The sequence below is a fragment of the Parasteatoda tepidariorum genome, chromosome 1 (genome assembly GCF_982258835.1).
Source record: "Parasteatoda tepidariorum strain Cologne lab strain chromosome 1, Ptep-v5.0, whole genome shotgun sequence".
NCBI classification, from domain to species: Eukaryota; Metazoa; Arthropoda; class Arachnida; order Araneae; family Theridiidae; genus Parasteatoda; species Parasteatoda tepidariorum.
Genome location: NC_141755.1, coordinates 53226957 through 53299045, shown reverse-complemented (window position 1 = coordinate 53299045; position 72089 = coordinate 53226957). Strand labels below are relative to the sequence as shown.

Below are 72089 nucleotides of genomic sequence, written 5' to 3'. Positions count from 1 at the left end.
GAAATATGTTTCTCTTAATAAAATGGATAGACATCTTTTTCTGTTATTCTATTTATTGACGTACTTGTATAAAAAATAATAAAAAAATAATAAAATAAATGAGAAATTATAGCTTTGAAGAATTGTAAATAGTTGATTACAAGCACTTTATATTTTATGCAACATAAAGCAGAATACTAGAATAAAATTTAAAATGTACCCAGTAGTTTAATCAGGTAAACAATCGAGCCCCTTAACGTGTACTTAAGATTTTGCAGATTTAGACAAAACTCGAAAATTCTTTATAACCAAATCAAAAACATTTTGCTCAGAATTATTAAGTTCATTTATCCAAAGATTACCCTGTATCATATCCATGTAGAATTCGTTTTTCCATCCAAAAAATATTTTTTTATAATTATTTTCAATTAATTATTGCATTTAAGGGCAGTGGAAAGAATTTTAAATTATAAGGTGAAAAAAATTGTGTATTATTTTTCATTATGTAATTTTCAATGACAAGATACAAAATTTGAACAAAATCGGTCAAATAGTTCTGAGTTAAATAGTTCTTTAATTTAAAAAAACTATTTTTAAATTTGCATTTCTCAAGAGTGAAATTTTATTCGAAAGAACCACTATAATTGGCAACTTTCGACTAATGTAATAACGAATTCTGTTTGATTCAAAAAAATAAATTTGCATGATGGCAAAAATAAATTAATCAAAAATTTTTGAAAAAATGACAGATTTTATTTTACTAATTTATACTCAACTTTCTGTATTTATTACCATAATATATAAAATATTTTAAATACTACACACATATCCCTTATACCTTAAACTTTTTTATGTGCCGTTAAACTCGCAAAAAATATATTTATCTCTAAAAATGTAGGTTTCGGGGTGAAGTTAGACTTCTAAAGTGATCTTTGGTTAAAATTCAGTCTTATTTTTAATTCAAACATGAAATTTCTAGTATTATTTTAGAATAAAATGGAACCTGACATCATATTAAAAAATGACTCTTCAAGAAGATATTCAGGGATGAAATTAATTTTCCGCAATTGTCCCTTGTAACGTTAAAATTCAATCTAATTTTTACCAAAAATATGGTATTTTCCCATTGTACTCAGATTTTACTGCATAATTTCAAGTTTCTAAGTTTTATTAATTTTGGATAACAAACGACGTGCAACGAAAAGCATAAAATAAGAGGGGAAAAATCGAAAAAGAAAAAAAAAAAGCACTTTAGATAGCAATAATTTTCGAAAAGGCTATTTCGAAAAAAAATCTTGTAGAGTTCAAAACTATAAATGGATTTTTCAGCACGTCAAATTTTATCTCTGTGGTTACAGTTATACGGTTTGAAGAGGCAGCGTGGTATTTTTTTTCTTCAAGCAAGTCTTAAAAGCAAGCAGGGCCACCGGGCTCAGAAATTTTTTTTGCCCCCATAACATGTCCTAACTGTTTAAAATCGAACTAAAAAGCTACACATACATAAATTAAAGCATTTTTAAGATGTGTGATAATTTTAACAAACTTAAACGCATTTTTATCACCCCAAAAACTCATTGCACATGAAGTAAATCATTTTTAAACTATATGTAAATATTTTAAAAACTGAGATGTTAATCAATTGTAATCCTCAAATAATAAAATAATTTTCAAAACCAAGAAGCTAATTAAAATAATTAAATTTAAAAAAAAGCGTAAGGGTTTAACAAATAAAAAAATTCAAAAGGTATGAATTATTTCGGCACACTATTAAAGTCAGTTATTAAAACATCTTTCAATGCGCATAAGACATAACCAGTAAATTGCTGTCCCATAGTGCTGTGTAAGTCTAAACTCTTTCAATTATTACTTTATTTAATTAATTATAAATACTAAACGAAGTTGGTGGTGGTCAAGCATATCTAGAGAAATTAGTTGAGTACCTAAAAACTTCATTTTAAAGTAGAAAAATAGATTTCGGTTGACTTTTTAAGTTTTCCTGGTGATAAATTATTCAAATTATTGATGTTTACATGATAATCAATCACTATTTTTCAACAAAAAAATACACACTTTTTACACGGAAATATATTTATTTAAAAAAAATATATAATGCAATACTTTTGCTCTTATTTTTTTTTTTAATACAATATATAAAAATTGACCCTTGAGTGCACTGCCCGGATGTACCCATGCGTAAAGGCTGTACTGTCAATAATTCTTCTTAGTTTAACAATCAATAATTCTTAAATTAATTCTTGAATGTTAAAAAAAAAATTATTCCATAATACTTCATACACATCTTTCTATACACCCTCGTAATTTCAAGTTTATAGATTTGCCGCGGAAGTCTTATAGATTTTCCGCGGCAAAACAGAAAGTGAGTTGAACAAAACAGAACAGTTGAACACCCAAAACAACGACTCGAAATTTTAATATAGAGAGAAATGTTTTATTGTGATGTGTACATAAAGCATGACTAATTATTATGATATCACCCATATGAAAATTGCACTCTTATTATTATAATAAGCAATAATAAGCACTGTAATTATAATAAGTAATTTATTATTGTTATAATGTATTATTATAATAATATATTACATTATTATAACTATGCTAACTCCTCTCATGAATGATATTGAACTTGTTTCCACAAGAAAAATATTAAAAAGGAATTCAAAATAATATTTTGCTTACATTTTTTTCAAATATTAAAATATCGCAAGAGCAGCCGATGCCTTGGGGGTTCGACTTCACGACGCATTTTGTTATTTTGCTCGAAAACTATTAGATTTAGATATATAAATTTACGATGATATGTAGAAAAATGTACAGGGAGTACGGTGAAATAAAAAAAATGTAACATTCAGTTATGAGTTCAAAAACTACTGACTGTCAAAAAATAATAATAAAATACATCATCTGGGCCACTCTACAGACCTCAGGAATGCAACTGCAGAGTTGAAATCTACCGTGCCCAAATTGATGAGGTTAGATGAAATTCAATTAACAGTCTCTAACAGTAAAATTAGATAGAAAGTTATTAACCGTACATTTTGTAGCAAAAATACTGAATGAAACACTCTACAGTCCGCATAAATGCAATTACAGAATAGAAATTTGACGTGCTGAAAGGACTATTTTAATTTCTGAACTTAGCTCGAGTTTTCTTCGAAATTTCAATCTGAAAGTTGCTGAAATTTTGAATGATTTTTTCCTGATTTTTTTCCTCGGTTTTTCTTCAAATATTGACTTATTTATCTACTGTCGTAGAAAAATTTATTTTTCTTTCGAGATCTTCATTTTATAAGCTCGTGCTTGAGTTGATGCCAAAAATAACATAAAAAGAGAGAGAGTGAGAGATTAGATGTTATCAGACATAAATCTTATCCTTCATATAGAAATTTTAAAAGAAAAAAAAAATTAATACTAGTGAAATAAGCACCGTTCTCTATTTGAACCGTTATAAGTCTCCTTAGCAACTGAAATTACTCCTCGTTTATTTCTTCTTATGTCACACAACCTGTTTTCCTTAGGTTAATTTTTTTTCCAAGTGCATTTGATTATTTTTCAAATCCAAATAATCGTACATTTCATTACGATGACATTGTTCTTACATAGAACTAAATAATTATTTGTACTTAATAAACGCTTTTTTTTTTATTTTTAATATTGACTTTTAAGGAAGAAAATTAAAGGTGAATCAGAGCTCACAACGAGTTAGGCGAAGAAAGCCTCCTAGTATGAACAATGAAATGAATGTATCTTTGTATAGTCTAGGTTTTTCAGTGTTTCACACTTTTGGAAAAGAAAACAGGGGGGGAGGGGAGGGGATTAACCTTATTTAATAAGTCAGTTACCAAGTTTAAATTTTTTAAAAAAAGCATTTAAATACATTTAAAGTGCTTATTTTGATAATGCACTTAATCAATAATATTAAATGCTTCGATAGCTGACATTTAAATTTAAACAGTAGATTCTAATTTATTTATTCATTTTTCTAATTTCACTGGTCGTCTGCTATAGCATAAATAATAGATTCGTTTATATATAAACTGAAACTAATTAACTTTTTCGTTCATTAGCTAATTCATCATTTTTTTCCCCTTTATTCACTCGCTATATCATAAGTCATACATAGAAACGATCTGAGTTTAAGTTCCATCAACAATAATTTTAAAATTTCGACAAGCTTTAGCTTATGCTAAAAACTGGGAAGCTATCAAAATTTCGTGGTTTACGTTAGCATATCGTGCTGCGCAAACATATATATTTAAGGGCAGATATTACGGACCAAATTCTATTAACACCTCACTTTGCCTCTACACAATTTCTTTTTTACGTCTTTGAGGGTAGATCAATTTTAAAATCCTCCGCAAGAAATTTTAACTCAGACATTTATGGATTAAGCCCTCTAAAACAAGACGTCACAAATGCTAACCGACAAATAAAAATATATATTCTTTTACAAAAAATGAAATGCGTTTTGGCACTAAATTCTGTAAGAGATGTATCTGAATATTTTTATCGCTTAGAAAATTAAAAGAAAATAAAACACGAAAAATAATTTACTATATTCGCTATTTTGAATAGAAAAGAAATTAAATTATTTTTAGACAGCTAGATCATAGTTTAGAATAACATATATAAGTTTTAATGATTAAATATTTTTCAAATAGTTACAAAATAGATAAAAATTGAAAAAGCCCGATTTCAAGTTTCAAAGATATTTTTTTTTTTTAAAAACTATTTACTTTATGTATTTAAGTCTCGTTTCATTATTTAATTATATTACTAGATTTAATTTCAGGTGTACAGTTCAAATAACCAAGTTTTTGATGAGAATTATTTTCAGGGACCAATTTGAAGGAATTTTTTAAAAACTAGATTTGATGAAACCAGGATAAACAGTCGAAATCGAATATTTACTAAAAAGATAGTTTACCAGAAAATCCTGGCAGCGTATGAAATTAGTTAGGTTATTGCATTACTTAAAAAACAATGTTTTTATACTTACAAAAAAATTAAGACAAATTATATTAAGTCTTTTTATTTATTTATAAATAATCAACTCTAGAATCTTGATCTCTTAAGATTGCATAATAGTATTATATCAAATTTAATGTTAAATTTTATTTTTTTGTGATTTATCATTCTTAAAACAAAAATTCTGCATTATAAACGTAAGTATATAGGATAATAATGTAAGCCATAACAATGATTGAATTAATATAAAATTTTATTATTTACAAAAAATTATTAACTAATGCAATCTTTTCTAAATTGGGTAAATCAGACGCACTTCAAAATTTAGATTTAAGAAACATGATAGTTATATCTGTCATCAAGAATTCGATAAATGACAGATCGTTGGAACTTCGACTATGTCAAAATTCTTTTCAACCTTGTCACATCAGATCATATTGAAGTCATGGGATCTTGTTTCAGTTACATAAATAATCCTCTAGTTAATGACACGAGTTCCTCACGAACTCTACATAGTGCTTGGAAATGTAGCCTGCACTAACTTCTCTCTCTCAGCGGTTTTCCAATTTTTTTTTTCACCTTTACTAATTTTTTCGTGGCAACTTAACATTTTCTGTTTCAAATCTGTTTGCTTTTAATCACTCACGTCTGAAGAGTCTAGAGAATGGGCACCATTTTTGAATGCTCAAAACATGTCAATTTTTTTCACCTTTATAATTCTTGAAGCAAATGAAATTTTTACATTATCAAGTATAATAAATTATGGCTACATAATTTTTTACATATAAAGTACAGTGAAGGTAGAAACTAAAATCATGATTTAGTATTTGAAATTTGATGCAATATGTCTGTCTCAATCAAATAAAAACAAAAAAGAACCTACATTTTTTTTATTAGTTTTATTAATACATTTTTAGTACAAAACACATTCAAACGTGAACTTTAAAATAACATATATTTTGACAGTATTCAATAGTATGACAAGAAATGGCAAACACATATAAAAATGCAAATGATTTACAAAATAAATTAACATTTAAAATGAATTGTGACACTTATTTGAAATTAAATGAAAATCTTTAACTTCCAACAATGGTTCAAATAAGTCAGATAAATGGATCATAGCAATTATTCGGTTTTTGGAACCAATTCATTTCTTTTTCTTTCATTGTTAGCAAGTAATAATTTTTTGAAACAAGGATTACATTAACATTTACAACAAATTATATAAAATAAGAGCCATTTTTACACTAGTCATACGGAGATGCCAATTTGCTCCCCTTTGTAAAAAAGATATTTTTTAGTGGTAACAAGTTATTTTTAAATTTATATTTTTTTATTTTATGAAATGCAACTTTACAGCTCTTATCTCTTGGTGACACTTTTAAAGAGGATTCGTAATTATCCTTATTCTACAAGTTTTAATATTTAATGTGCTACCAATTTATTAGAACTTTTGCAGAAAACGGAGCAGTTGGCATTCTGGGTCATATAGTAAAAAATAAAAATTAGTGTATTACATACCTTGAAAGGCAACTTACAAATTTGAAATTAATAAAACCATGCAAATAATAGAGATATTTCAAAGATCTTTGATATAAATTCAATAGCCATAATTAATTATATATTACTCCTTTTTTTCTTACTTTCTGTTTAAATTTCTGGAAAAAAGAATTTTTTTAAAAATTAATCGCATATAAGTGGCGAGTTGTAATTAAAAAAAATTCTAGCATACTTTAAACATTTATATCTAGCATAATGTAGATTCATCATTTAATGTTCTAAAAATTATAAAAATATAGCTCACTCTAACCAGTCGTGAAAATTGCATTTTAATTATTTTATGCATTTGGTGTAGCAATCACATCACTTAGCTGGAACTAAAATTTGTTAAACATCAAAAATTAAAAAAAAAAAATCTAAAATTTTTTAATAACAAAATATTTTTCTGACTGCTTAATTATGTGTCAGAAATAAAAAAATATTAAGAAATACAGGTATGCCTTTCGTAAATACTAGTGCCAAAAAATTAGGCTGTATATTAAAGAAAAACAGAAGGGAATAGAAATGCACAGTTTACTGTGTCTTGATTATGAAACTACAAATTCATTCAAAACAAGAAAAATAAGTTAAAATGTTCGTCAATATACAACGCTGCTAACAGTAAAATTTTAAAACAATCATTTCAAAATTAGACTTTGACAACAATCATGTTGTGCAGTCCATAAGCAAAATGTTGAACACCTATGCATATATTTCAGTTCAAATGGTCTAACATGCAACATTAATTAGTAAAAAAAGGTCTATCCAATCAACAGCACCATCTGTAGACTGAAAATTTTACTGTTTTGTTTTTATTTTAATTTGATGAGAGTATCTGATTTCCTAAGAATACGGCAAACTGTGAATTTCTTTTCCATTTTCTTTAATAGATTTTTCAAACTGTCAACCATTTTTTGAACACATAGTAACTAAATTAGTACAGTTTTTCAATTTTAATCATTAACAGATATTAACCCATAAATAAATCTAAATGGAAAAAATAAAGAAAAAATTGACATAACCATTACTTTATAATAAACAAAGGACAAAAACCATGCCATCATTTTTAATATTTTGTTAAAAACTGTTATTGAATCTGCTTTAAAAACTCAAACACACTCATCTTTGCTAAATTCACAAAAAGTTACGATATACTCTTTATAGCACCAAAATAAATAGTTCCACCTTGTATTTAGTTTCAAAATAAAGAAATATTAAAAATCTGTTTATATAAAACTAACTTAAACAGAAAATTTAAAAAAAAAAAAACAAGTATGAGCTTTATGTAAAACTATATTCAAGACAAATTTTGTTTAAAAGAACCTTAATTTGTTTTCAATTCTCTGACCTACTGATCTATTTTCAGACCTGCAGTATCCCCTGCATAGCCAACCAGTTCTTATGTTAATATACAGGGGAATTGTGCATAGGGGTAAAATACTTGAAAATATGCCCATCTTTGTAAATGTCAGAGGTTTAAAAAAGAAAATATTCTTAACAGATTTTTCATTAATTATAAAAATAGCCTATCACAAATTTTTATAACCATGAATAGTACTCACAAGTGATTAATAAACTTAAACAAAAAGGATTAAGATCAAAAATACTTTGAGCTTAAACAACAGTTTCAAATAACTGCCGTTTTTTTCATGCCATTCCTATATAACTTTACAAAAGCATTTACACTAATTACAGATAATTGCATTCACAAGCAGTTATGTATATACAGGTGCGTAACTTTCAAAACAATTTCTCATTAATTGCCTATTACTAAATCATTTTATTGTCAAACCTTTCTAAAGCATAGTCTCTCAGAAAGAAAAAAAAAAATACAGCGATAAAAATGTAGACGGGCAGAAAAAGAAACTTAAGTTTAAAACATTAAGTTAAAAAGTAGAATAAAATGTAAAATATGATTTTTCTGAAAATATACATACACAAAAATTATATATTCTTAGGTGTCATATACACAACATAAATATTATGCAATTAAAGTTATTAATGGAAGAATGTGCCATATGATATTCTGAAATATCTGTAAAATTAATGTTCTAGCATATTTTGATACCATAGTACATTATTATTACTGTAATAGTAGTATACTTCTTTGATTACAGAACATTAATATTTGATTCCAAATTTTAAAATAAGGCAATTTTTAAAAGGACTTTCTTTCTACTAATCCTTTAACTGCTATTATATAACAAAAGAAATTTGTTGGAACATTTTTCTTAGCAAATTTTAAATTTTATCTTAAACTTTAGCATATGAAATGAAAAAGTTATTTAATAGTTAAATTTCTCAAATGATTAAAAATTAACCTTTTCCAATTTAATACAAATAAGCATATAGAACTTTTAATCCTTATGTTTCAAAAATACTCAGAATTTTAAACAGTACATGTTATCATGGGTGCAAGTTGGAAAAAAGGCCAAGACTGAAATTTTTTTGACTGAAATACCCAACATACACAATACCCCCTCGACATATGCAAACTATCTAAGAAAGCTTTACCATAATACATCAAGTTTAAATACTGTACAAAAAATATTTATTCATCTGTCTTTTGATAAAATAACAACAGGACATAAGAAAGTAGACCAATAACGTGGACCAAAAAATTTTTTTTAAGGATAGAAAAAAAAAATCCGATTTCCGTCTTCGAGTCAGTCTTGTTTCCGTCTTACTTCCGTCCGCGGAAATTTTCGAAGGACAGAAGACTTGCACCCATGCATGTTATTAGGTTATCATTAACGCTGTTTTTCAATGCTCTGTCGCCAAGGAAGAAAAAAAAGCCATACTTTAAGTGCCTTACACTTGAAGCAATGTGATGGATTTCAAACTATGTATATAATCTTGCAGTGAAGAGAGTTATCTGGGCCTTACAATGGACAAATAACTTAAATATTTTAAAAGTTATTAAACTTTTTTTAAAATTGCTGATTTGGCGACATTTTTCCACCTAGATGAAAATTATCAAAATCACTGCCTTAATCTCAGTTTTTGCTAATTTTTATGTGCAGAGGTAATGAAGCATTGTAGGAGGTTTTTGAATATTGAAAAATTAGACCCCAAACGCTTTTCATTCTTACAAAACTGAGGTTTTTCACCATATCGACATTTTGTGAAATTTTTTAAATAAGCGTAGACAGCGTTGGCTTTAGATAGGCTAAACAGTCATGAGTATCAGTTGCAAAGATAACTAATTGTTCACAATAAAACATAATTTCATGTTACAATGGAGCCTTTGAAAAACAGCCTTAAAAATATATTATGTTTCACTCAAGTATTTCAAAACAAAGTTGCACTAAAACTTAGATTGTTACCAATAATAAAGCTGAAAAAGTTTATTACTGTAACATTAAAAACCACCAAGGAAGTTACAAAATATTATCTAAGCAATTATTAAAAAATTAGATTTTACCAGCACCAAAATCTTCATTTTAGGAAACAGAGGGAGAGTTAAAATGTCATTTTCAAGTTGGTCTTGCATTCATTCAAGGCACAAATTCTAGCAAGTAAAATATAATTGACATGCCTTTCTTTCTTTAGCATTTTAACCAATACAAGATTGTAACTAAGTGAACCATATTTCTTTAACATTAACTCTAAAATAGTTATTTAAGATATTTAATGCAGTGAAAAATATACATAGATCAAATATGCTCTAATCGTAGGAAAATGAATACAGTTAGGTTCGATTCTAAATTTTAATAAATGTTCAATTATTGTTGTATTAAACATTTTTGTCACTTTTCTTATTAAAGTTTCTATCTGAAAGATAAAGAATTTATTTAGTAAAACATTTAAATAACTAATCAGTATTAATAACATTACATAAATTTATAAACTAAACTCAGTGGCGCGACAGCCCATAGAGGGCCAAGGCCTACTGTGCCCATCTCAGTTTTCTTGACCTTGGGCTCTGGGGTGCAGGAGCAGATGTTCCGGTCAGGTGGTCAGCCGAACGCGAAACCCCCAGTGTTTAGTTCCCAAGCATGCTTGGTACTCATTTATCGACCCACTGAAGGGATGAAAGGCTGAGTCAACCTTGCCCGGCCCGAGGATCGAACCAGGGACCTGTGGCACGACAGCGCGAAGCGCTACCGCTCAGCCACCGGGCGTCACATAAATTTATAGTCCGTTAAAAATATAATGAGTCCAAAAAAGTGTCATTTTGAGTGAACTAAAAGCCGTAACTGTAAAAAATCAATATCTTTGTTTTAACACAATTTTTAGCTAGGCACAGATAAATAGAAAAATAATACAATCGTTGTATGAGTTTTTTTAATTAGTTGTTTTAACATGACTAATTTGAACTTAATAGCTCTACAAAATTGTTTGAAATTGAGTAAAAGGAGATAGAAACAATATTTTTATATTTACATGTCTAAAAAAAAATTATAATAAAAAAAAAAATTGATGTTAATGATCAAAATGTATTTTTTTAATCGTTATCCACAACTACAAAAAATTTCATAAGAAAGAATTTTCAAATTTTGGGAAATGCAAGTCATACCAAAAATTTTGAAAAAATGTGATATACAAATATATAGATAAAAAAAAATACAGGAATTTTTATGTTGAATGCTTTGAGATAAAAATGAGGGTTTAACCAAGAGCTTTCATATATACTTGAACAATAATAAAACACACATCTTATTATAAGAGGTGATAAATTTCTTCGATAACTGCAATATCGTCCCATCTTCTAGGCTTATTATTATTCGACCTTATATGGGAAAACTTTTCAATGATTGTGCATCTGATCTAATAATTTAAAATTACATCTAGCTAAAGTTATATGATGTAAGAGATAATTTAATGAGTGAAAATAAAATACTGCTATAAAACCAAGGTTGGGATTGTTAATTAATCTAAAATAAAACTAAATGCACCAATTTCAACGCAGGCAAACTTGTACTTGGTTCATTTAAAGGAATTCCTTATTTGAATTTCATTTTATTCGAATTATTACCTATTTTTTCCCTTTAGAAGCTTAATTTGTTTATAAAAGAGTAATAAGATATAAACTATTGAATGTCTTTTAAAGTTCTATAAAATAAATTATATTTAATAATGGTTGTAAATTTAGTGGGAATTATTTTTTAAAAATCTAGCCCAACATAAAATACATGCATTTATGTTTGATTCAATGCACATATTTGAATCAAGCACAATTATTTTTTTACCCATATTATTAGTCGAGAATAACAGTATATTTTGAGAAACCTGATTAAATATTTATGAAGCTAAAACAAGCAAAAAATAAGGAAGTTGCTCAATTATTATTAATAATAAATAATGAAATTATTTAAGATATAATTCTTAACCTATTAAATACCTACAGTTACTGGAAGACAATTTGAAATAAGCAATTTCAATTTACAGGAATCATAATTCATAAGGATTATTTTATTTTACACCGATTTTTTCTTAAATCTCATCAACAACAGCAAGTCAGGCATGAGCATATATGGCATAACTTTTACTTTCGTTTCTTGTAACAAAAGTAAAAGTACTAACTTTTACTTGCACTTTTTTATTTTTTAAATATACTTTTAATCTTTTTAGGCTTTTTTTTTTTTTTGTTACTTTTTTGAAGAAAAAATACAAGTATTTGTATCGAAAATGTTGAAGAAAGTTAACTTTTTTCTGAATTTTTTAAAGAAGTTTATCAGAAAAGAAAGAAAAAAGCTCCAAAATTTTAGAAATTAGTTTCTTTTGATTTATTAATTTACTGTTAATATATTATATACTCCTTAACAATTAGCTTCTTTTTCCTGCAATTTTCTGAAAGGGAGGGAGCTCTTTTGAATATTCAGTGAGTTTTCATTCATTGTGAGATGGATTATTCCAGCAATACTGGAACAATCATTATCTATTTTCAAGGTATCAGCTGTGAAATATGACATGAATGGTGTTGAAAAGTTTTTAAAATGGGAAAAAAATGTCCATTTAAATATTGTGAACTAAGTATAATGTATGTATACTATTCTCAGAAAGATAGTTCATCCAACCTTTAAGTATTTGAAGGTTGTAATTATTCTGACATTGGTTTACTGTCTACTTTGATATACTGTTCTGTGTGTATGTGAGTTACATGATGGGCTTGCTTTCAAAGATGCTCTTACATTATTTTTAAGAAATATTCCTTAGTAGCCAGTAAGTCATTTAATGTTTCTCAACCAAACATTTTTTGCACAAAATTTAAATTTTTCGGGATTTAAGTTTTAAAATTTTAATTTTACTCAGTATCATTTTCTTGGTGTGAAAATGCCACTTGTGTTGGCATCATGAAAACTGGATCGATGAAAAAAATTTAACTTCAATAAAAACTACCTTTACTGATATATTATGCGTAAAAACAAATTTACCAATTATGAATGATTGAGCTATTTTAAATAAATAAACAATTATGATGCTTTTTGTTTAAGTTTGGCTTTAATTTTATATCACAGAAAAAGAATTAAGAAATGAGAAAGGGTTTGTTTGAGATGTTCAGTTTTTTTTTTTAAATAACTTTTTCTTTTTAATTTAATTTTCAACTCTAAAAATAAATCATGGTTATCATAGTATTTACTGCTCTTTGACTGCAGCATGAGGCTGCCAATCTCTTTCAGAGATTATCTCTTTCAGAGATCATCAAAAAGAGCTCTTGTGACAAGCTTTCCTCCTTCTCCCACTACAGCGCCTCTGGCGGTGAACTAAGACAGTCTGCCAGGAACCGCCGTTAAGTACGAACGTTTAATTTGAGCCCAAAACCCCCTCTGCCAAATTCTTGTTGTTTTTTTTTTATTATGTGTTTTGTCCTTTTCAATAAATATTTAGAGTTAGATAATTTCTAGTCTTTCATTATTTATGTGAATTGGTAAAAATACAAAATGGCCTCACAAATAATTTGAAGCTACTTATTTGTTAAATATTTTTTGCTTTGATTTTTTCTTGCATTCCCTTATTTGATATTTTCCACATTTGATGTAGAGATTTGCCCGGAGGCGGGAAGTTTTTGATGGTCTCTCCTAAAAGTTTTTTTTTTAATACAGTGTGTATGGGAAAATTCATGCCTCCTAAAAGTAGTTGCAAAAAGAGGAAGCTTCTACAAAGAGGTGGTCTTTCCAGGAGTTTCACTGTCAATTTAAACTCATTTTTATATGCAAACATTGAATTTCAATCTCTGGATGTTTTCAATGAATTTCACATTTCATGCATTTTATAATTAATTCATTTTGATTAAGAAAAAATATAATTTTTTAAATTTTTAATGAAATTAAAGGTTATTTTAAAAAATACTTTTTTTTTGTACTTATGTAAAGTAAGAGAGAATACATATTCAAAAGAAAAAAAATTTTCATACATAGTTATTTAAAGTTTCTTTTTTTTTTTTTTTAACTATATGCAAAATTAGCAGTCAAACAAACTGTTAAGCTTTATATACATGAAACAAGATTAAAGTTTAGAAAGTTAGACGAAATTCATGCCTAGCTTGTATCAAACAACTCTTTTACTATGTGACCTTTTTTGCTTTCAAATGAAGATTACATTGATTTTAAATCATTTACTATTTCACTAGACAGTCATCTTGAGTCTTGCTAAAAAATGTCACATTTCTTAACTACCACAAAAAAAGCCTCTTTTTAAATAATCCATTTAAAATAATTCTTAGAGAACATTCCTTTTCTATTCATGGAATTCTAAAAATAACTATAATTAAGAAAAATTGATTTAAGGAACTACATGCTACAATAGAGAAAGAAAGATATACAATTATTTAACAAAATTCACTGGTTTCGTGAGAAAGCTCTAAAGGGTCTGATGAATACATTTGATAAAAATAAAAAATGCGTAACTAAAGTGTAAAAACTCATATTTAGCACAAGAAGCAAATTTCAAAACAATTTACAATAAAAACCATATCATGCACTGAAGATTTCACTTTACAGCTTAGCAAAAATTACCAACTGAAATCTAATTTTAAATTTTATTTAAAAAATGAAAGAAAGAAACACACATTGGAAGGTTTTCAAAGAAAACAATTAACAAATGCTAAAAATAGTATTTTCTTATTTTTCAAACACAACATAATCTTTGACTAACCTCCACGATAATCTCTACATTCACTTCAGTCTCTGTACCATACATTGTGTCAACAATTTTTACAATGTCAGTACACAAAATAAAAACATTTTGATTCAGTAAATTCAGATTGGAAAGAGAGAAAAAAAAACATTTTTTTTTTTAAAAAAAGTACCTTTAACAAGTACTAACTCACATCCAACTTGGCAGTTTCATTTTATCACAAATAATTTCTTAATATATTACTAATAAAATAGACAGTCCAAAAACTGCATGATATATGAAAAATGAGTATTATTTAATGCTTTCTTCCACCATCACATAACTGTTCTATTCACCCATAAATATAATCATCCAATATAAAAATAAATCACATCAGAAACATTTCACTAACAACATAGTTTATAGATTCTCTTCATAGCACGCACACACTCCATTCCTTATGGCAATGTTTTAAAGTTCAACAACGCTAGATAAAGAACACTACTAGGTGTTTCACAATTACATATATAATATGTACCACCAGCAAAGTCACAGTTTTTGAGCAATGGGCAGACTAATACAACAACTACACAGCTTTGAGCGTTAGCTTTTGAAGACACATAATGAGGCCCAGTTTATGCCTACAATTAAACACTAATGCACGATATATAGGTTAATCAAATTTTTCTGATTCTTTGAATGCGACGATACTACTGTAAACTTTGAGTGCAGGTCCCATTTTTAAATGTAAAATGTTGATTAAATCTGACTGCGTCATCTCCAGCAAAGCTTCTCCATCAATTAGCTAAAATAAAGAACACATTTAAATCAAATAAAAGAGAGATAGCTTTAAGGAGGATTTGTGTACTGTTAAATTTTATTTTTCATAAATTTAAAGCTACATAATGCATGTAGAATTTAACCAAAATTTTCAAGCTAGTTCATAGCTAATAATTTAACAAAGCACAGTACTAACTATAATATGAATGTTAAATTAAAATAAAAATCGTAGGTTAGAGTAATTTGAACTGGACATAAAGACTAATCAACAGGTAGGTGTTGATAAAGCTATTATTGAAAGATTTGTAAATCACGAAAAAAGAAATTGTCAGGAAAAGTTATGCAAAACTTGCTTTTAATGAAGTAATTACTTAATAGCAGAACCGTTTAAAATGTTTCATTTTGGAAGGGAGAAAAATTGGCAGCTTAATTCACAGATTATGCCACTTTGAAAACAGAGTAAAGTATAAAATGTAGAGATAGTTTAAGATGAAAAAGTTAGTTATTTTGCAATAATCTTTTGAAGAATTTATTGTTAATTTGTAAAACTAGAGTGGGCAAGTTATGTGCTTTTTAATTTCAAATTATTTTACTTTTCATATTGAAATTTCAATTATTTTGAAAAATACCAGAGATAGGTCAGTATAACTCAGTCAGGTTCTAACAGTTTTTGCTCAGAAATTTGTGATAAGTAGACAAATGTAAATTGTAACTTTTTTTTTCTTGACTAGACAAGGTTAAAAATTTAAAAAGAATTAAAAGGTATTTTCTTTAAGTAAACATCCAAAATTCAATCATTATTAATTATTAAAATTTATTATTTAAGCCTTTGAAGAACAATAAGCAGCAAATGGTTGCCTTTCTCCCCTATTCAGCAACTGATATTTTCATCCTTCCAATCTGAATTAAATGCAGATTTTAAATAGCTCATTTTTACACACAAAATACAGGGTGCATTCTGAAAGTAATGTGCATGATTTTATTGTGACGCGACTATTGATCGCAGCGCACTCAGATTGGTCAAAAAATGTGGTGGGAGATTTGTCCTTCCAAACAAGCCTGGTCTCAGGTCGCTCCAAGAAGTAGGACGCGTCTTCGTGCGAAGTCTTTTTTTCGATCGAGTCACGGCGTGGTGGAGTGTTCAATCGCTGGAACAACGGTACGCTATAAAATTTTGTGTAAGACTTGGGAAGAATGCGACGGAAACTCATCACATGCTTCAAGACGACTTTAAGGAGGAATGCATTTCAAGATCTCAGTGTGGAAGGTGGCACAAGGCCTCCAAGGAGGGTCGGGAGAAGGTCCCCGACGAGCCTTGTTCTGGACGCCCAACAACAGCCCGACCCAATTAAAATGTTCAGCGTGGGCGTGAAGTTTTGAAGTCAGACAGTCGGTTAAGCAATCAGGTAATCGCTAACACCCTAAACTTATCAAAATGTGTGGTACATGGGATTGTGACGGAGGATTTGCAAATGCGAAAGGTCTGTGCGAAGCTTGTGCAGAAGGTGTTGACGGAGGAACAAAAAGAAGTTCGAGTTTTGAGCAGTGAAGAATTGCTGGAATTGATGAGTTGGTGCCCCAGCCTCCCTATAGCCCTGACTTGGTGCCGTGTGACTTTTTTCTGCTCCCCCGACTGAAAAGAGAGCTGAAGGGTAAGCACTGGGAGTCGGTGGAGAACATCCAAGCTCATGTTACAAGGTTCCTGAGAGGCATTTCTGTCGAAGAATTCCAGGATGCCTTCCAGACGTGGTAGAATCGTCTCCGCAAGTATATTGGTGCACAAGGGAACTATTTTGAAGAATTTAAACCATTTGTACCCATAGGATCAATAAATCTATTTTTCCCAGAAAATGCACATTGCTTTCAGAACGCACCTTGTAACTGAAAATCAACACACAGCTATATCAGAACAGATTGAATATTGCAATTCCTGTTTCCCGCTGAAGAAAAATCATTCTAGCTAAGTTCGTCACCCAAACAAACACTGAGATATTTCACGCACCTATGACGAGGTACATTGGAATACAGATACATGCGCAATGTCATCCTTTGGGAGAAATAATTAAACTGGAGATACTACCAAGAAAGGAAGAACCGAGGTGAAAAAGAAACCAACAATTTGTGAGCTTCCGTAGATGGACAGCTGACATGGCTGTTTTTTCTTATTTTGCTATGTGAGCTATGATTATTCTTTATTTTTTTCAAAGAAAAAATCCCTAAATTTTTTTAAAAAAATTTGGAAATTGGTGCTGTGGCAACCCTGTGTAAGATGTAAGGAGCGTGAATGATAAAATGAAATATATGAGTAAAAAAGGAATTGCATACACACAAGCATTCTTGTATTCATGAAAAACTATGCATAGCTGCCAACACTGATAGGAAAAAATCCAGTAGATGTTTACTCAGAATTTTGAATAGTAATAAGCTAATTCATCAAAGATAGTTAAAATATTTTTTTAATTAAATTAAAAAGAGAGTTCTGAATAAAAATAACCTGAACATTTTTGAACAAAAAAAAAAGTGTTGAACTATTTTTTATAAATGAGGTTTGCATCATTATGAATTATTAATACTTATTTAAATATTCAAGCAATAATCTGCACAAAAATTCTATTTCAATAAGGATTTTTTTTAGGAAATTTCCTCAATATTAGGGAATTTTCTAAAATGTACAAAAACCAGGAGAAATTTTAATGAAACCTGTAAACCAGGAGAAACTGGCCTAATCCAGTAGTCTACTGGAAAATCCAGTAGAGTTGGCAGCTATGACTATGCATGCATAGAAAGCAAAAATGATATTGTTACCTGTTCTCGAAATAGTCGACCTTGATCAAGACAGCCTTTGAGAGAAGAAACAAATTTGGCAACTTGGTTTACTGACCAGGATCGCACAGCACTGCCTTTGATGGAACTGAGACCCGGTATTAATTGAGTATTATATTCTACAGATAGAGGGAGTTCTTTAGGTGGCGTGATGAAGGGTTCATTAAAAACAGAATCATGAATTTTCTCTTCTAAATCAGAATTGCTCTTTTCACTGGCTGCTCTAGCTTTCTTAATTGCTTCAAGACGTAAAACAGCTAGAAATGTTTAAAAGAAAACATCAACATTATCATATAAATCCTAGTAAACTATTAATACAATATTTCTAGTAGCTACTTTTTTCGTAAACATAAAGGAGTAAAAAAAAATATTTATTTCTCAAAATATTAAAAATGGCTTTTTAAAAAGATTATAGAAAAGTTCAATTATGTTTAAAAAACATCTAATTTTACAAATAGAGGGTAAAATCTGTAACAGGAAAAATTCTAACTTGGAAATATAAAACACATGAAAATATGTTTCTTCAGTAATAGTTTTTTAAAAAATTTTAAACTCAAACTTCATATTTTATCGTAAAAAATTAAATATTCAAAATGCAGCAAGACAGATTTTTACTACAGAATATTTCATTATCACCCTTCTAATGTTTTTCGGAACTCTAGCTAAAAATGAAATATTTGATAACAATACAAACTAATACTTTTTAAGTGAGGGAGAAAATTACAAAAACATAAGGAGTCATTATTAAAAGAATTGATTGAATGAATGCAAGATATAATGAGGACATGCTGCACTGACCAATATGATAAAACAGTTCAAAAGCCAAAGTGTAAAAAAAAAAAATAATAATAATAATAATCTTGTAGTACAATTATAACTGATAAAATAGTATAAGTGAATAAAGTCGTAGACAGGTTTAAAACATTTATATACAGTTAAAAATACCAACAGTACCTAAAAATGTTACGACAATGAAAGTCATCCAACAAATCCTGTATGCTTAAAATAGAACTCTCAAAAAGCGTTAAACGATGTCGGTTAAAAGATGGTCAGATAACTATAATGTTATGAATCGTGAGAGGAGTACTGCAAGTACTACATTGAGTATTATGATGTCCAAACAGTAAATGGAGGTGTGTTAACCAGGTGTGCCTGATTCAAAGACTGGTTAGCTTTATGTCTCCACTACTCAAGTGCAGCACTGGCAAATGGTCCAAAATGCTTATTCAATTCAAAAATACAAAAGAGTATGTACATTATTGTGAAATTATAAGGCATCACCTATGGAAAATGTATAATTGACCAAGAACTGATTACAATTCAAGGTGAGTTGAATTAATAATCAAGGTGAGCTAATTTCTATGAATAAAAGTTTCTTCTGATCTTATGAACATGAGAAAATCTCTATTTTAAATAAGTACATTCAAATTACTAAAAATATCTAAAATAGTATAAGAAATAAATTTAAAGTATTTATTCTTAATCATGCATTATAAGTTGTTACATAATAGATGTGTGGACTAATAAATATAAGTTTCATAAAAAAAAATTCTGCACAATTTTGGCAGCAAAAAAAGTTAATACAGTACAGAACCCGTTATCCGGAAAACCAAAAAACCGGAAAAAAATTCAATTAGTTTTCCCGCTTTTTAGAAGAAAAAAAAATTCCCTCATAAGATTTTAGGATTTTTTGTTCTTTTTTGAAAACTGTTTACCTTATCATCATTTTGGAAATAATCATTAGTGTAATTACTTCATTATTTTTTCTTCTTTTTAAGATTATTTCTAATTTTTTTTTTTTTAGTTGGATTTAACTATAAAAAAAACGGCTTTTTGTAGAGATTCAGAAAACCGGAAAAATCAGTTATCCGGAATATCGATGGTCCCGATCGTTCCGGATAATCGGTTCCCTACTGTACTATTATAGGGACACTGAAAACTAAACCAATATTATATTTAAAATAAAAGGTGTAACTAGTAATAAATAAACTTATGGTGATGATAAAATTGAATGAATTACTTACACATATGTTTTGGAGGTCTTCCTCTTAAACCAGGTACTTTGAATCTACAAGAATTTTATTGCTCAATATAGTTAAATAACAGATTCATACAGATGAAAAATTGTTAAAATAATAAACAAAATATAGCAAAAACTTCAAAATAATGCATTAACATTAATGAAAAATATTGAGCTGGGTTCTGGTCTTTTAACCTACTGATGGAAAGGCTATTTCTTTCCTTATCTAATTCTAGAAAGGTGGGTTTTTTAGCGAAAAAAAAACTGAAATTGTTTTTCTACGTGGAAAACTGTTTGTAGGTACAATTGTATCATAGGATAAAACCATGAGTAATTGGGAGGGTAAAAAAAAATCAGACTCTCTAAATTGATGACAGGCTAAAAAGCTTACTGGAACTAGAAACGTGCTCAGAAATTACGTAAATTAATCAAAACAAACATTTACAACAAATATTATAAGCTAGATAGAATAATTAAATATTACTAACACAATGGCATCACCAAATAACATCAGAGTTTATTGTTATACTTAACATTAAAGTTTATAATATGTTGTAAAAGTTTATAAAAGTATAAAATTAGAGTTTATTGTTATTACTTAATTATTATATTACTTAATTATTGTAATTACTACTATTTACCTTTTGAATTTACATGAAGAGATTTTCTCCAAAATTCGATATGAAATAAAATCTTGTAATTAAAATGAATTAATAGAAAAGCATCACAGAATTTTTCAGCTTTAAATGGTGTTATATTTCATTTTTTTCTTTTTCGTATGCCTGTTTTAGGCAGTGGGGGTGCGATTTCATTAATATGGTAATAAATTAATAATTCGAAGTAAGTGGGATCAGATAATTAAAATGTTCACAGAATAGAAATATCGTCTTTAAAAAAATTGCAAACATATAATAAACTTTGAAAAATCAATTTTCATTTATTGAAAATACTTTATACGCGTATTTTCATATTTTTTATCAGTTGTGTGTTCCTTTAGATACTTGACTGCTTTCATACTTTTCAGGAACCCTGTATGTATTAATAGATAAATATGCATCACTTACTTCTTTTTCCCCCTTCCTACACCATTCCTTGTTTTCGGAATATCAACTGGTTTTGTATCTACAGCACTAATAGCAGATGATGATATAGAAGATGGTGATGAGTTAGGACTAGCAGCTGAAGTGGTTGTGGAACTAGTTTGTTGCACTTTAAGAGCATTCTTTTCGGCAAGAGGGCATCCAGACACTCTGTGGTGAACTGAATATTTACCTTTCACATGACCAACTCCATTACAACCAGGAGTAGGACAACGTCTGGAAAAAAAAAAGTATTTTGAGCAAAATCCATTCATTGAAATATGTTTTTAAGCAACTGATTTTATTAAATACTTTCTTGCAGGCAATATAACGTTTTTGAATCACGTACCTTAATCCGTCAGTTGCACCACCTTGTTCTGATATCTTTTTCGTAAATTCATTCAGGGATTCTTTCGTAATAATAACTCTATCTTGGAAATTAGAATCCATTTTATTGATGTTAATTTGAGAATAAGGACAGCCAAAGGCACTACAATAAATAAATAAATAAGCTTTGAAGAACAAAAAATACAACAGAATTATATAAAATTTCACAACATTAATTTTTATGGTATTAAACTACACAAGTTTTTATTTTCATTATAATCAGTATTTATGTTGTGTCTTCATAATTCAAGTGTTATTCACTGAACAAAAGCTTCTGAATAAAATTATAGATCTTATATGACAAATTATTAATTAGCAGTAATATATATTTATTATCCCCTTTTGATATGTGGTACTTTTATCCCTTTTAATAATAAGTTAAATGGTTTGATTCTGTTTATTCTTCAATGAACCAGGGCTCGAAGAAAGTCAGAAATTTCACCCGTCCCCGGAGGACGGCTTGTCCAACAATGTACCCGTCCTCCTTTGAAACTAACCCGTAGCTTCTCAATAAATAAAAATATAATTTTCTCTTATTTATTACAAACATTTATATAAATTGCACAATGAATTAGTAGTTACTAGGATTACAAATACTAGGTTACTAATAGTAAAACCTAGTATTTCTTTTATGAAATAATTTAAATCACAGAGGTCAAGTTATCTGGAATGTCAATTTATCCGAGGGTACTTCGTCTTTTAAATGAAACAAGTATGACGTTAGCCAGTTCCACAATCAAGCCAATGATTTACAGAGGTTTCTGCACAGAAATCTGAAAGGGGTTTTCCATTTAGGTGGATGTTCATAACTGCGTTTAACGTGTCTTGTTTAAGACCAGCACATAATGTGTTTTTTTGTAAGCTCATTGCTGAAAAGCCTCTTTCAACCACTGCAGTACTCCCAGACAGAGAAAACATCAATTCCACCAAGCGCAGTATGTTGCTGTATTTCTAGATTAGAGGGTCATTTTAGAAGTGAGGCGCTGGAGTCTTGTAAGATCATATAAAATTGAAAATGTATCACGAATATTAACGGGGAAATAGCCGTCCGTGCGGACGTCGGATTCGAGAAATTTGTTGTCCGCAGGGAATTTTTGACCGCTGAGGACGGGCGGTTTTTCGAGCCCTGCAATGAACTATAATTATCTTATATAATTATGCATGTAAACTAATGTCAATTCATAATTAGAAAAAAAAATTTCTAATATCTCAGTCTTTAATCAGACTGAACAATCCAATAATTTAGAGCAATAGTACCAGGACCAGACTGAAAAAGAAATATTTTTTAAATTTGATAAAGATAAAATTGTGATAAGTGATTATGAGTATTTGACAAAAAAACTGCGTTAATTGACCTATTAATATTTTTATCAGTGATGTAAAAAAAAAAAAAAAAAACACAGACAAAAATATAGCATTTTTTTCTCCCATAGAGTTGACAAATAGGTAACAATTTCAATTATGTGGTATGATTTCCTCCTTAGGTAATTATATTAATTTATTTGTTTCTGTTTCTTGTATCCTATAGAATAATTTAAATAGCAATAAAGTCAGTTACTCCAATGCTTAACTTTAATTCAAAGGTAAACTTTACTCCAATGCTTAACTTTAATTCAAAGGTAAACTTATCTATTTAAAGTTTAAAATAGAGGGCTATTTTTGTGTTTGGGACAGTGAGGCAGTAGCCTCTAAAAACTGAATTATATTCTTCTACCTTTGTGTTCTTAATACCTAGCAAATGGATAACCAATTAAACTCAAAAGCTTATGCTTTTGAAAACATCTCCATACCTTCGAATCACAAAGGAGCAAAAACTTAAGTGACATTATGATAACTCTTTTTATTAACAGGTTTAAGACTACTATGATTGGCTGTAAGCATATAAATGTATCAAACTTTAAATATAGTCACAGATTGATAAAAGATGCTTTACAAACTGCTTGTTTTGATACATATTTTTAAAATTCAATGAAATGCTACTTAACCATGCTCATTAAGTAAGCATTTCAAATTTATAAAAACTCAAAATAATAATTTAAGAGCAAAAATTAAAATAAACAAATCGCTCAAAACAGTGATTTTTCAAGCAACTTGAAATAAGAAGTTAGTTTTGGATAAACAAGTGATTTTGAATCATAGGACACCGTTTAGCAGACAAAAGTAGATCAAAATGACTATTGACACCAATGCCTAAAATTACAGGAAGTTTTAACAAAAGTTTAAAATAAAAATAAGGTTCATTAAGGGGGCAGTGAGTATTTAACAATAATAGCATACCTATGGTGAGTGGTATACTTTGGACCCTTGATATGCCCTTGACCGAGACATCCAGCTGTTGGACAGGGACCAGGCTGCCCTGGGGCGGTAACTAAAACAGGAAACATGCATATATCAACTAAAATGCACATTTTTATCAAATATTTTTATGCACATTTTATCAGTTACTTACCCGCAGGTGGTTCTAAAGGATGTCCAGTTCTGTGACACCAGTTAATTGGGTGTATATCAGGACTGTCATCATCCACCCAAAAATCATAGACGCTAGACCAGCCATCAAAATGAATCAACAAGCTGAAATCCTTCCTATCTCCGATAGTAGCTACTCTAATCAACATAGGATTGCGTCTATCAACTGCTTCTAATTTCATACCTACTTTGAATTCATTTGGAGGGCACTGCTTGAAAGCTCTAGGAGAAACAGCTACAGCTCTAGTATCAGCAAGGTACTTTGTCCAATTAAAAGATGCAGGGTCTTTAACTTCTGGTGAGAGTACAAATAAGAGATCAGTAAAAAAAACATTTAGTAAGTGTCATACAAATAGAACAATATCAGAGAATGAAACATAAGAATACTTGTAAACATAAATTGAATAAATAAAATTATATTTAGCTTGGAAAAAATTAAAACTCAGGCATTTTTTTAAACACGGGTAACATTGTATACTTAGGTTATTCTTCTTTTTTTTAAATTTTTTGAGCTAACTTTATCCTACTAGAGATCTTGAACAAAGATATTCGTTCCTGCAGACTTGTTAAAAAGAAGATAACAACGAAGAACTTGGTTGAACTTTTCCTGATCAAAGTGCTACGATTTTTTTACATACGTGAATTGCAAACCAAACAGATTCCACCCCTCCAGGAAATTCAAATCTGCTGATTCAAGCTTGAAAACTAAATGAATTTTGTAGGAAAATGTAAATCTAGTCAAAAGTTCACTTGAAGTGCTTGAAAGCGTATAATTTTACAAGTGTATAATTTTTATTTTCATTTTATTACATTGTAACCAATTGTAATGAATATTAAAACAGTGAAACAACTAACTACTAACTAACGTGAATATATCTAGAGAGAAGTTTAACACACAATTTATATACAACACTTGCTATATTCTATACAGTGAATAAAACACTGCCAGAAAAAGCATTAAGATATCATCGTTCTTTAATTTCACTCAAACAATTCATTTTTAAATCCTATGTTTTTGGTCTTGCCTCTGCAATCCTCTTCATTTAAAAAATGATGGAGTATAACAATAAACTCCTCTTTTTGATAATATACCAATAAACTCTGCTAGTAGCGGTCAGAAAATTATAGAAAATTGCATAGTAATCAGGCACAGAGCTGCAATTAAAATTTGAGCATTCTAACAAGTTGGAAAAGATTCAAAACAAGAGTCTATTACTAGACAAAAAAGAAAGTTAAAAAAATGTATTTTATTATTGATCTAACAACAAAAAAATTCACTCAAATATAGATGCTTTTAAATTAATTGTTGATTCTACAATTAAAAAATGTACTGAAGCATAACCATATTTCACTTAATTGCTGATCCAACAACTAAAAAATGCACTAAAATATAACCATATTTATCTATACCTTTAGGGGGTGTCAGGAAACGATCATTATCTCTACACCAATTAATAGGATGAAGATGTGGAGATGATGGATCGGCCCAATAATCATAAACATCTTCCCAACCATCAAAATGAATTAAAAATCTGTTATCCATAACATCTGTCACAGTTGCAACACATACAAGAGAATAATTCTTCTTATCCACAGCTTCAAGCTTCATTCCACGTCTAAAATGCGGACTTGCACTCTAAATTACAAAGGGTAAAAGGATATTAGTATTCAAAATGAAACACTCTTAATATAATTCAGAAAAATAAATTACAGTAGAAAATCTTTTCTTAAATACAAGAGTTTTCTAAAATGAATTTTTGTTTCAGAAAGATATTAAAAAAATTTTAAGCATACAAATTTAAAGTATTATCTACAATAATAATAGAGTAAAAGAAAAAATTAAACTGTACCATGCCAGATTTACAACTAAAAAGAGTTTTTGGTGCTGCTTCAGACTTTGTAGCCTTCAGATAACTGTCCCAATTGAAATCTTGGGGTCTGTAATCTAAAATCACAAGTTTAAATTAATAAAATAAAATACTATTTCATTATATTAACTTTTAAAAAAATTATTTATTTTACAGAAGAAAGCAACAATAAATTTCAAAAATTGTAAAAAACTTTCTGGACAAACAAGAAAGGCCAAGTTTAGTTCATGTAAGTCCGAAAAAAAGCCATAAAATACAAGGAGAAAAGCAAGAGATAATATAACAGACAGGCTTAAAACTATCATAGTCAGAAATACCTAGATATTTGAATAAATTTTTTACAGTAAAATAATAAATCTTTTTACTTTTAAACTTAAAAAAAAACTTACCATTAAAAACATATTCCATTTAAAAATGCATAAAAGTTTATGTAAAACAGATTTAGATTGAAAAAAGACACTTTAGTAACGGCATATTAAAACAAGGTAAGAAATACCCCCATTGTATAATTTTAAGTTTTCATAATTTACTCAAAAAATGTTGTAAATTTTAAATAATTGTTCATATTAAAACTTCAGGAATAACTTTTCACGTTTAAAGAACAAGTGATATGAGCAATATTAATGAATTTACACATAAAAAAATAGATTAAAATAAAATGCATGCAAAACAAAAGTCGTAGAATACATTTTCACGAACTAGCCTAGTGCTTTCAAACTTTATGTTTGCTTATTTTTGATTACCAACAAGTGTTGTGTGCATTTTATTCAACCTTTAATAGTTATTCTTAAAATAAAAGTTTGATAAAAATTTCATGTTTCCAATATGCAGTCAGTATTTACAAATCTTTATAGTTTTAGGGTTTGTATATAATTAAAATATGCAATAAAAAGTATGTCCATGATAGAAACATGCTACCTTCTCCAGCAAACATATGTAAGCTGTAGACCAGCAGTTCCCAAAGGGTGGTCCAGAAAACCAAAGGGTTCCGTTGTAGGGTCGCAGGAGGTCCAAAATTTTTTTTTAACTAGGAATGATTTTTTAAACACATAATAATATTTACTACAAATCATGCGAAGTTGGATTCTTAAACTTAAAGAAATTAAAAGTAGTTAGGTTCAAAAAAAGAGAAATTATATAAAAAAAAAAGTTTTTTAATACTGTATAAAAAAAAATATGAATCTTCATGCAATTATAGAAATTGCATTAGTATTTCACATCAGCCTTTCCAAATCAAAAGACTTAAACAATGAAGAAATATTGTTCTTTGATAACTAATGTAATTGTTCCTTTTTTTTTAAATTTCAGTTTATTTTATTCATTTTCAGTTTGTGTGAACCCTCATAACAAACTCAGTATTGGACTAGATGTTATCCCCTTCAATTATATGACATAAAACCAAATTTTAAGATTATTATTGATAAAAAAGAACAAAAAATCTATTTTTCATATTATACTTCCCAAATTAATTAGTAGTCTTACTCATGTTAATTTGCCACAACTACTAAACATTCAGGGTTTCACAGCCAAAAAAACTCCGGAACTGCTGCTTTAGAGTAATTATTATCAGAAACTTACCTTTGGGTGGCTGAAGTATGTGGCCTGTTTTTTCACACCATCCAGCTGGGAATATATCAGGTGAATCAGCATTCACCCAGAAATCGTAACATTCAGAATACCCATCGAAATGCAGCCTTACTCTGTATCCTTTGATTTCACTCACCGTGAGTACACAAAATAGTGAAGGATGCTTTGGATCAATGCCTTCCAATTTCATTCCAACTTGAAAAGCATTTCCATTATCCGGATACATTTGATTCTAAAATTTAAAAAGAAAAATATATTAATTAAGATAGACACACCTAAACTTATCATAGTGCTGATCACAATTTTGCTTAAATAACTATTCATCATTATTAAATTTTACATTACAGGGAAGCTAAAGGCTCTCTCAACAATTCTTTCATTACAGCCTATTTAATTTATAGACTTGGTCTATCAATTTCTCATACCAATTAGTCTTAAAAGCTGATTCAACAGAGTCGTGCCACTGAAATGAATCCTTTTTTTTTTTTTCTTTCTTTTTTTTTTTTTTGAAAGGTGAGGGTTTTTAGAGAAAAAGAAAAAAAAATTTTAATTTAAATGAGTTAAGTAAAAAATAAAAAAAAATAGCTGAAAATAAGAATGATATTGGGACAACTACAAACCTTGACAAACAAAAAAACAACTACAAACCTAAGTTATTCAATAAAATATGTTTTAAATCTTTATTTTGGTCACAGAGCTCATTTATCAGAAAGCTATGCAATCGTGTAATTTTTTTGTTATAACATTTTATCCAGTAAAATTTGATTTTGATCATTCAGATCAAGCATAATTTTCTAAAAAAAGGGTTTTCACATTTTAAAAAAACAATTATGTAAAACTTACTTAATTTACATATTTTTGTTTATCTCTTTTTCAATTCAAATTTTAAAAAAAAAAATCAACTCAAGTTAATAATTATTATTGTATTATATATAAAGGACTTGACTAAATTTCATCAGTTAAAAATCCTATAGATCTTGTCATTTATACATTATAACCACAGTTTCAATTAGTTTCTGTACTTTACTAACCTTTTGGTTATGCCTGGTATAGGTGCACAGAAGAGCTAAGTGCAGTGAGCAAAGGGTTAATTATAAATACTATTAATGTTCTTAAGGTTTTACATTATTGTAGAAATTATTTAAATTAAAATATAAACTTATGAACTTTATAAAAATTTAATTTAATTTAAAAATTAAAAGTTTTAATATTTAAAGTGAATTTAAAATCTTTTAACAATAACATACTAAATACTTTTATTGCAGAATTCTTCCAACCTCAAAATAAATGTTCTAAAGTCAAGCAAAAAATTTTATTTTTTTATAAATAAAAATTGTTCTTAAATCAAAATAATTGCAGATCAAATTAAAATATGTTGACATCCTAATATGACATAGAGAGAGAGGAAAAAGAAATAAATAATAAGATTAATTAAACTTAATCATAACAGGTAATTTATTGGGCCTATTGCATTTATGTCTGTTGACACAAATTTTAATATACCTGAGTTTATATGTAAAAGTTGTAGGTAAACTTAAATGGATTGGTCATATCCCATGTAAACCTGTAAAATTTAAAGTAAAACAAGTTTTTGATTGGAACCCTCAGGGGAATAGAAAAAGTGAAAAACTTAGAAATACAGAACACAAAACGATTGAAATAGAATTAAAAAAAATAAGACAGACATTGAAAGAAGCAAAATATCTGGCCACAAATAAGAATGAGATGGAGAGATGTGATAGAAACCCTATGCTCCAGTTTGGAGTGAAGAGGAATAAGATGATGATGAGTTGTATGGGTATTCGTCACCATTTGCTATTTCTTATTTTGAAAAAAATAATAAGAAAATTATTTTTAAAGAAAAATTCATGATAGGTAGTCAAACACAGAATAGAAAACAACCACAGTACAAAACAGATGTTTTAAAAAGTAAAAATAGATATTCAAATAAAATAAAAGATTTAAGAAAAAAAATTATTTATTGATTGCGAAAAAAAATTCAAACGCAGATTAATATTTTGAGGTATAATCAGATTTCGTGTAAATTGGTCTGAAATAAGATTGTGTCAGTCCATAGTATAAGCAAAGTAAATTTGGAAAGATACTAACTACATTTCACAATGTGTGAAACTAAATTAAGTTTTTTCTTTTTTTTAAAGGTTTTTAATGAAAAAATACCTCTATAAATTATTGCCCTAACACTTAGATATTCAAAAGAAAAAATATTATTTATAAGCGACACTTGGAATGCCTTTTTTGTTAGAAAAATTCATTTTTACCTCATTGAATAGTTTGACAGGAGCAGCAATACCTTTCTCCTTCTTCAAATAAGCATCCCATGAAAATTCCTCTTTCTTTGGTTCAGCATATACTATTTTATCTTCATTAATTTCTTTTTTAAAATCTTCTGTCTTAATATCAGTTTTTACTTCAGAAGTAGGAGTATCCTTCAAGAAAATACAAACACATACATTTTGAAACATACTGAAATATTTCAAATAATTAGTCTAATTTTTTCTAAATACACTCTTACCTTAAGAGCAGGAAGGTCAAAAGGTTTTTAATAACCAAGTTCGAATTATGTGTAAAAATATTGACCATGTAGCAACAATGTAAGTTTAATATTATTTTAGTGTTATACAATAAATGAATTCAATCTGTATCGGGCAACTATATGCAGAACAAATCTAAATTAATATCATACCAATAATATATTTTTCAAAAAAATATTTGGAAGCTTACTGGAAATTTTCTAATTAAATAACTTTATAAAAAATAGTCAATTACATTAAAAAAAACTCCTTTTTTTTTTCATTGGACATTTCTTAATTAAATTGCATAGTAAAAAAATTCAGATAGCTTAAACTATTTAATATTTTAGGACATTTAATAGGAAATTATAAAATCCCATTACTACAAGAAAACTAACTAACAGCTATACATTTTTAAGAATAATTAAATTTGTTTAAAATGTTCAATTTTTGTTTATATATAAGCATAAAAACATATGAAGTTTAACAAAACTTTATTTTAATTCAACTGACTCAGTAAGTTTCTTCATTCACATAATGTGTGACACTTACTCTAACCACTTCTTAAATAGCATTTTTTTAAGAAACCTAAAAGACCCATTATATCAGAACTATGAAATGCATAATTGCATGTTTTTTTATTTCTTAAGTTTGTTTTCTTAAGCATGTTTTCTTATTTCTTTTATTCATTTAAGTTCAAACTTCATGTAATTTAATGCTTTTTTTTTACTTTTTATCTTTTTTACTTGTTCTTAAAATTATTTTATTTTTTTGATGTCATAATATAAAAACTTTTTTTTTCAATCAATTGGTTTCCTGGCTTGAATGATAATAATAAGTGAATTAATTGACAAATCTCAGCACTCCTTATATAAATTGGAAATTTCAGTGAAATCATTAAGGATAAGGAAGTGCAATATATTTCGTAGCAAGCTTAAAACATGCCAGGACTGAGAGAACCAGGGTTTGCTTCTGAGCAAAAAAATTCTTTACTGTGCTAAAAGTGCTATGCTATACAATAAACTAAATATCATGGTTAAAATTTGATTGTTTCTAAATATATGTGAATTTATATGGATATTCATATTAAAAAATAAATTTTTACATTTTAAAACACACACTAAAAATATACAAACTAAAATTAATGAAAGTAAAATTCAGTAACTGACACATGAATAAATTGCAGAATAAGAAAAAAACTTTAAATTCACTGACATTTACTATGAGAAGATAATGCTATTGTATGCAACAAAAATACAATTTTGAGCATACACACCAGGCTTACAGAGCCTAAATTGTTTCTCCAACAAAGAGTATGAGATTAATTACAAAATTAAACATAATTGACATCAAGATGCCCTTCAATGCAATAACTGTGGATATTGAGTACTTTTATAAAACTATGCATGACCTGTGCAATACTTCCACAAAAACCAGATTTAGAATACCCAGCAAACGTAAAAAACATAGCCCTAACACATAAGCGAGCAAGAAGCTAATTTACAATTTATGATGCAACTTCTAATTTTTTAACAGGCTGAATTTCAAGTCACATTTTATGTAAAATTATATTTGTTAACTTACACTGGCTTTAGAATTATATACTCAAATACATACATTATAAAAAATCAACATACCTCACTACTTTCAATCTTTACTTTCTTCTTTTTAGTCTTTTCACGGGTGGCTCCTCTCTTTAATATTGTATTCCGTCTAAAACAGAATTTAAGTCATTTTAAAACAAATAAGTAAAATATACTAAAAATAATTTAAGAGTAATTTTTAAAAACTGTAACCATTAATAAAGTAATTATTGCAGATTTTATAATTAGGTATTGTGCTTACCTAAAGAAGACGAATCGCAAGTAAATTTTTTTTATATATTAACAAAAATAATTAATAAGTATAGCTTTATAAATGGGTGAATAAAGATAAAAATATATTAGTAATCAAAAGAAAATTTTAAGATTTTTTTTAATTCAATTTATGAATTTGGGCAATAAACAATTCACTGTGGAGAACTAGAAACAGTCACAAAATTGACTGTGACAGAAAAACATCCAATTCATGAAATCAAAATGCTAAGCACGATGAACTGCAGGCATCAGTAAGAATAAACCAAAATGATGGTTTCAGAAAAATCTTTAATTGGAACATAATGAAAAGATAGTTATATAAATATAATAAAAAATCTAGCCATAAAAAGTGGAAATCTAAGGCTAAGGAAAATAAGGTTTGGAATAACATTGCTCAACATCCCAATGACCACTACAAATTGTAAGTGTTCATCCTAGACTTCAAAAAGGGCAGGATGCTAGAAACTGAAAAGAACCCTATTTCCCACTAAAAAAGAGCACTGTTCACAAACATAAAATATCTGCATATCTTTTAAGACATCAAAATATACAAAGTTCTTATTTTCACCATTTAAAAAAAGTATTTTTTTCTTAAAAAAAATAAGAGAATAAATGAAAAATAAATTCTCGGTTAAATTTGTGCACTCCATAAATAGGTTTTAAAATAAGCATAATTCTGGAATTTTCAAAATGGAGTTGTCATAATGATTCATTAAAAATATCAGGATTTTAAAAATGATATCGAAATGGATGAAAAACGATAAAAATTGCAATAACTGCGAAAAAAGTGATAGAAAATTAATACAACGAAGCAGTCAAGAATCGGGTGCATAAAAAGTGATTACTTAATACGAAATTCGCTATCCATAACATCGCATTAATTACAAAGGAATTGAACACGGAAATAGTCAAGAAATAGCAAACAGATGCCAGAAGAAAAAAAAAGATTTATAAACGCCTTGGATTTACCATAAAATTTATCTGAATTGAGCATGTCAAAAAGTGACCCTCTAAATTAAAAAGCTCTCTTGTAATAAGATCGCATAAAATTTATCGGAATAAAAAAAAAACAAGTAGAAATGGCTAAAGGATGACCGGAAGATGACGTAGATTTATGATGGTGTCATCGCGAATCAAACGTATCATAAAATAATAACTCAAATTTGAAATTTATGTAATGTAATAACACATTAAAAATACCAGAGCTTAAAAAATCATGTACAGGGTGCATAGCCAAATCTTTGAATCAAAAATAAGCACATTTTAAAAACTTTTCAAGCACTTTACAAAAGTTTTCAAGCACTCAAAATATTCATATTCAATCAATGATATTATTGAAAAACAAAAACTTTTTATAAATAGTTTTAGCGTTAAACAAAAACCCAAAAAGAAACGGGCGTAAATCGAAACAATCAGCACTTTCCCACATCACCGAGTGAATTCAACTTGACCCTGAACTCAGAACAAAAGTACCCTTACCCCCTACGTCAAAAAAAGTGCTAGAAGTAAAATAAAATAAACAAGAACAAAATTAAAATAAATTTTAAAAAAAATATTTCATAAGGATCTGATACTCTCTATCCGAATTGGAGCACTCAGGGTTCGGTTTCAAGTGTGCGCGCATGCACAAGTCATAACGTGGGTACGACATGAAGTCCGCGTGAATGATTACGTAGCAAACTCCCCATTTTTTGTGAAATGCATGGGATCCACCAGATATCACTGAAGGGAAGAAAAAAAATTATTCGGGAAAAAAGCACTTCTTAAAAACGCCAGCTGAAAAAAGCACCTTTAAAAGCTTTTAAAAACGAAATCCACAAAAAAGCACCTTTAAGTACTTTTTAGAAACTCTACGCACCCTGATGTATAGAAGGCCGAAAATATGATAAATAACAACAGAAAAAACTATCACCAAACGACGTTAATTATGATGGAATTGTTACAAATTGATGCCTTAAAAATGATAACTCAAATTCGAAATTTGAATGTCGTAATAAAATTGTGTTAAACAAATTGAATTTAAAAAGGGTTTATGCAATGATAATTAACTGTCAAAAAGACTATTGGGTGGTCCGTTAAATTTGCCTCATACATAATCCAGTACAATAGAATTGACATGAACTTTCCGAACAACCCAATATCATTCGACAACATGAAATTGCAACAGAATCATCACAAATAAAACATAGTAATAAGATCATATTTGAAATATTGGAATTTGAAATACCACATGAAAAGGATAAAATGATAAATCACTGCCGATAAACCCATCATTTGAATTTCAAACATCGTAACAGCTTCATATTGAACATATCTAACTTGATAAACCATGTAAAAAGAGCAAAAAAATGCTAATTTCTGAAAAAACCATCACCAAGAGGATGGGGGATTCCAATAATAGAGACAATAGTCACGGATCGAGCACGTCAAAAAGTGATAATACAAATTCACACATCTTATCATATTAAAAAAATCAAATTTGAAAACCCCATGCGAAAAAGGCAAAAAAAGGATAAATAGCTTCCACAAAAATTATCTAACAACACGAAATAACAATAAAATCATCACGAATTAGAACGCTTCAAATGAAAAATAGATCAAGTTCAAAATGATGATAATAATGTATTAAATATACCAGAGTTTTAAAAATCATAGGGAAACGGTCAAAGCACAATTAATTACAGTCGAAAAAATTATCAGACAAACATGTAAATTTATAAAATAATCCAAGCAAATAGATTTTTCCCCCTTTAAAATATTGGAGATCATAATTAAGTTCAAAGGACAGGCAGGGTGGAATTTTTAATTAAAAGGACAGACAGGACAGTCTGCACTGCAAACCCTGCCTTAAATGAACCCTGTATTATAGGGCCAGAAAAAGGAGAAGCAAGTATTTTTAACAAAACTACCTACAATTAACATATGAATTATTTTTTATATACATTTCTGACTAAACTGAAAATATTGTCTCTCATATTTCTAACTATGCTTCACAGTATATTTGTTTAAATTTTGAAAACCTATATGAAACATATGTAATAAAAAAATTTAACATTAAAATCTTTTAAAACTTACTTGTTGTTAAAAGCTGTGGCACAAGATTCACTACAAAAACGACCACCTTTGCAAAACTCTCCTTTCAAGCCAAAACAATTGCAATTTTCACAACGGCATAATTCTTCAGACATGTCTTGGTCTTTTGGCCCAGTTTGGGGAATTTTGTCAATGCTGCTTTCTAAAAAATAAAAAAAGTACAATTACTTTTTTTTCTCAATAATTTGCAAATTTTACCGATTTGAAATAAAAACAAAGTTTGCAAAAGAAAAATTGTTAAAGAAAGGGATCAATAGAAAATACTAATTCCTTAATACAAAATATTAAAAAAATAGTTTTAAAAGTATTCAATATAAAAAATACTAAGCATAAAAATAATTTTATCAAGACATTAAAAGAGACATAAATTTAATTAACAGAAATCTAATTTTAACACAAAAATGTAAATAAATATTAGAAACAATATCTTTAAGCCTATTTAATTTATAATACACAGAAAAATACCATAAAAAGAGAAATAAAAAAGTGTCTAATCTTACATTTAAAAAGAAAATAAAAAGTTTACAAAGAAAATAAAAAGTTTATTAGAAAATAAGAAAATTTAAAAAGAAAATAAAAAGTTTACATTTACTTTTTTTATTTATTCTTGATTTAAATTTATTTTTCACATGCTTGATAAATATATTTTAATATTTATATTCATTAATTTAATTCAATTTGAAGTTTGCAGGGAAATAAAATATATATCATACAAACTGTTTCCAAAATAATTCAAAATAGTATAATGATCCTTAATTTCTTATTGTCCATGCACGACTTAAAAGAACCTCATTTAAAAAATTTATTAGTTATTTAAATGCCATGACTAATTCAAAACAAAGAAAATAAATGTTCTATTACTTTAAATTATCATGAAAAGCAGAATGTTTATAAAAAAAAGCAAACAATTTATCACAAAACAAATGGTTTAACAAATTATCATTAAGTCTAACATGGAAATAAAAAATCTAACTATATATATAAAAATCTAATAATGGTGGTGCAGTTTTTCTTTGTTGTCGGTATATTTTCATTGGCCAGAAAAATCACATGGTAGAATCCAGTTTTTCCTTATTCATTTCCATATTGTTTTGGTTGTCATCAGCATGAAATTAATAAAAGTAGTAAAAGTATTGTTTTTCTATAAATATTGATGTATCCCTAATTGGGTATACTATAGCCTACAGGTATATGTTATTCCTACTAAATTTAACCCATGAACGGCATTTTCTGCGAGCCTAACTTCAAGCCACAAATAAACAAACGAAGTGTTTGATCGTTTAGATAGCTGCTCGCCAGATTTTATTGCATTATAAAGAAAAGTAATTGATATTCGATTTTTGATTAATAATTGATTTATGTGGATAGTGGCATAGAATTTAGCATTGCGTCATGGTAAATGTTATTCCTACTAAGTGGAAGCAGTTGTGTTTTTTTTATATTATACCCAATTTAAAGGCATTTTCCTGTACTGCTATTATTACACTTTTGATTTAAGAGTTTAAAACTATGAGATTATTCTTTTTTATTATTATATTATAAAACAATTCTGTGCTACATTTTTTGATAAAGTTATTTAAAAAGATGTCTAATCTTACCAACTGTTTTAAAATTATTTTTTGTGCAAATAACATTAATATATTGTTATAAATTAATGTTATAGAGATTCGTAAAATGATTTAGAACCTAACGATCAGCTTCATACACAATGTGATGCAAGCAAAAATACTATTTAATACGTTTGTCCATTTGGTAAGCGAAAACATTAAATTATGGTTGTGAACTCACCAAATTTGTTAGAACAATATAATGTTATAACAATTAAAATGTTATTTCAAAATTACTTCTGTTCACGAATAGATCTAAATATTTATAATACTAATAGAAAATAATATTTTAACGTGAGAAGTGAAGGCACAAGAATAAGCAAATAGAATTCTTTTCAGTATATATATTATATTAAGTAAATAATTTCAATTTTTGCAAAAAAAAAAAAAAAAAAAAGAACTGCTTTTTACTAAGAAACAACAATTATTGCGGGGGTAAAACAGGGGACTTAGCCCCTAGTCCAGAAAAAAAATTATTTTAAGCATCAAGAAAATTGTTTTACTTTGAATTCTCAAAAATTATTTCAAAATGAAACAATTTTTGTATTATCTTTATTAATGAACTTTTGCAAGAATTTTCAAAATCAATTTTCAAAATAGAATACAGGGAAAATGTAATTTTAGATTTATTATTTTTTTTACTTAAGTTTTTATTATTTCAGAATCAAAAATTCTTGTAATTATTTTGCCTACTAACTCGTATTCTTTTCAATGTACTACATGTTGAGCTATTGCTAGGTTTATTTTCTAAAAAAAAATACAAAATTTATTTCATAAAGATAATAAAAAAATTAATTTTTAATTTATTTAAAATATATATTAAAAAAAACTATTTTAAAATGAAGTTAATTATAGATAAAATACAAACCATCCTGATACATTTCTTTATTCTTTACAGGTTTTTGTCTTGTCTCAGAAGTGTTGTCTTCCGGTGGTGCCACAGAGGTTTCTTCTTTGATAGGCTTAACAGGAGAAGGAGAAGCAGTAAAAATGTCATCATTAATCATTTCGAGAGTACCAAACTCAGTCAACTTGAACTGGAAAATAAAAATTACGCTTGAAATAAAAACCTTTTTCATGAAGAATTCTTATATGACCAACAAATATCTGTCAATATACAATAAGAAAGCAACAGAGAAATTTCCCTTTTATCTATTTCTTTAAGAACCTGCCAACAACTAAATATATCAGTAAAAAATATAATGACAAATAGACACCTAATATATACATCTGACAATTATATATTCATATATTATGAATAATTAGTAAAATATAGTAAGTTGTACTGAGAGACGCCACATCTTAATAAGACTAGCGAATTGTGGTACCATAGCCCAAGATTCATTTTGGGTTAAATTCTCGACCAACATCCACAGTCACAAATCCTTAAAGCATTTCAGCAGGACTTTTCAATCCTTTACTATGATTTCTTCCTGTATAGCAAATGTGTTTTTCTCATATTCATTTAGTTAAAAAGAATTTTTAATAATAACAAAATAATAATTTAATAATAACAAAGTATTCCATGATCAAATTTTCTTGTTCTCCCTATGGAGTGGCAACCCTGGTTAATTTCTAACAGGCAAAACAATACATAAAATTCTATACAGTGAAACCTCTCAGAAGCAACCACTCTCCGTTACGTAAAATGGTCGTTAATGGAGGTTGGTCATTTTCAGAGGTGACCGCCATTGACTTCAAAATTTTTATCAAAGGAATTTGATTTTTCACATGCAAATTTAATTTTAGTCAGTCAGGGTTGTCACTGGGGAAAAAAAATTCCTACAATCTGGAGGAAAAAAATTCCTCATATTATAACCCAATAGCAATTCCTGCATTTTATATCCAATGCCAATTCCTACATAAATTACACCAATTTTTTTTTTCTTAAATAAAAAGTTCATAAAATGAAAATTTCTAATGTAGAGAATGTGTAATGTCACAATTATGAAGAAATATGCTATTTTAAGATTAAGACAACATCTGAAACATGAATTCTAAAAAGTCAATTTAGCACACCATCCCTTTAAATAGTTTGCTGGTCTAAGGAACCACTGATTATTATTCTATGGTAATTCAAGTCAGCTTTTAGTGGTCTTGGACAACAGACCACCATTAATTTTGAGCCCTGAAGCTAATTTCTTTTAAACAAAAATTTTAAAATTAATAAAATAAATTGAAAAAAACTAATCTAAAGTACATTATTTAATTTACCTTTAAATTACTACCAGGTAGAGTTGCGATTCCATCTTTCCATTCCATTGCCTGTATTGGATCAAATTCATTAGGCTTGGGATCGCACTTAGGTTCCACTTCAGGCTCTTTTGTCTGAACTGGCGCTATAGTTATAGCCGCTGGTGCAATAGGAGTAGGTTGCACAGCTACTGGAAAAGGAGCAGCAGCCGCAATACTAACAGGCTTAAGAAATGCAGCAGGCATTATTGTTTTGTTATTAGGAGCTAAAGTTGGTTTTGCATTTGCCGTGGGTTGAATCATAGTGGTAATCATTTGCCCTTGAGAAACAGGATTGAGAGTGACTCCAGAATTACTAGGAAAGGACATCAGCGGAGTGGTTGACGTCACATACACAGGCGTCACTGTAACTATATTGCTATTCAAAGATATACCTGACATGCTTGTTATAACTGAGCCAGATGAAGAACCTATCAAAGGACTATTGGCGCTGGCAATCACCAGTTGTCCAGTTTTGGTAAGAATGCCACTTGGAAGAAGGGGAGTAATGTGTTGTGCTTGGCGTGGTTTGGCAGATAGTACTGGGTTAACAGTAGCGGCTCTGGGAAGAGTAGGGAGCGACATGAGATTAGTAGATGCTGGTAGCTTTTCAGTGGTGAAGTGTTGGGCAACCATGTGAACAGGTGCAGATATAAGCGGTGCAGTCAATACATTGGTCGTGGAAGTTAGCTGGAGACAAAAAGTATAAATAATTAAGACACATAGTAGGAAAAAAAATCATAATAAATCAAAAAAATCATAATGATCATAATAGTAAACAGTAATAGAAAAACATAATGTACATTTCATCACCGTGGCAGAATCGACACAGCAACATTGTCGCAGAAAATAACTTAGTTCTTGCAGAAAGATTTTGCTTTTGAGAAGTAAAAAATTTCGGTTTCGTAAATCCATAGTGTTACAATTGTGTTTTAAACAGTTATTGATGTTGATTTTCACATGGTTTTTAAAATATGATATTCTTAATATGATGTTTATTGCAAAAACCAAATTTTGAAACAAAACACGCATTTGAGTAACCCCTTATTAAAAAGTCTGATGCATGTGATTTCATTGTCAATCTTTTTTTTCCCAGTAGATACTGCAACGGATTCCTCGATTTTTAATTTGTTTTCCCCCCTTTTTTCAATGTGATAATTTACAAAATGCGAAAAAGGAAATAATAAGTGCGTTTTTTTTCCTACATAGAATATTGTCCATAGTACTTGAATAAAACAAATATTGCATATTCTATTAAAAAAATTAAAAGCAATTTATTAATCAAAATAGGTTTTTTCCTTGTAAGGACAATGCTTTTGTCACTTTAAATTAGTCACATATATATTTGTTATTATTGAAAATGTCTTGCAGAAAGATATTAGTGCTAGAGAGACATATAGCAGAAAGTCCAAAAAAGTTCTGCCACAGGGCACTTCATTAACCATAAAACAAAATAAAGGACTTGTTAAAAACATTGTAGGCAAATATTAAGTCCATGATTAACTTTTAAAAAAAAAACTGTTTCATACAATTTCTTATTAAAAAAAAGAAACTCAATTAACAAACAGTAAACTCCCGATAATCTGTGGGTAGATAATCTGATTTGCTGATCATTCATGTTTCACCTTTTTTATTTTGTGAAATGATAAACAACATCGCATTTAGAAATAAAAATTTCATAGAGATGGAATCATTTTACGAATTTCGGGAACATACTAGCAAACATTCATGTTCGTAGTCCAGGTTTTCCCAATTAATCAGATAATGAGTCTACATTTAAACATTGCAGCCTCAAGTGCATTACTTAAGTAAAAGGAGCATTGAAAAGGTGCAAAAAGGCAAGGCATTCATAAAGAGCAAGACAGCTTAAATCATGATTTATAGCTGTTGAACTACAAATGCAGGATCAAGTTCAAATTTCAATGAATGATATTGAGAAATTTAGTTTCTCCTGAAGAATGGAATGAATTATCCTCAGTCAACATGTAACACATTCTTACAACTCTTATCAGTTATAAAATTGATAACTAACAAATAAGTATTGTCTCCACACAACACTTATACCCCTGAAAGAAGAAGAATGAAGCAGGAATTTCAGAATTGCTGCTAGTAGTTTATTTTTAGTTTTGTTGCTGATAGGAGTTTCTAAAAATTATGGATGCATGGTTACTCTAATAAGAACTAATTCACATGTTTTGAACATCGTTTTGTGCAGTCTTTATTCAACAGTGTTTGAACTCCTGAGTTAAAAATTTGCTTGTGCCTGCTTTATTTTGGACTTTTGCCTTTTTTTTTTTTTTGCAAAATGACTAAAAAAGGTGGTTTTATCAATTCAAAATAAAATACAGTAGATTTAAAAATGTGAAGATGGTGCCACAAAAAAGCATTTAAACTTACAGTATGGAATAGGAGAAACTACTTTTCGAGACATACTCAAGCAGCAAAAAAATAAATTGTGGCAATTTTCATCTCTCAGATAATTCTTCATCGATGAAAAAAACGAAAAACTATTAAAATTAGCACATATGAACATCTAGATGCCTTTTTCTTACTATGGATAATGCAAGTTAGAAGTGAAAGAATTCCTACTTTATGTCTCATTGTTTTTGCGAATGAATTTTTTCAAATGCTGGATCTCGAAGGAACATTCCATGCATCTTTAGGATGGTTGACGTGATTGAAAAAATGCGATGAGATCTGCGAAATCATCCTTCATGGTGAGAAACTAAGTGGTGACTTTCAAGCTTTGAAACATTTTAAAATAGAATTTGAACAGTCTCTAGAAGGGCTTTCATGTGAACAAATTTGCAATGACCAATCTGGACTGTTTTGGAAATACTTGCCAATTCTTCACATTGGCATTTGAAAACAAACGGCAAGCTCCAGGACATAAATCCAGTAAAGAAAGAATAACAATAATGACATGCAGCAATGCTACAAGATCTCAAAAACAGAAACTGGAAGTGATAGGGAAATCAAAAAACTGAGATCATTCAAAGGGACAAGAGCAGTCAACTGTCCAGTGCACTATTTTCATCAAAAAAAAATGCATACTTGTAAATGCAGATGAAGAAATCATAAACGAATGGTACAATTGTGACATGGATGATCAGGGAACAGAATGTTTTAGAGACTAAGAAGTTTTAGATAGAGTATTAGGTACAGATGCTGAAAATGAAGAAGATTAGACTCAGAAAAAAATAAGTCATGATACAGCTCTAGCAGACATTGAAGGACTAAGTCAATTCATAGGAGATCAAGATGATGTGACACTTAGTGACAAAATTTAACTAAAAAATCTGCAATGTCAAATAAAAAGAGGTTCAATATCAAAAGACCAAAAAAAAATCAGGACTTTTTCATACAAAAAGAAATTTTAAAAAATGTATAAGGAAATGTGAAGACAAATGCTAAAAATAGATATGAAAATACAATACAGAACCCGTTATTCGGAAATCAGAAAACCGGAAAACCAAAAAACTGGAACGAAATTCGATAAATTTTTTTAAAAAGTTTTTTTTTAAAAAATGTTTTTAAAAAAACCTTTTTAAAACCGCCATTTTTTTAGAAAAATGTTTTTTTCCTCATAAGATTTTAGGATTTTTCTTTCTTTTTTGAAAGATGTTTACCTTACCATCATTTTGGAAATAATCATTAGTGTATTCCTTCATCGTTTTTTCTTCTTTTTAAGATTATTTCAAAAAAAAAATTTTTTTTTGTTGAGTTTAACAATAAAAAAAACGGCTTTTTGTAGAGATTCAGAAAACCAGAAAAATCAGTTATCCGGAATAGCGATGGTCCGGATAATCAGTTCCCTACTGTATATCAATTATATTTAAAAAATCGACGATGGGTTCCACTTTAAGCGCTTTGCAGATTATCCAGGAATTCGCTTATCCGCTCTTAGTGGGCCATTCGATACCACAGATAATTGGATGTTTACTGTACACATAAAAATTCATAATTTTACAAAAATAATAATTACATTAACATGTTTTCCAGATGGCATTCCTTGCATATTTGATACAGTTACAATAATTGGCTTTTGACTAGTTGTTGTCACTGCGTCATTTTTCAAGTTTTGTGCAACTAGAAAAAAATTAGGAAATAGTTACAATACAAAATATAGCATTTTTATTAATCTCATAAAACTTAATCAAAACAATTCATAACCTATAATAAGTAATTTTAAACAGTATATCTAAGATTAAACTGGATTATGCTGATGACTTTAAGTATAATTACATTTTTAAACTATTTAAAAGAAAATTTTATTATTTTTATTCATTTTATATTTTTTATTGTATAAATGCTCATCGATTAAAATCTGCAGGACTAGGAGTCTAAAGATTTTAGAATTCAACAAGTTTTGAAATAGAAAGTAACATGACAGCTTTTTGGTTTTACGAAATCACCTAATGACTTTTATTATCTTTAATTTAATGGCAGTATACTCTCGATATCTCGAAAACCTTGCTATGTCAAAAAATATTTCTCCCCTTGGCATTATATATCCACCTTATGTCAATTTGAATTCCTATGTCAAAGGGTTTCTTGTCAAAACCTTGCTACACCAACTATTTTTCGAAATAGAAAATGAATTTTTTCAGAAAAATCACAATGTAAGTTCATTGCGATTTTTCAATTCTTTTCTATTTAATGCATAATTGCGTTTGTCTTACTTTTAAAAATAAATTTATCGTTGTTGTATTTAGACTTATAGTCAGCTATCTTTACATACATATTTATTAGTAGTTATTCTTATGTTTTAATGAGTCTAACTTTAGAATATATTTTTTTACTTTTTAGAACATATTTAGTTCTTAACTTACTATATCAAAAACTACTCATTTTGAAATTTCTTTAGCGTCTCTTCAATTTTAAGAATATACTGCATTTAAAAATGAAGTGTCAGAAGTATATTATTATACGATTTTATGGCCCATACAATTGTACAAACCAAAATCACATTGCAGTAGGGTTTGCACCATTTTGCCAAACCTTGACAAAATACAGCGAATGACCATATTAGGGGAATTACAAAAACTGAAAAAGAAATATTTTCTTTTCCTTCTTGCAAAACCCTTGACGACACTAAAACTAGAAAAGTAAAATATTTTTAAATGTTAATTATTATTTATATTTGCCAATTTTAAAAATAGATTTTTTTATTTATTGAACCTACTCGTGCACTCTATCACAAGAGTTAATACGAGGCAGATAATTGTATTTTAAAAGGTGAATTTCCTTTATTTTCTCGACATTCTGAAACTTCTAGAGTATAATTATTTTTATAGCCACTGTAGTCTTTAATTGAATTCAGCCCTTTACAGTCTTTAATTGAATTCAGCCCTTTACAGTCTTTAATTGAATTCAGCACTTTACAGTCTTTAATTGAATTCAGCCCTTTATAGTCCTTAATTGAAGCCGTCGATAGTCTTTAATTGAAGCTGTCGATAGCCTTTCATTGAGCCTGAATCAAACATTTTTCTTCCTTTGGCTATCTTCTTTTTTTTAAATTCCTTATCTTAAAGATAGATTAACCAAACTACCTAGGTTCATCAGAAGACAGTAAGAACACTGCATTATATACATGCACAATATGATTTTTAATTTTTGAAGGGAAAAAAAACTATTTCTTTAACTTAACATTTTAACTGAAGATTCATTTAAAAATAACATCAAATCATGTGCAAAAACAACATTGAGTGTTTTAACTGAAAACATTTAAAACTAACCATTTAATGTAACAACAGGAGGAACTGCAATTTTAGGAACAGCATTTGAAGTAACAGGGTGAATCTCTCCATTGCTTATACTGAAATTAAACAAAGGCTCAACGGCAGCAGATACTGAAGTAGAAGTATGAGACATTTGAGGATTCACAACAGGACCCTGAACAACTGCAGGCATGTTAATTTTCGCAACAGTTTCACGTAATGATAAGAGAGGTAGTTGTGGAGATAGGCAAGCTGATGTAGTGGAAACAACAGAAGAAGTTGATACAACCACAGCCATTACACATGCTAACAACTATTTATTAATAATTCAACAACCCATTATGGGTATAGACTCTAAAAATAAAACAAATACTTCAATTAAAATTACAACATAAAACACAATAATAAAATTATTACATATAAACAGGGTTGGAGTTTTTGCCGGCAAAAAGGGTTTTTTGCCAGGACAGTGGCAAAAACCTGGTAAAAACCGGCAAAAACCAAATTATCTAAATTGCTGATTAAATATTATTACAAAATACTTCAAAAAAATTTTAATCAATCATAAGGAATAATAATTTTGATACATTACATGAAAAAATTATTTTTAACATATTAATAATTAAAATAAGGGTAATAATTTTTAAAAGATTGACAGTTTTTGACCTCTTTTCATTTTAGAATACTTAAATAAATGTTTTTTTTACAAATAAATAAATATTATTTGTATAATATTATTATTATTATTTATTATTCTTCTTCTTCATAAGCGCAACAGCCTTTCACAGGCCAAGGCTGACTCGCAGATTTTCCTCCATCTGGCCCTGTCCGGTGCGACGGCCTGTCATCGGTTGACTCCCAATAGCTTGAGGTCCTTTTCAACGTTGTCTATCCATCTTGTAGGTGGTCATCCCCTACGTCTCGTCCCTTCAATTGTAGAAAAAGTCACTTTTTTGGCAGGGACGGCATCAGAATTTCTGAAGAGGTGGCCCAGCCACCTAATGCGTGATGCTTTAATAGTTTTCACATTGTCGGTCCCACCGAATTTGTCATATTTTTTGTAAATTTCGTGGTTGTAAAGAATTCTCCATACGTTATTCTCTTGAAGAGATCCAAAGATTTTTCTCAAAATTTTTCTATTATTATTTATTATAAAAAATTATTATTTGTACAATTATTACATGTGTAACTACACATGTTGATAGATATTTTATGTTTTAAATTATAGTTATATTAATTTAAAATAAGTTCATTTCACTGGAAAAAAGAGAATAATCACAAATTTTCTAATCAATAATGTTTTAAACTACTAAAATGATATATTACTTACATTATGATTTAAGTATGGAATAATAATTTTGTTAATTTTTTGTAATTATTTATATTTATAGTATATATTTCAATTTTAGGAATAATTTTGCATCAAAAATGTGTTTTTGTCCTCTCATCTTGAAAAATATAGGTTTTTGCCACTTTTTGCCAATTTGCTTGGCAAAAACCTGTTTTTGCCAGGACGGTTTTTCCCGCTATTTACCATGGTTTTTTCCACCTGCGGCAAAATCTTGCCAACCCTGCATATAAATACATTAATAATGGATCTATTTTCCAAAAAAAGAAAAAACATTCTACATGAATGATAAAAAATATACTTTTCATGAAAACAATTAGTTATTTTTAAATGTTGGAAGAAAAAAAAATTAGAATTCTGTAGAGAACAAGGAGAGGATATTTCTGTATTGAGATCTGTCCCACCACCTACAATAGTCAAAGCACCAAATGAATTTTAAACTAAAAACTTGCAATTTTTCTTTTTTTTTTAAAAAAAAGTAGAAGCATGGCCGGGTTGGTTACATGTTATATTTTTAAGTTGTTACGCTTTTGTGACGTTTTTTTTAAAGTTTCTCATGGGGTGCTGTGCTGCATGGAAGTTGCCCAGGCTTGGCCACAGATCATGACACAAAAATGATCACAACAAATAGAAAAACACAGATAAAAAATAAACTATTTCAGTATTATATTAAATAACATCATCAACTAATATTATAAATAACAACAGTACTAAAACATAGAATTATTGTGTCCAAATAATTCTGTTTTGACATCATACAATACAAAACACAGAGATTACTCTCTTTTCAGGAGAATATTAAATAATTGTTTAAAAAAACAAACTAGCAACTAGTTATTCTATTATTTAAAAAGAAATATAAAATTTTAATAAAGAAATAATTCTTTAAAAACAGTTTTTCCAAATATTTCTAAGAGTCAATAGTATTTATTAAAAAATATAGATTACTGAATATTATAATTTAAAATATTATAGGGTTATTTAAAGCTTCTCAAACTGAATTCTTAGATGTTTACATGTGGTTTGCAAGTTTTATCAGGGATAAATAGCCATTTAAACAACAGTTTATTGAATTTTGATGCACCATTGTGAATTTCTTTGATTTCTTTTCAACTAAATATCGAAAAACTTTCCTACAAAATGCAGAATCCAAGGAATTCTTGTGAAAATTAGAGTATAAGAATAAGTTGGTCAATATCAAATTTTTTTGTAAATGCCTTAAGTATGTTTCATAAATAATAAAACATATATAATAAATATGTTTTAAAGGAAAATAAAACTTCAAGTAAAATTTAACTCCTTAATGAGTTCTTTTATAGCAGTTACCAGAGAAGATTATCATTTTTAAAATATAATATATTTAATATTAATAAATATATTTTATTTGCTCATTATTTTTCAAACTCTAAAAATGATAGAAATAGATTTATTTAAATACAATAACAAGGTGATTTCTAAAATCTGAGGTTCAAACAAAATATTTCAAAATCATGAAAGTTGAAAATACAAAGTTCTAGCTTTTAAAATAGGTCAAATATTCATAACAATGTCAAAGTCATTAAAACAATCCATAAAAATGGTCAAATTCAAGTAATTCAAAAGTTAACACACTTTACGCTACACCCCTTCTTTAAAACTAATAAAATTAATAGCTACATTTCCTTTAAATGAAGAAAAAAAAAGAAAGAAAATACAATTCAAAATTAAGTTACAGAAATGAAACAATTAGTATAAACAAAAGTAGTATAAACAAAACCATTTATTTCAATATTCAACCATAACAATCTGCACCACAGATATATAAATGTGAAAAATTTAAATGGGAAAAAATATTTTTTCTTTTTAACGAGGTAGTGTTGAACAATATTTAAAATGAGTAATATACTTTCTTGCTTTCTTTGCTTAGAAAACCTAGGAACTTTATTTATAAGATTATTAATATCAAACCGATAGCATTACAGTGAATAATTTGCATTCATAGCAATTTTTGTTCATATCAATCACTTTTATAATTTTTGAAGTTTTAATGCCAATTACACTGCCTTAAGCAGTGAGACAACCAGAATGTTTTTTGGGTTAAGTTTTAATTCATAAATCTTCCATACACAGAAGAGAGGGGTAATTAAGGGGTGGAAGAGAGGTGGATACTGTGGATAATATTGCTAAATTTACTAAAAAAAAAGTTTGCTTTAACATTATTTTGAACCTATGCAACATTAATTTTATTTTTAAACAAAGAGTTAAACTTCTATTGCTGTTTTATATTATTATTAGAACTTTTAACCTTTATTATGTAGACCTAACTGCTTTTGAAAGACTATATTTTATCAACTTTACACTTCTCTAACTAAAATTTTTATATTTTCATATATTTAGAAAAATCAAGGACTTTTTTGAACATCGCCAAGGAATTTTTTATTGCCGATATACTACAACTTTTGATGCATCAAAATTAATCCAACAGACACCAGAGAAATTTGTGAATCTTTTTAATACTGCAAGATTTGAGAGAAAAAACTTTTGTGTTGATTTGCATTGCATTTAATTTTAAAAACTAACATGATAACTTTTTTTATTATCATGTAGTGAAATCTCGTTTCTAATTGATCAACGGGTCATACGAAAAATTCATAAATTTTGTGACATGTCAAAATGTTTCGAAACAGACGACAATTTAATTCCTAAAGAATTATACCTTCATATCAAAAATAAAAGTGATCAATAAAACTGTGATTTTAAATTAATTAACTATTAGTGTCTGAAAAAAAATAACCTTCTGAGTTATAGTACTTTTACTAATCAGAGATATATATCCATAATAATAAAAGAATCATTTATAAATTAAGAATAAGAAGGAAAATTATTTATAATTCACAAAACAGATTAAAAAATTTACAGTTTAAAAGCCTAATTAAAATACAAAAAAAGGGATCTTTCAGTACGATCTGTAGTGGCAACTACAATTGCAAACGCACCAAATAAAATTTAAACTTGAAAATACTTTTTAAAAGAATAGATATTTGTCTGTGGGTAGCTAAAAGTTATACTAAAGTTGGTCCCCTTCTTTGATTTTTTTTAAAGTTTCTTGCGGGCCACTGCCCGAAAATTTAGCCTCAAGATTTAGCGATTATTCAGTATCACGATATGAAAATTTTCCCAACAAAAATGGCCTATCGACACATTTGATAGAAATATAAATATGTTTTAAAATCAACAACCACAAAAGTTAAACAAAAGATCAAGATTAATGACTCTGAAAGTAAACTTAAATTTAATCAACAATAAAATAAGAAAAAAATACAATTGAAGTAAAAAAGTTAATTAAAATTATTAAAAAAAAAACTAGCAACCACAATTATTATGAAATTAAACTACAGAGAATGCAATTAAATCAATTTGTCTATGTTGTAGAACAGTAAAATGTTTACAAAGTGAAATAGCAGACATAAACAAATAATTACTAAAATAAATTGTCAAACAATAACCATGGAAATTTTTTTCGAATAATTTAATCAATAAAATATTTTATCCATTCAAAACATTAAAAAAAAATCAACAGCATTTTATCTGTCTCATAAACTGAACGTACACTCAACACAATAACTATTATTCTCAATATCGTAGGGGAAATTTACTATATTGCGCAATTCCTAAATATTTATGTAAATCAATATAAATAGAATATTACTCACAAACAAACAAATAAAACGCACAACTAATCAATATTTTAAAACAATTTTTCAACACATAACAATGCATTTTTAAAAAAACACCGCAAAATAACAGCATCGTGGCCCTATGTAAACTAAATAATCATTTCATTCAAATTTACTTTAGCGGAAAATTAGACATTTTTTAAATTAATTAAAACAATAAAGAGTAGAAGTTAACTTACATTTTTTCTCCCTTAAATAAACGAGTAAATAACATCCTAATTTTAAGTTTGAAATCATAACTTTCAAAATAAAAACTAAAAAATCAAAAACAATTTTCACCCACCGCCACACACATTCACGAGTCATATACTAGCGGACGGCTAGGAGAGGTCACGTGGTACTTTTCGCTCGCACGTTTCATTTAAGACCTTTTATGTATCAAAAAACAGTTCGATAATTCACAAAATTAAACTTCATGTCCAGGCATTCAACTATAAAATTAAAATTCTGTTAGGAAAAGAAATTTCTCTTAAAATACGCAGTGGCGCCAAGAACAAATAAGTATTTTACCTGATACAGGATAGTAACTGATGATACACAAACAACCACTATGCACATGTTTTAACTTAAAAACTAAAATAAAGAAACGTATATATAATAGAAAAAATAAGTAAAATTCCCTCTCATTTGCAGATAAAAATGGAACGTCGAATTTCGATCTCAGAAGTCTATTTCATTAACTACAAATTTAGACCGATTACAATAATTCAAGATAACGGCCGCCATTTTATTATCAATGATCCTCAACTGATGTGGGAAATTCTCAGAGCAAAGCAGAAAGTAAGCTATGCGCCGGCTCTATTCGATCAGCGGGGATCACTCCCTTTCTCTCATTTGATTGGTGGAGCTCTTCTTTAAAGAGAGGAAAATAGGAAAGAAGAAACAAAAAACGAAAGATCCGATAACCATAAAATAATCGCCAAATTTTATTGTATAAATAATGGAAATCTACAAAAGTTATACGATTGATTAAATAGGCAAATTTAATATAATTCCGCAAATTATTTATGATGCATAATTTCATTCATCAATTGAATATTAGTAAATGGAATTTTCACAGTATAACTATGAATCTAGGAGTATTGATAACTATTAAAAAATCAAGTCATTTTAATAGACATTTAAAAACATGAAAAGTTCCAAAACATTTGATAAACTAATAATATAATTTAAAATAATAATATAAATTAAAATTTTATTTTAAACGCATGGTTTTTTTTAATGCAGAAACTATATACCATTACCTTATATTTAAATTAACTTTAATTACAGATAAATTAAACTATTGTAAAATACTAATAAAAAATTTGAAATTGAAAACAATAACAATATTCTTTAAAGTAATGAAATAACTTATTAACAGAAACAATTTCACACTTTTCAAAAGATGTTAATAATTTCAGAATAGAGGCAAAACTAGGCATTTTATGAAATATGGTAAATATGTCATAATTCATAAATATGAAACACTTCATATAAATATGAAACTTCGTTTAGGTTTCAAACTATTAATAGATTAAAACACTAGAAAATGAATTCAAAAAGTAACCACCAATAATAACCACAATTCATAAAGTAACATTAGTAACCACCAAAAAGCACACTGATTGATAAAATTTCATAACTTTTTTAATTCAGGAGTATGCATTTTTCTTCAGTTTAGAATATTAAAAGTATGTTTAGGTTGCTGTTTTACAGAGAAAACGTACTATTTGTAGTAACCTATCTAAATCCAGTTTTGAAGATTTAAAAACAAGATTATTTTTAAAATTTTATTGCTCTAAAATTTTTTATCAAATTCAATTAATATTTTGTGTTTTATTGTTTAAAATGTTAAAAAATTTGTGTACCTAACAATTTAAAATGATTTCGGTCATATTATTAATCAAATAGAGAATAATTGCAAAAAAAAAGTTTTTTTTTCTTCTTTTTCTTAACTTTATACCTTGGGAAAAACAAATTTCATAATTGTGAGGGAAAATGTTTGATAAGGCCAACTAAGACTATTTCCTAGATTGCAGCTACCTATTTGAAGGGGCGAAAATCTTAATTTTTTTAAAGCAAAGCACGTTTTCTATAAGAAAATATGTTTTTTTTTGGATCGATTTTTGCAACAAAAATATTGTCTGCACTAATCAGAAAATTTAAAGACCTTGAGTTGCTCAGATTGCATGTTAGTATACCTGGAAATCTGAGTAATAAAAGATGTCTTTAGGTGTATTTTACACCAATAAAATGTTCTTAACAGTTCTTCTTTTTATACATATTAATAATTTAGAACCTTTCCCAAAAAGAAAGAATATTGTGAATAAAATCTCAATACTTAAATTTTATATAAAAAATAATCATTCTTTTCATGAAAACATACTTTCAAGAATAAAAGTACCATTAAACAAAAGTTACATATAAAAAAAATCACATTTTTTAATTATCAAAAAAAAATATATTGAAGGCAATGCAATTTTTAAAAAAATTCACCAATAGTATTGAAACATAAAATTTTACCTTTTTGACCTAGATGCTATGACTAAGAATATTTAAGAGGATGATATACTATGGGAGAAATCCTTAATGGCAAGTTATCTTTTGCCTACATAAGTAATGACAAGTTCAGAGAAATGTGAGTTCGGGAAAGCATGGAGTAAACCATAAAATTTGAAATGCAGAAAAAAATGCTTTCAAAATATCAAAGTACAAATAAATTATTTCAAGATTAATTTTCACATCATAATCCTGTAGTAATTTGTTTGCAGTTCAATATTTTGAAAACATCTTTTCAGCATTTCAAACTTCATGGATTACTCTAGGTTTGTCTGGACTCACTTTTCACTCAACTTTAAATTTTAAGAAACCAATGAAGGTGAAACAGAGTTTGTTATGAAAAGTTACTCACACAGTGTCTTCGTAACATAATAATTGAAACAGAATTTGTTACAAAAAGTTTCTCACACTTGATAGTCTTCGTAACATAATAATTGAAACAGAATCTTTTATGAAAATTTCCTTACACTGGATAGTGTCTTCGTAACATAGTAATTTAAACAGAATTTGTCATGAAAAGTTTCTCACACTAGATAGTGTCTCAATAACATAACAATTGAAACCATCAAAAACCTGTGCATAACAAATCAATTTCTCTTTTGCTATTATAAAGGGGGGAATATTCTTAAATGGTTTTTCACGCTCTAAATGAAATTATGATTTTACTGCCAAACAGTCGATTGAGGACTTGAGTCTACATTCTTCATGGTTTTGGGACTTGGACATCTTTTTCGTGTCCTCTTTTACACTTCAACCATCTTCTCGTTTGTATTGCATGTGATTTAAAGACACAAAGTTTTGAATAAAGTAACTTTTTCACAGTTCTGTTAGTACCCATCCACTGAACATAACTTTAACAACTGCACTGAATGTGATTTTATTACTTAAACAACTGCACTCAATGCAAGAAAATAAAACTGAAAGCCAAATTAAAAGGTACAATATATGAATCCCTTAATTTTTGTACAAATTGTATAATGAATGTTTTGAGTATGAACAAATAAAGATAAGAAAAATACCAAAGGAATACAATGCTATTTTTTATTATTATAGTTTAAATGGAAATAAATAAAATAATCATTTTGATTAGAATATTGTTTCTAAAAATTACTTTTATCAAGCAGAATTTTGTATAGTAACTAGAAGAGGGAAATAAATTCAGATTTGCAGAAAATTGAAAAGAAAACACAAAAAACAGACCACAAATAATTCAAAAATATTCATACAAAAACATTAGTACTTCAACACTATTAAATAATTTAAGTAAAATGATGAAAATATCTGCTTGGGGATATTTTTCATAGTTACTTACTTTTTAACTTTGTTTTATAAAAATAAAGAAAAAGATTTTTAAAAAATTACTATCCTTTTTCTTAAAAAAAAAATTGGTCTTACTGAGTGAATAATAATAATTTAAAATTATGAAAATCTTATATTTTTATTGAAATTATATTTAGAAGCATAATCTTAATGCATGTATGTGTTTTTGGATATAAGATTCATGTAAATTTAACAGTTGATTCACTTGTTGCAGAAAGGAAGTGACTAAATCATTATATTCAAGCAATTTGATAATTAATATTAAAAAAATCATAAAAAATCAAGCACAAAGAATTATGTTCTAAAAATTTTTAAAATAAATTCAAAAGTATCTTTTAGTTACTTTTAGACAAATTTAAGCTGTAAAATAGGATATTTTCACATTACTGAAAAAAAAAAAAAGACTTTTTTTTTTTCTTTCAAAATCAACTCTCTTACAAATACAAGATACAAAAATGACACCTAATACCTGTCACCTGCACATTTGTAAAATTTATCTTCGTAATTTTTTCAAAAACAAAAAAAATTTAGTTTTTAATTATGAGCTAATTCAAAAAAATAAATAAATAAAAGGCTTTTTCAAAAAATATTTTATTTAATTATATTAGAAGATTTAAAAAAGATTATTCAAAGAAACAAAAAATAATATTAATCATTGTATTTCTTTTTTTTTTATCTTAAAAATTATTCAAATCAAAAGTGCATACAAACATAACCCAGCCAGCAGGATATCTAAAAAAAATGAAGAAAAAAAAAAGGAAATTTCTTAAATTGAAAAGACTATCTCATTAATTTGGTCCTGTATTAGTTACAGATGAATTTTGTTTTCAGAGTAACAACAAACATTTTAATTTTTTGGTTAGATGAAAATTGTTAACTTTATGATTCTGTTTGTTAATCTAATATTAGAAAAAAGTTGGTTTGCAATTTTTCACTTAATCATATTTACAATTTTTATAACTGCGTTCAAGTTAAGAAATTTAGTATGTAATGTAAGACAAACTTATTAGTACTTTTAGGTAAAAACCCATGATAAACTCTTTTTTATTATTATTATTACAGTATTGCATTACTGACTGCTCAACATTTTCTAGTTTTTGTGTTGTGTTTTTTCTAGTTTTTGTATCCAAAACAAATTATGCATCCTTAGGATCATATAAAAATCGGCTTCTACTCCAGTATCCCCCAAAATGGCAGATCCCACCACCCCAAAGGAAATGAGATAGTGAAAAAAAATTATTAGTAAAAAAATGAACAAACATTTTTAAAAAATATTTAAGCAACATATTTAATGTTGCATGTTATAATAACAATTAAAATTGTCCTGTTTTAATGAATTTTTTTATTTTCTTTGAAAAATTTTTTAAAATCTATGGAGAAAGAGAAAAAAAAACTATTTACATCACAACACTTAATTAATTGGCGTCGAAGCTGAAAGCAAGCAGTAGTGAGAACTGACCTTTGTCTGCAAAGTGTTGCTTGCAAATGGTAATGAGTAGCAAAAGCAATTTTAGCTCCTAAAATTTTAAACAGTTTTTAGTTGTATTTTCTCACACAAGCTTCTAAAAAAAAAATTTATAAAGTTAGTTGTTCCTTATATGGCAAAACTAAGAAATTTTGCAACTGGCCAGTGACCGATTGTAGCAATTTTAACAGTGACCACTTTTTATAACATGAGACAATTTTGTTCAAAATTAAAATTTTTAAATAGTAAAAAAAACATTTATATTAATATTTCTTTCAAAGCATTTCTCAATCTTGTTATCAAGACTTTTGGAGGACTCTAATCTTTGCCCTAGCACTGTATGCATAGACAACAACAACAAAGCATTTCTCAAAATATGTTAAATAATACAAGACTTATTGCTAAAATGGAGACGAATTTTGAAATAAAATAAATATTTGAAATATATTATAAAATATTCAAAATAATTATCAAAACATAATAAAATGTACATGGGGTGCATTTTCCGAGGAGAAAGTGGTGATCAAAGGGCAACAGATACACATTTTTTTAGTCTCTATTTGTTATATTTAATCGCTCTGTGGGAACTGTTAATTTACGTCCTGTATTACTCTTTACAGAAATCATCTTCAAATTTTTTAGCAGAACTCTGTTAGACTCTTCTTAATTCAGCATTTCAGCTGAGAAAAATAACTTCAAAATTTATATAGAAAAATTTAGAAGGCACAACAAGAATGTCACTAACTCAAGTAAAAAAACGAACAAAAATATGTCGATGAGGTCAAAATAAAATTAGTTTTAAGTTGTCATAGTGCATTGTATTTATAAGTTGTTTTAAAAAACTATAAAAGTCTTTTTTATTGCAGTTTTGGTCCAAAAATAGGAAATTACTTGCAATAAAAAACTTACAATCAGAAAGTTCTTTTTCAAAACTTTATTTCAAAAAGAGTCTTAAAAGACCTTTCTGTAAATTATATGATTGAAACTTTTGTTGATGTTAATACCGAGCAAATAGTAAGCAAAAAATAGTGGAAATGGGTAAGTAAGTAACTGTAAGTAAGTAAGATGGGCAAGTAATGTAAATAGGATAAGGCAAAAAAAAATTTTAAGATAAATAAGTTTGCAAAGAAAATTATTGCATATCTTTTAATAATAAAATAAAACAACAAGTAAACAAAATTGGATTATTTTTATCAACTCCAACGCCTTTTTCAGTTTTCCCCTTCATACAAAGAGAAAAAAGTATTAACAATACATCAAAATCATTATTTAAAAGCCATTAATCATGTTTAAAGCTGAAAAATGAAAACATAATTCTTTATTAACTATTATGCTTATATGTCTCAGTAAATAATTAAAAAATATATCGGACAACTAAATTGAAACGATGAATATACTAAATCAGGGTGACTACACAATCCAGAAACTGTAGTATATCTTGGGAATTTGAAAATTCCAATGAAAAGCCTGGAATTCTCAGGGATATTTACTCACGATTTTATAATGTTTTGGAAATTATCAGTCTCATTCATTCTACTGAAGATGGTATTTTATTTACACATAATTTCATTGCAAATGATTTAATCTGTTATTTCTAATTTTTATGTAACCAATTATATCTTTTAAAACTTTAGAACTTTCATATATATTGTGGATATTTTATGATTTAATTTTAATTTTGAAAATGTCAAATTATTCATTCTTTTAAACATTTAATATGACCATGTTAGGACAATAAACAATTTTGTGAACTAATTTCTATCTATCTAGAGCCTGTGATAAAATAAGCAATAGAAACTTTTTAAAAAAAATGTTTAAAAAAATTTTTCAGTTTAATATTGAGAACATTTTAGGCATGAAATAATGAATAATTATACAAATTATTCATTATTGCATACCTAATAAAAAAAAAACAGTTAAATAAAATAATAAAAATTGTTATTTTATTTAACAAGTCAATAAAATAACAATTTTAATTTTTTCTGCAGTATATTTTACGTGTAAATGTAAAACTGGAATTAAAATTATGTTCAATTCGAAAAATTTGGGGAACTGTCTAAATCTGTTTAAAAAAATATGTTAAATCTGTTTGAACTGATAGATGAATACCTAAAATGAAAACAAAATATATATTGATATAACTGAATATTTCTCTTAAAGAAATAAAAGTTAAAAAAATTTTCATAATACTGTCACATTTTATGAAAAGCAAAAAAAAAGTTATATGATCAGTTTATAAAATCAAGAATCAGTGATAAAAAAAACTAAGTATAATACGATTTAGATCATAATTTTTTTACCAAGACTTTTCTTGATGCCTACACCAAGATTATTTGATGCTGAAATCTTACTTTTCTTGGTCACTCTCTGAGCGGAGAGCATAGGGTTATATAAATCAGAATTACTGCTACTAAGTGAAGATTCTGTGTTCCTTTACTAGATCATACAGAATTTTAAAGAATGACATCACCATCATCTGATAGAACAGAATGATTTTTTTTCTAATCTAGCGCTATTTACATGAGGGGAATACCCTTTATAACTGCAGTAGCCAGTACAGTGGTGCCAAATTTTTCCCTCTGCCAATACTTTATTATTTTGTTAACCAAATAAAAAATATAGGTGATCCATTTCCGGGTAGTAATCTTTTTTGCGAAGTAGGGTAAATTTAGTTACAAATTAAAAAAATAAGACAAATAAAAAGTAAAACAAATTCAAATTTAATTTTTTTTATGTGGATTGCAAAGTTATAATTTGTGAACTATAACCTAAAGGTTTTATTTAAATGGTACAGAAATAAACAAATAAAAGAAAATGCAAGTAAGACCTAGAAAAATATACCACTTTTGCAATTAAAATTTTCTGGAAAGAGAGAAAATTTCCCACCCATATCACTATGCAAAAGCAATAAAGGTGTAAATAAGCAATAAGAGGTTTATCATATGTTTTGCTATGAATCACACAGACAATTGAAGCCATCAGCTATAACATAGCAACTGACAATAAGAAACTATGGGCAGTATAGTAATTGCAATAACTAACAGAATGTTCGCTGTACAAAACACTAAATAGATTCCATACTACTTGCATAGACAATCACTCATTTGCTTGCATGCATGTTCCTAACCCATTTTTTCTAAAGTAAAATCTAATTATTATGGGGTAATAACCACGATCTTTATCTTATATCACTGAGTTTGATGAGGAATTTTGAAGTTTTTTGGAAATAATTATCATCCTGACACTACAGCCATTTAAAATCTACTAGCCACCTCTCAGATTTTGAGCCATTCTTTTCTATCTGTCACTTTTCTCTTGTAGTTGGTAATTTAAAATAATTTCAGATTTTCTTCAATTTGTTTCTTTTGAACGTGGTGGCCTAGGTGATAGAGTGTTCATGTGAACACTCTATCCACTATCTTTAACTTAAGTTGTTAAGTTGTTGTAAATGACCACAATCATTAACTTAAAAATTTGTTTCATTCATCTAGTTCTAGGCCTTTTCCTAGATCTTGACCCACCTGGTTTTCCGTTTACCAATCTTTTGATACTTCTTTTAGAGTTTTATTCTAAGGGCACTTTTAAATCATAGGATTCGTTTTATTTTGTTGCGGTAAGAATATCTTTTTCTTACATTTACCATAAATCGCATTGTTTTCTAAATTTAATAGGGCCTTGTACTTTGGTCTATGCTTACTATTGTTTAATCTTGTACATTGAACAATTGCCCAGGAAAGTCCCGAAATTCATTATGTAAATAAATACAATAATAGATAACTCATTTTTAAATATTTAACTAATTCGATTTATTGCATTATAGCCTTTATTTGTAATGATTTTGGCTGATTTATAACGTGAGAGCAGGTCGATGGTGATTTATAAAACGAACTGACTTACAAATCGAGCATTATGCTTGTCTCTACATTCTCGTTTAAGAAAGTTTGACTGCATATTTAAAAACATAAGTGAACAAAATCGGACAAATATGGCTAATTTGTTTTGATAGAACTAAATTAGTTTTTATGATTGTATAATATTAATTTGTCTACTGATTTACATGAAAACTTAATAATCTACTCTAAAGGTTTAGATATAATTAAATAGCATGGATATAATTAAATAGCAAAATTTTCAGCATGGAAATAAATGATGAAAACGTTAAGTCAAACTTCATTCAGTTACAATTCCTTGTATTTATAACAGAAATAATGTATTTAAACAGAAATATACATAAAATTCTTATTTTATAAATAGTAAAGGAATATAATTATCAAATTTTGTGTAGCAAAGTTTTATTTTTAAAAAAACATTAAAACGTTAACTTTAATTTATGAGAAACACAGCAACAGTAGAAAACTTAACTTTTTCTCATATATCCTACTAATCTTTTGAACATAAATCTTAGTGATACAATATGGAGAAAAAATTTCTTTTTAATTACAGTCAAAATAGCATGCAAAAAAATTAGAAAATTGATCATATAGTAAAATTTGATATTACTATTTTAATAATGTAATCAATATACAATCAAGTTTAATTTTTTAAAACACAAAAGAAGTTAACTCTGTTGATTTCCTCATAGACATAGCAAGAAAGGAAGCAAACTTCTTTCTCGTACATCTCACTAATTTTGGTACACATATATGAGCGCAAAACAGTAGGTAAAAATTTTTTTTTAAACAATGTAAACAACACACAGCAAAAAGAATGATTTCAAAAATCTAATAAGCAGCAAATCCTTTTTAGAAATTTTATGAATATAAAATACCATTTTCAAAGTAAAAGAAAAATAATTTTAAATCTTTCGAAACTCTACTTTAACACAAAATTTTTTGGCAAATACAAAATCTAATTCAAAATTTTTTTCAATGTCAAACTGTATATTGTCCTGAAATAATTGGATAGTAACAATTTAAATGAGATACAAAGTTTTAATTACATTGAAATAACAAAATATGTGCAAAAATATTTCATGCAGAATTTTCTTGATAAGAATTATAATAAATAAATATAGGTAAACAAAAAATAGAATTTTAAAAAAAGTACCTCTTTATCTTGAAGAAATAAAGTTCACTTGTTTTTCGAAAAAAACAGCCAACTAAATAGAAATTTAATTTATTAAGTACAATCAGAAAATATATCATACTAAAAGAAAGATAAATAAATGCAAATATTATCAAGGAAATTTTCCTTTAAAAGTAAACAATAAATTGATGGAAAAAACTTCTAAATAAATTCATAAACGTTTATATAAATTGCAAAAATATTCTAATAATGTAATAATTTTAATCAAAACATTAGAAAACTCTTTAATATCTTTTTGTTTATAGCAAAACTTGAATGAACAAATGAAAAACAACTTTTTAAATACCAACAATTATTATTTTCGACATGATAATATATCATCATAGTGTGATTGACAAAAAGTGGCTATTTTTTAAAGTTCATAGTGATTTTTGAAGATTCTAAATAGAAAACAAACTTTTATCCCAGTTATTACTTTTCATGACCTTAAAACTAAGTGTTAATTGCTACACATAAAGGAAAGTAGTTATAAATCGCTAAATTCACGCAAACTAAAATATAATTAAAGCTAATTAAATTAATAATCACTTTAAAACTTTTAATGATAAAATGTCTTACATTAATATATATGTTTACGCAGACATGTAATTTAACTTATTCAAGACAAATTAAAAAAAAAATGCCGTTAAGCGCAAACATGTGTTTAGAAATAAAATTATTAAATTGCAGTAAATACCTAAAGTAAAAAGAATATATAAAGTGTACCCAGTAAAAACATATAATTAGATACTTGCTGAGATATTCAGTTGGAAAATATATCGTAATTTATATCCGCAAAAATAATTTTTATCAAAATATACAACAAAATAGTGACGGAGCGATATCTGTAACAATTTCACTCTACTGCGCATGATTTTGCGCAGGTTGCCTTTCTGCCTTTGGATGGTGAATTTTTGCGGCGCTCGGTTTCATCCAGTTTCTTGTTGTTTCAATCTTCCTCAAACTGGGAAAAATTTCGGTAGAGAAATATGAAAGTGATACGATGTATTTGAAACACAAAATAATTTTCTCGAATATTTTTAAAAAAAAAACACTTTTTCGGTTTTATTTTTGTCAGAAATTTAAAACAACAAGATAATTGATCTATGACGTGAACGTAATAAATATCCCCCGCAAAATCGATTTCTAAGTTGAACTGACGTATTTAAAATTTTCAGAAATCCCTCGACAAATGACGGCTATAAATAAATTCCTACGAATTAGATTATTATTTGCTTTAATTCAGCTTCACTGAAGAAGTTTAAACTTTTGTTTTTATTTTTAATATTAATACAAATTAGAATAAATTTTAAATAAATAAATTGAGACTTAGTGAAAATTTGAAACAAAGATGGAAATATAATGTTTCATAACAATTATATATTTTAGTTTCCTTTTTAATAAATTTAATGTAATCTAAAATTGTGTTTGTAATGTACACTTGAAAATAATAAAAAGTATGACTATATTTTTGTAACTTTTCATTTTCATTTAAATTAATATATCACTGCGTCGGGCTGACACTGGGTAGTTGGCTAAGCACACATGAACACGAGATCTACCACTTTCATCAAAATGATTCAACGTGATCATCCTAGCAAAAATAAGGAAATATACTAAATCTGGTACACAGTAATACTTATACAAAACACACACAAAATTATACAAAAGATATTCATAATTCAAAATTTACATTTTAATTTTTGAATGATATTTTGACAATTTTTCCTTAAAATAGTTTAGATTTCAGGACACTATTTCAAGGAAGGAATGAGATTTAAGAAATTATATTTCAAGACAAAATCAAGAACTAATATTTTTTTAAAAAAATGACTTCACAGCTAATTTTATTATTTTAAAATAACTTACAGAGAACAATATTTAATGCTCATTATTTCATGCGACTTTAATATTATTCCTTTAAATGTTTGGGTACCTGTTTTAACGTGTTTAACAAAAACACAGAAGATAATCGTAGTTGAAAATGAAACTTTAAATATCGAGCTTGAAATGTTCGAATTTATTGCCCACAGTTGCGACACACATAGGGGCATTAAATTACCCTGCTTATTTTATTATTAATTATCAAATCCTTAATTATAATATTAAAAATTTTATGAAAATATTTATTGAATAATTAACTGAAATCATTAAATTATTATTAAATATAAAAGTAAGTTTCACAATAAACTTACGTTTGCAAAGTAACGAATGTGCTTTTTATTTTGACAAAAATTTTTTATCTAGTAGAAAGTATCCTTTTCTTGTCCCCACAGAGAAACCATAGAAAAAGTAACATGGTGCAAATTTAAGTAACTCATTAGCCAAACATTTTTTTTTTTTTAATTTTAGATATTTTTTAATAACTTTTAAAATTAATTTATGAGATCTCTTCTCCCAAAAACATCTTTATGAATTCTATCTTAAATGTCTCTTAAACTTTTTTTTCTAATCTAAATTATTATTATAAGCTAAATAGTACACCAGGGGGGAAAATATTTTATTCCATGCGAAAATATTTAATTAAGATCTCGTTATACATTAGTATATTTGGATGAAGAAATTGTGCATAGTTTGAACATTCTACGCACTCAAAAAAGAATTATTTTGGAGTTTGTTCGTTTTTTTTAATTGTTTTTATATAAATTTTTCATAAAGTATATTGTTTATTTAATCTTATAATATAAAATCTAAAGAGAAAAAAAAATATTTATTTATTTTGAAACATTCATTTGGTAATTTCCTTTTTCTTTTCATGCAGAACCATGATGCCTAGTCTTGAGGTATAGTTTTTTGAAAGTCACGGAAAGAAATGAAATGCATAAGACATTTTGACATTCAATGGGTAAAATGCAACTAAATAATTCCGATTTTTATTTTATTTTAGTTTATAATAATGGTTTTAATAAATCTTTTTTAAATAATGCATTTTAAAATAATAACCCTACATTCAAAACAAAGTAAAAAAAAAAAAAAACTGCCCACTGTACATTATTTGATTTTAAAAAAAAAGATTCTCAGCGTATTGCCATAGATTAAAATAATGGCGCATGATATTAAACAATGAATTTATATAACATTTCTCTGCTATAGCTATTTATAAAAATAGATATTAATAAGTAAAAATGAATCATCAAAAAATTTTAATTAAAATAATTAATAATCGAAACTACTGAAATTTTTAAATTAGATGAATAATGCATTTATGCATAATCGAAGGACTAATAATCTCTTGGGCGTGTCAAATGATTTACGTTAATGTTGCAAATGTTAGATCAAATTTGCAAATTTTTATGTTACACAAAATTCTTCAAAAGGTTTAGAAAAAGTAGTTGATTTATTTTAATGACAAACCAAAAAATAGTGCTCTGAAAACAAAAACAATTCATCCTTTAAATTATTATTCGAAACCCCAACTTGCGTGGACAAAAAATAAAGCATGGATGCGCTAAAAGAACCATTCAATGTATTTCTCTCTTCTAAATCTAATACGCATGCGTGACTACCTATACTACTTTGAGAAAGAAGCTGCGGAACAGCCATCAAGAATATTTATAATTTTAATTTTATTTGAAATATCTTGTCAATATCGATGAAAAAACAGTTTTAAAAATTATAATTTTTATAAAAACTAATTTTCGTTATGCTTCAACATTGAAATTATTATTATAAATAAAAAGTTCAAATTGTTCTTTTCACTTTTGTCTGACGTTTGTTTTAATATTGTAGATTTTATTTAAAATGAATGCAATTTGCGAATAATAGTTGAGTAATAGCATTTTAATAGCTTTCAGTTTTCGATAATTTATTGTGTTTTCTTATTAAAATATCTATACATTTCCCCCAAGTTCTCTTGTAGGTACAATAATGTATTTTTTGATTTCTGTACCACTGTTATATTCGCCAAATGGGACAATTTTTATCAATAATAGTAACCCCGTACTTTTCATTTCTGCGGTTCTCGTTCTCCTTGTTTTCTCTTTTTATCTGCTTTTACTCTTCCTATTTCGGATGCTTTGCGCATTGCGCCTGTGCTTTATTAATTTCTTTGGTTAAAAAAAAGGAAAAGAGAAATAGTTTTTTCAAAAAAAAATCTTTTTTTAAAGAAGCTAAGAACTTGTATTAAATAATAGTGTTGATAGACTACATCTGATTTTAAATAAAACTATGAAATGAGCTTGCTTGTTGATCTTCTCTTAAAAAATATTTTTGCTTACTGCTATTGCGAAGTGTATAACCGGGATTGTAATAAAAAATAAATAAATATAAAATTCCCATATTTATAATATGTTTCCTAAATATTTCGGTAATTTTTTTAAGAAAATCCAAATATATTTTCAAAATTATTTATATTTGTTTTTAAAATGTAAAGAAATGCACGTTTTTTCTTTAAAAAAAATTCATATTTATTCTATTGAATTATGATTAGGCTTATTGTCAATTTGAATGACACAATAATTATTACATTATGTGCCTTAAGTGTATTTTTTCCCTACTAAGAAACAAAATTATTGCTATAGATAAATTAATTGATACAATATTTTCTTCGTATCGCGCTAATTAGTTAAATAATTTTGCTTGTTACTTTTTATTATATTTTTATTCATTAAATCCGCGATCCAAAATGACCCTGAGTATTCAATGCAATTAGGTGGGTAACAATTAAAGGTTAAAATAAAACTTGCCCCATTTTTTTTTTCTTCTTATGGTTTGTTATATATACCTCCAATGAATGATTACGAGGAAAGAGACAGAAAACACTACACTTTAATTCAATTAATAAAAATACAAGGGGCTGTTCCATAGAGCACAAACTTTTCCCAACATTTATCTACTAAATATTTGAATCAAATATTTATAATAAAAGTTGTACTTATAAGTGTGATATTTTTACATGTTTATATTCTTGAAAATGTTTGTTGATAAATAAATTTAACAGCAAAAGAAAAATTATATTAATAAACTGGAAGGATGCCGCCTGCTCGCTGCCGTTCGCCTTCCTCTACAAATGATGTTTCGCAATAATCTTTGCTTTTTCTCGGTAGCAGAAACCTTCCTGCACGGCGTTGTTAGTCATTACAGCATCTGCAGCTTACTTTTTATCGTTTCATTTTTGAAAAGATGAAAAAAATGCAAAAAAAGGGCGGAAAATTGCTGAGATTTCTTTTTTTTTCTCTAAACTTGTTTATGAAAATGTTAAAAAGTTTAAAAATGAACATTGGAAAATACCGTGAAGAACAATAAAGAATTGACTACAAGCTTAACCGTAAAATAATTTATTCTATTTTTTTTTTTTTTTCGTATGAAAATTGTACCGGTTCACTTCTCCAGCTATAATGTACAAACAACATAAAATGTTTTTCTATAATTTTTAAGGACGCTTATATCTGCGAATTTCGCAACATTTACACTAAATGAAGCTAAATTCTTATTATTATCATCCCCTAATTCTTTTATTATAATCTAAGGTCGCAGACAAATTTGGATTTACGATGATAGTGCTAAAACTTCATTCCGAAAACGTTGCATCCAACCAAGCACACAAATTTAGTTTCCGTTTTTTTTCTTTTCTTCTTTTTTCTTTTTTTTGCTATAAAATTTAAGCTTAATCAGTTTGCTTTGGTTATCATCGCCACTTCATCTACCACCTTTTTTTGAATTATTATTCACCATGTTTATTACGTATTGTTGCAAAATACATTAGTACTGTAGAACTACTTCTAGTACTACTATAAATATATAAATACTAGTGGGCTGCGCCCCCTGCTCGCTAACGCTCGCCAACCCCCGAAAATTGCTACGCAATCTTGTATGGTTTGCTTCGCAAACCAAGCTCGCTTCGCTCGCTACTTATTTAGGTACATTGCAAATGCACAAAATTCTAAGAATTCAAAACAATCATTCAAATCCATATAAAAACTTCTTTTTTTAAAAAAAAATTACGTCTTTTTAGTAAATACTGTCATTAAAATAAATTTGAATTCAAATAAATGGCATGTAATTCGTTAAACCTATTAGAAATGTGCTCTAGTATAATTCGTGATATAAATCAAAAATCGTCAAATAAATTCGTAATATATAAATTCGTGAAAAAAAGCGCTTTCGACAAAATACTACAATAGAGATCTATCGACAAAGACTACTCACTTCTGTCTAGCTTAATAGTATGAGATTGCCGCAGCTGATGCTCTCTGGTTATTTCAGTTTCCGTTTCTAAAAGCGCTATATGTTGAGCCACCTCATCTAGATTTGGCATGTGACATTTTTAGCGGCAATCATTTATCGATTTTCTAGCGTTGCTTTTCAGGGAGTTGTAATGAGGCTTTTTTTGTCGCCGTGTAAGAGAAATATATATCTAGATTATAAAAGGTACGCCATTTTTAATAATGAATTAGATAGTCATGATTGTTACTTTCCATTTTAACTAAAGCATACAGATGTAGAAAAAAATACGTTTAATAGCTGTAACTACAAAATAATGCCCATGTAAATAATAGAAATAGTCAAAAGTAACTTCGATAAATTTATTTAAGATTTTTCTGTCATTAAAAAGAGCGGATTAAATATACCATTATGTAAGAGATAAATACATAATTTACTGTTAATCATCGTTAAAACTTTATTAATTTTAGGTTGATGACAGCCAAAAATTTTCCGATCTTCTTCGGAAAATGAGTACACGTGATTTTTTTAGCCCAGCAAGAAAACAGGGACTATAATGGAAAACTGTTATGGACAATTATCCTTCTGTATTGCTAGCGAATTCCGCTATCTGCTCGTTATCGCCCAACAACCCCCAAAACTGCTGATGCAGTTCCTTTCAGATAGCTTCTTTCAATTTTTGTCCTGAATTTTGTTTAATACCTCGTTTTTTGTACATTAAACTTTTTATTTATAGTTCAATTTAATTAAAGGCTATATCCTGTGCTTTTTTCGCTCACAATCCTGAGACCTGGATTCCTCTCACACCTTTCCAGTTCACTTCGCTTGTTCTTTTCTCATATCAAGCCTGTCGGTCGCTTGCTCTTTTCTCATATCAAGCCTGTCGGTCGCTTGCTCTTTTCTCATATCAAGCCTGTCGGTCGCTTGCTCTTTTCTCATATCAAGCCTGTCGGTCGCTTGCTCTTTTCTCATATCAAGCCTGTCGGTCGCTTGCTCTTTTCTCATATCAAGCCTGTCGGTCGCTTGCTCTTTTCTCTTATCAAGCCAGTCGGTCGCTTGCTCTTTTCTCATATCAAGCCTGTCGGTCGCTTGCTCTTTTCTCATATCAAGCCTGTCGGTCGCTTGCTCTTTTCTCTTATCAAGCCTGTCGGTCGCTTGCTCTTTTCTCATATCAAGCCTGTCGGTCGCTTGCTCTTTTCTCTTATCAAGCCAGTCGGTCGCTTGCTCTTTTCTCATATCAAGCCTGTCGGTCGCTTGCTCTTTTCTCTTATCAAGCCTGACGGTCGCTTGCTCTTTTCACATATCAAGACTGTCGGTCGCTTGCTCTTTTCTCATATCAAGCCTGTCGGTCGCTTGCTCTTTTCTCATATCAAGCCTGTCGGTCGCTTGCTCTTTTCTCATATCAAACCAGTCGGAGCCGCTATGGTAAAAAATTCAGTCATCAAGCTACAAACAAATCAAAATATTTTCTAACCGTCAAATGAAATAATAACAATTGTTGTATGCTGTTAAAATCGTTTAAATTTTTATTTATTTGAAACATTTTAAACGATATAGATTGCGAAAATTACCAAATATATGTAGGGCAATTTGTAAACTAATTTGTAAAAAGATTGCTTGATAAGGAAAATTTAACAATCCTCTTGCAGAAATGTTTCCATTGATGTAGAGCAAGAACTTTGCCCTTTCTGCACTATGAAGCAATTTCATTGGCAAATAATAAAATAAAAAATTATTTTCCAAATTGCTTTAAAATTAAATAAACGTTGCGAATACGCTATGAGCGGCAATAATAAACATAATTTTTAAACACTTCAGGACTTTGCAAGTTTGAACTCTTATCACAATTTTTTTTTTATTTACTTATGATTGGCATCATAGATTAGGACAAGTTTTAACCCCTTCGTTCTCTCTACCGTTTAAATGACGGGATGAAATTTTGCCCTCTATTTCTAGTGCCCGTGATGGTTGTGGGTTGGAGTGTTCAAAAGTAACTCATCGAAAAGATTAAAACAATCTATTTCTTATCCCCGGTATCATGCTTATTTCTCAATCTATACTCCAGATATCAGTCACAGACTATTTGTAATGTATTTAGAGATAGTTAGTTCACTTTACACTAGATGTCAGCACTCATCAAACATATATATTTGCGATCACGAAAATTGAAAATTAAAATTAAAAGTTAATCTGTATTAATTAATTGAAATTAACTTTTAATTAGTTTATTAAATTAGTTTGAATACATATATTTGTACATACACTTAGTTAGTCTTATATTCCCCCGTATCCCTTCTATTTGAACAACAAATTAATTTAAAAACGAAAGAGAGAAGAATGTAAAATAAAGTATGCCCCGATGATCCGAGCAACCTTAAAATTAATCATCCTCATATCGTAAATTAGTGTTTTCGGATGCAAGAAAAAGCGCATTCGAACTTAAAATGCCTTTCAATATTTTTTCGTGACAGTGACGTGGCAATAACAATTCAAATTTAATACAAAATTATTATAGGGATTCATCCACTAGTGTGTTTTCTGACCGCTAGTGTGTTTTCTTCAGTCTTAAAACAAGTATCGAAGTCATAATTTTTCACTTACTATAAGAAAAAGAAAAAATTTAAAAAAAAAAGAAGTAATCGGAAATTTGCAATAGGCTGAACTAAAAAAATTTACCCCTAAAAGATTAATATTATTTTTTATTTGAAATTGTTACAAATCAAAACAATATTGAAAGTTTAAAACAAACCTTAGTTATTTTTTGCCTTTCTTTTTCTCTTCTAATTTTTATTTAATTATTTATTTCTAAATGAGCGTCTTATTGATGGATTCAGGGTGTTCCGTAAAGACCGCCCTATTATATATTTGTGGAGTCTTTATTGAAAATGATAGCAGACTTTACCAGAATCAGAAAACAATTTACCGCGAAAAATTCCTTTGAAGAAAGAAATAGATCAAAACACTTAATTTTGACGAACTGCTTAGCTTAGAACATAACACAATACTTAAAAATTATCGCCCAACATTTAAATAAATAAATTAATTAAAATAAATAAACGAAGTCATTGTTACCGTCATTACTATTACAGAAATTTTTCGCTGAGCGTGTTTCTCGCAGTCAGTTCAGGAACCGTTGGATAAAACATTATGATATTCTGTGCATTTATGGATAAATGTGTATGGCATTATGTATGCCAGATGTATGACATTATAAACTGTTTTTTCGAATTAGTCTTGGAATAGTTACATAGTTTGTATGGAGGATTTTTCAGGTTTTTCAATAAAACGGGTTAAAAAATGGCCTTAAAAAAAGAAAAAAATCTCGAATTAATTTTGGAGTTCTTAAATTTCAAAATTTTTCTTTTTCTTTTAATGCAATCCCAAAAAGTTTACAAAAATATATCCCCCATCCCATCTTTTTGGCAGAACCAAAGCCGATTATTCTGCCATGCAATTCAAAGAACAACCTAAGTGCTTCACGATTGATTCCGAGAAAAGTGACTTGACAACTATTTCCTTCTATTGCTAATGCTATAAACGCTAAAATAAAATTTCAAAAAACAATTAAAACAAAACTTTTTTGCAATAAGTAGTTTTACCATACAAAGATGCTAAATATATAAAAGTCTCAATTTTGAATATTTTGTCTCTTACTTTGATTTTTCAATTTCACGGCAGTATTCGCATTTCATTTTTAAAAAAATAATAAGAAAAAATTTTTAGATAATTTTAATTAGGAATGGTAATTTTTATGTAAACCTTAATATCGAGAGTTCAATTTTGTTTTTGTTGTCATTTACCGTTCCTTCCTTTCTCTTCTCGTTCGATCGTCTCATCATTATCTTTTTTTTTTCCACTTCTCATTTCAATTTTCGTTTTAAAATTTATTTGGAGGGGTGAATTTAATCTAGTTTCCAATTAAAACTTTTACGCTTCTAATTTTTTAAACATAGTAATGTTATTTAAAATTATTTGATAATTTAAACTTATAAAATAAAAAATGTAAACTTAACTTAAAAATTTTTTCGATTTGAATTTCTATTTTGGCTATCCGATTTCAATTTTATTTTTTGTAATGATCTTATGTAATGTTTGATTTTAGTGTCATTCAGGCTGCAATTAAAAAATTTAATTTATTTAACGCCTTATATAAATTCAAAGAATAAATATATGAAGGAGAAATAGATATAACGCTTTTTCGATTTAAATTTCCATTTTTAATATCTGAACACAGGCGGGTAATTATAATTTTATTTTAAATTTTGAAAAACTCTAAATGGTGTTAATTTTTGTCCAAAACTACTCATTGAAGAGGGGTTTGTTTCTTTGTCATTGGTTTTTTTTCTTCCTAAGTTGAATTTAAAATTACAAAATAAATACATTAGCGTTACTTTTAAAAATGATATTTACGAAAATGTAGGATTTTTTTTTAAAGAAAAAGAGAACAAAAGAGAAACAGTTTATTTTTACAGCTTGCTGTTTTGAGGTAATTCCTTGAAAACAAAAATAACAATTAACTTAATACCGTAATATAATGCATGTATTTTTTTACTATTACTATAAAGTTTCGTAATTTGAAAGAATACCAGAACAATGGAAAGAAGCAGTAATAGTGAAAATTCCCAAGAAAGGCGATCTAACAAAATGCGAAAATTGGAGGGGCATTAGCCTACTTTCCATACCAGGAAAAATATTTGGAAGAATAGTTTTGAATAGACTAAAACATGAAATTTATGGAATTTTAAGAGAAGAACAGGCAGGTTTCCGCAGTGGAAGTGGAACAATGCAGCAAATCTTCACACTTAGAAATATCATTGAGCAAAGCTTAGAATTTAACACCTCTTTATATTTAAACTTTATTGATTTCAGTAAAGCCTTTGATTCAGTTAAGAGAGAGAAATTATGGGAAATTTTATCACTTTATAATATACCAGAAAAATATATTAACATAATCAAAGATATGTATGATAACAGCAAAGCATGTATAGAAGTAAATGGAGAATTAACTGAATTCTTTTTAGTAAAAACTGGCGTGAGACAGGGATGTGTTTTATCGGGATTTTTATTTATACTGGTGATAGACTGGATTATGCGAAACAGCTTGAAAGATGAAAAAAGAGGAATAAGGTGGAATTTCACAACTACTTTAGAAGACCTTGATTTTGCTGATGACATCGTACTTATTTCATCCAAATGTACAGACCTTCAACTTAAAACAGACAAATTCAACAAATATTCAAATAGTGTAGGTTTATTCATGAACAAGAAGAAAACTAAAGTAATGAGAATAAATCAAAAGAAAAATGACAAAATTAAAATCGAAAATCACGAAATAGATGACATAGAATCATTTAGCTATTTAGGTTCTATTGTAGATAAAAAAGGTGGAAGTAGCGAAGATATTAGACAGAGAATAATCAAAGCAAGAACATGTTTTAAGGGATTACATAAATTTTGGAGAGAGTCAAATATTGAAATAAAGACAAAAATAGTTGTTTACAAAGCTATTGTTAGAGCAGTACTATTATATGGCGCAGAAACCTGGAAACAGACTAAGATCGAAATACAAAAATTAGAAACCTTTCAAAACAAATGTTTAAGATTTATTTTTAAAATTTTCTGGCCTTACAAAGTATCAAATCAAAATCTATTAAAGAAAGCTAAAATAAAAACAATCGAAGATGAAATTAAAAAACGAAGATGGAGCTGGCTCGGACATATCCTTAGAATGCCCAAAGAAAAAATTTCATCTGTTGCGCTTACATGGGCCCCTGATGGTAAGAGAACAAGAGGAAGACCCAGACTTACCATCCAGCGCATGTTTTTGGGCGAATTAAAAGAATGTGGAATATCTGGCTG

General features: G+C 27.8%; 1 protein-coding gene across 8 annotated transcripts; it reads right to left on the bottom strand.

Annotated features, from left to right (window-relative positions):
- Positions 1–14474: 14474 nt before the first annotated feature.
- Positions 14475–60952, bottom strand: l(3)mbt (lethal (3) malignant brain tumor). 8 transcript variants are annotated; one of them, XM_071179812.2, is made up of 20 exons: positions 60766–60933; positions 60051–60102; positions 49962–50109; positions 44633–44968; positions 42880–42983; positions 38877–39584; positions 37531–37699; positions 35038–35197; positions 31744–31819; positions 29855–30022; positions 27567–27807; positions 25971–26065; positions 25531–25756; positions 24104–24415; positions 23932–24022; positions 21617–21757; positions 21253–21504; positions 20193–20236; positions 18151–18425; positions 14475–15370 (listed from the first exon to the last, which is right to left on the bottom strand). In XM_071179812.2, exons 4-20 carry the CDS (start codon positions 44910–44912, stop codon positions 15239–15241), a joined length of 3474 nt encoding a protein of 1157 aa, XP_071035913.2. In that variant the 5' UTR covers positions 44913–44968; positions 49962–50109; positions 60051–60102; positions 60766–60933; the 3' UTR covers positions 14475–15238. The 8 variants fall into 8 exon arrangements, with proteins under 8 accessions (XP_071035913.2, XP_042898947.2, XP_042898950.2 ...); XM_043043013.3 differs by lacking the exon at positions 49962–50109 and having other exon boundaries at positions 60766–60952; XM_043043016.3 differs by lacking the exon at positions 49962–50109 and having other exon boundaries at positions 60795–60934.
- Positions 60953–72089: the final 11137 nt, after the last annotated feature.